At 37.5% G+C, this 71,474-nt stretch overlaps 5 protein-coding genes across 23 annotated transcripts in view; 2 read left to right on the top strand and 3 right to left on the bottom strand.

Annotated features, from left to right (window-relative positions):
* LOC103714027 (inositol diphosphatase DSP4-like) overlaps positions 1-6,158 on the bottom strand; it is an 8,671-nt gene extending 2,513 nt beyond the window's left edge. The window contains exons 1-2 of the mRNA XM_008801141.4: positions 5,769-6,158; positions 5,566-5,659 (exon numbers count right to left, since the gene is read on the bottom strand). Coding sequence (XP_008799363.1) covers positions 5,566-5,659; positions 5,769-6,058 — 384 coding nt within the window. The 5' untranslated portion in view covers positions 6,059-6,158. The remainder of the gene's footprint in view (positions 1-5,565; positions 5,660-5,768) is intronic.
* Positions 6,159-13,982: 7,824 nt separating this feature from the next.
* LOC103714021 (nucleobase-ascorbate transporter 1-like) lies at positions 13,983-25,029 on the bottom strand. Its single transcript, XM_008801127.4, has 14 exons — positions 24,727-25,029; positions 20,805-20,902; positions 20,509-20,685; positions 20,265-20,365; positions 20,105-20,180; positions 19,950-20,009; positions 19,614-19,801; positions 19,436-19,532; positions 19,279-19,365; positions 16,536-16,594; positions 16,175-16,266; positions 16,009-16,086; positions 15,772-15,932; positions 13,983-14,524 (listed from the first exon to the last, which is right to left on the bottom strand). The coding sequence occupies exons 1-14, from the start codon at positions 24,800-24,802 to the stop codon at positions 14,312-14,314; spliced, it is 1,563 nt and encodes a 520-aa protein (XP_008799349.1). The 5' UTR covers positions 24,803-25,029; the 3' UTR covers positions 13,983-14,311.
* Positions 25,030-32,649: 7,620 nt separating this feature from the next.
* On the top strand, positions 32,650-43,283 carry LOC103714014 (uncharacterized). 16 transcript variants are annotated; one of them, XR_015971331.1, is made up of 7 exons: positions 32,650-32,891; positions 34,217-34,395; positions 37,901-38,016; positions 38,188-38,281; positions 38,470-38,541; positions 42,186-42,220; positions 42,933-43,283. XR_015971331.1 is itself a non-coding variant. In XM_088707234.1 (6 exons), exons 1-5 carry the CDS (start codon positions 32,847-32,849, stop codon positions 38,504-38,506), a joined length of 471 nt encoding a protein of 156 aa, XP_088563360.1. In that variant the 5' UTR covers positions 32,650-32,846; the 3' UTR covers positions 38,507-38,541; positions 42,933-43,283. The 16 variants fall into 16 exon arrangements, 3 of the variants coding, with proteins under 3 accessions (XP_088563360.1, XP_088563359.1, XP_088563361.1); XR_015971330.1 differs by lacking the exon at positions 42,186-42,220 and adding an exon at positions 41,910-42,010; XR_015971336.1 differs by having other exon boundaries at positions 37,754-38,016; positions 42,186-42,314.
* Positions 43,284-47,564: 4,281 nt separating this feature from the next.
* On the top strand, positions 47,565-52,135 carry LOC103714001 (endoglucanase 11-like). 2 transcript variants are annotated; one of them, XM_008801106.6, is made up of 6 exons: positions 47,565-48,098; positions 48,193-48,525; positions 48,626-48,838; positions 48,942-49,142; positions 49,266-49,520; positions 51,152-52,135. In XM_008801106.6, exons 2-6 carry the CDS (start codon positions 48,238-48,240, stop codon positions 51,833-51,835), a joined length of 1,641 nt encoding a protein of 546 aa, XP_008799328.1. In that variant the 5' UTR covers positions 47,565-48,098; positions 48,193-48,237; the 3' UTR covers positions 51,836-52,135. The 2 variants fall into 2 exon arrangements, with proteins under 2 accessions (XP_008799328.1, XP_008799319.1); XM_008801097.6 differs by having other exon boundaries at positions 47,565-48,525.
* A 547-nt stretch (positions 52,136-52,682) lies between these two features.
* On the bottom strand, positions 52,683-67,071 carry LOC103713986 (protein STRUBBELIG-RECEPTOR FAMILY 8-like). 3 transcript variants are annotated; one of them, XM_088707232.2, is made up of 17 exons: positions 66,421-67,032; positions 66,058-66,286; positions 65,839-65,971; positions 65,674-65,745; positions 65,500-65,565; positions 65,338-65,409; positions 65,181-65,252; positions 59,600-59,671; positions 59,435-59,500; positions 59,300-59,365; positions 58,871-59,208; positions 57,269-57,525; positions 55,598-55,869; positions 55,381-55,516; positions 54,812-54,951; positions 54,543-54,699; positions 52,683-53,274 (listed from the first exon to the last, which is right to left on the bottom strand). In XM_088707232.2, exons 4-17 carry the CDS (start codon positions 65,730-65,732, stop codon positions 53,116-53,118), a joined length of 1,932 nt encoding a protein of 643 aa, XP_088563358.1. In that variant the 5' UTR covers positions 65,733-65,745; positions 65,839-65,971; positions 66,058-66,286; positions 66,421-67,032; the 3' UTR covers positions 52,683-53,115. The 3 variants fall into 3 exon arrangements, with proteins under 3 accessions (XP_088563358.1, XP_008799289.1, XP_008799306.1); XM_008801067.5 differs by lacking the exon at positions 66,058-66,286 and having other exon boundaries at positions 66,421-67,071; XM_008801084.6 differs by having other exon boundaries at positions 65,839-66,076.
* Between the last annotated feature and the right edge of the window lie 4,403 nt (positions 67,072-71,474).

Raw genomic sequence — 71,474 nt, 5'->3', positions numbered from 1 at the left:
GTGTAAAAAGCATCAAGTCAATACACAGAGTAATTAAAAAAAATCTATTTTTGTTAATTCTAAACACCTCAAACACCAAATTTTATAAAAACTCTAATTTGTTAATTCTAGAATCTAAAATCTAAAAATAATTTCAAAACGGATATCAACTTCTAGGGTCTAGACCATCATTCCATCTGACTGAACATTCTTTACTTTATAATCACTATGCAGACAATCCTTCGCTGGCATAATTGATTTTTCTTTAACCGCTTCTCAAAGAAGACTACCTCATATTTAAACTTAAACCATTTAACCATGCATTAGTTTCCATGGACTACAAGTACCTGCTGCAGGTAACAAGCTGTTTTGGAATATCATAAAGCATCATAGAACATGTTTTATAGTGCAACAGGATTCAATTCTCATGTACAGCAAGTTTTTTTCTAGTAATCCAAAAAAACTTGTTCTATATGATACATTAAACTTCTCTTACCCTGGTCATCTTTAACAAATGCATTCTTATTGAAGGTAACCACAAGCAAGCAACTTAGCAGAGATATCAAGGTACAACAATGGCATGTTTAACCACCAAGGATTTGTTAATATGGCTTCATTCATTTTGTCTTTGGCCACCTTGATTGTAATATATAACCAATATCGACATTCAGTTTGGTTATTCACATAGCTGAACATTCTTTACCTAGTAGAAAAGCCTACCATCCTTAAATCTAAAATACTTTCTTCTTGAACCTCTCTCATCTCTTTAACCACTACAAAGGAAGGAAAATCAAAGTCATACCGGGGCCCCTTTAACCCCGTGCATGTTCTTCAAGGAGCAAGTGGACCTAGTGACTGAACTGAGATTGGTATTATTTAAAGAAATCTTCTACTGTAATACAAATTTATTTTTATATACAAGAAACTTGTCGCCATTGTAACACCTTGCTGTTTGTAACCGATGGAAACCTCTGTTTGGTTATTTCCGAAGGCTGGTCATATCAACAAGCAAATATATTGGTCTTTATGGTTGTCTTTCAGAATATATGCACAAATGTGTATGGACAAAACTTAGGGTCTCAAAGGATGTATGACAAAGACTCCATAGTCCATATGCTTGACTATGATTGGAACACGAAACTAACTGATTATCATATCTTGTATCTAGTCGTGTGTTGTAAAAGCTATACATACGTGGTGCAAAGCTTTTCACGTCATACCCCCTACATCACCTCATTTCTATTCAATTTGCTACAAGCATGTTATGAAGTGGAACATATATAAGTCCAATCATATCCTTGTGCATTGTCACCAATTTGTTTACTCATCAGCATTACAAATAACTTTTGACATCTCATGGAAAATCATGGTCCTTTCATCATTTTCAAAGTCCCACACAGCTAGACTTCAATTCTACCCTTGCTAATTCTATGCAAACAAACTATATGCATGCCCCATCTCTCCATCTATCTAACATCGCTCCTTCGGTATCTTTAGTAATAGCACACCTAAACAGTATGTTTACAACATCAGTCTCCTTAATGCGTAGTCAAACAATATGTTGTAATAGCAGCTTCTGGAAAGTATTTAGAAACTATGAAAGTCTGGCTGACATAAATGAATAAGATGCCAATGCAGGTTTCCACAAACCAATCGAACAACTAAAGCTGACCGACCTTACCATCTACATGCAGTCGGTAATATGGACTAAGGTATTATCTAACTTAACAACTAGTCTTACCCCATATATATGGGATCAGTTATATAGAACAAAATATGATAAAAATTAGAAAGTGTTTCATGTGCAGCACCAACCTAGCATCAATCATCTATGGCTCGAGGCCCCAAATCCAGTGAAGTCAGCAAGAGAGGGACCCTGCCATAATACACATGTTACACAAAAGCCTTTTAGAAATTTTGGACTACTGATATTTATGGGCATCTGGATGACATGACCTGCCATAAATCATTTCTTTGTATTCTACATTATTGCCCATATCAAGCAATCTGGCGTAGAATATCTAGATAAATAGGCCACACACTTGTTATCAGTGCCAAGTGCACAAGAACACAACCATAAAACCTAGAATGCTAGAGTAAGGAAATCTACCAAACATTTGTAAAACCTCAAATTTTCCCTAGATCTGACATAGGGAACTCCAGAAACCCAAAAAAGAAGCAACACAAGAACAGGAATGTGGAATGCTTATAAAATGCGGTGTTATTTCTATAGTTGACCACCTGAAGTATTACATAATATATGGCATAAATATTAAAAAACATTTGCTCAAATTATACATCATTCACACATGAAGATTTTGAAATATTAAACAGATTTTGAGATATTAAAATAAGTTGCCATTTTATAAAAGGTGGTGTAGCAGTTGGCTTGATATCAGAATAGCTTAATTTGTAGAGTCCAAATACCAAATGTACAATACTGTACACTTCCTCATAAAGGTGAAACTAGACTATGCTCCTTATTTATGTAAAAGAAATGTTGGACAGACCGATAGAAAACATTTTGCAGAAAGCTACATCTTTCTTCCTTTCACTTGTAACATGAATGAGCAATACAGAACATATCCTGGGAAGTATGCATAGCAGATCTTGTCCAGTATATTACAACTAATAGTTGAATGTGAGAGGGAAAGGCAAGGGTTGTCCAACATCGGTATGATAATGAGAAAAATCAAGAACATATGATCCCTTAATCACAGGCCATTACGAAAAAGGAAAAAAAATGCAGAGTCAATCTGAAAAGGATGAGCACGGCAACAATAACTCTTTAACTTGCATAAAAACTCTGTTTTAGTGATAGTGGAAACTATGAAGCTTATCCAAGAACCCTTAAGTTTACATACTAATTAAGTCCTACATTATATTTTTAGCCTTAGAAAAGGCAAGGGCTGCCTGACATCAACAAGATAACAGAAATGCCATAACAAAAGCAAAAATAGAACTTTTCAATAAACATAAAATAGAAATTAATCATAAAACACTGGCATTGGTTAAACTAGTGAACACCTATACTGTCCACTGGTTTGTATTGGGATCTGCAACCCTTACTGTTGTTACACTAAAAATTAGATGACTTATAAACAGAATGCAACAACAGAACTTATCCTTTATGCTTGATGTTGCCTAAATTATGCAGATACTCAAGGGTTTGAGAATTAAATCTTTTCCCTTGGTGCAGAGCCATTTAGACTATGAACATATTTCTGAGATGTTGTCTCTCCACTAAAACTTGCTTAAAGTTGGCACATCATTGATAAAATGTTGTTATCTTGCACATACATGACATAACTTCTAAAAACTTGCTATGACATATTAACTAGGTCTTGAGTATGTCAAATGTGTAAATCCAGAGGAAGATTGACAGGTTTCTGTTAATTGCCCAGCACGAGGCAGCTTTATTTATGGTGACTAATTCTTCTGTATGTCTCCTTTCATGCACGTGCAAGAATACATACATTATACGCAAACATTCTCTAATATAATCCTTTATGCATCAGCTAAATCATGTGTTGTAACCTACACACCTTTATTCTTAGTTCCTTCCCCGAATTATTGGAACCAAAATCATGAAATCTAACAAAAGTATCTAATATACTGTTAAATTCAATGATTTTGTAAATATCCTTCTTATATCAACTAAACATCTTCCATATTGTATCAAAATGTCATAGTGTTAGCCAATATGCATTTATACCCCCCTGCACTTCTTTAAAAGCTTAGGTACTCAAATTTTATTTCTTAGACAATAGATTGACCACTTTTACACCTATATAACTGTTGAGCCACTGTAATTTCTTTTACTGCTTGAACCTGTACTTGGAAAGCAAAATTTCTTTCGAGAAAAAGAGCACCTTGCAATAAGTAAGGCATGGTCTTTTTAGAGAATGCTTTTATCTAGTGATAAGTATCGTGTTAAAGCTCAAGAATATAGCAAGGTGGTCAGTTCTTTAAAAGAGGCACTACATTTCATACTAATCCTAATTCAATAGTTCCTTAGCTTGATGTGTTATGTTAGCAAGGATATTTATGATTAATAATCCAAAATCTTTTGAGCCACAAAGTAATTTGTTGGTTATAATTGTCTTTCTTTCAACTATAACCATTATCTTGGCTTAGAGATTTTCCGGCATGGACAGAAGGATGGCCTCTTGGTAAGCAAAATCCCAGGTCATCCTATTCATTTTTCACGAATATAGCATTAAGAATCCTCCGTATCAGTAATTTTTGTGATTAATATAGAACATAAGACCTACACCAATATGAATATCATATGCAATAATTTCAGCAATTTTATTTTGGAGGGGAAAAAATAGAAAGAAGTGCATTGATTTTATAAACTTGAGGTGATGTTTTACATATAACATCTTACGTAGTTGTAAGTGTGTTCTCATGCTAGGATTGAAAATGTGAGTCAACTGAAAAAATCCTACTTTATTGTTATTTATTTCAAAATAAAGGGTTTTGGCTAATGCTGGAATTGTATCGACAATAACAAGGATATAGAGGTTCATTCTCGGCTTGTGACATGAAAGCTAAGCCGTCAAAGTCATTGATTTATTCAGAAGTTTGAAATCAGTCATGAATGAGGAAATACTTGAACATAGTTCTGACTGATTCAAAAATTAAAATGATGGAATAAAGAATGAAGCAAATTGGACAAAACAATATCAAAGGATATATTGGCAATACCAAAAGTTAGAAGCAGAATCTATGACAATTTGAGCAGAATATGTGAGTTAACTGTTTTTTAATCATCCAAGAAAGAAGGATAAAAAAATTAAGGCCTTATCTCTCTATATTTTATTAGCAGATAGAAACATTGCCAACATTATAGGACATTAAGAATTGAGGTTTGTAAAATATCTTGTATCATACTTTCAGGCAGCTAGGAGAAAAATCACAAACAACAAAAAGTTTACCGATTCACCGTAACTAACAGAAAGAACATCTAAACAGACATGAATGGAAATGAGATGAATAAGAGGGGTGAATCTTGGCAGGAAATAATCTTTAAAACAGGGAAATGGAAATTACACAGACTATCACTTAGTCATAGCAAGCTTTGGTGAGTGTGGCCTCAGTTGTAGTCATATAAGCTTCAGCAGAACGAGGAGAATCCACGGAGCTTATGCTTGAAAGGATCAAGTCCGAGCCAAGTACAAAGCCTAAATCACTTAATTAGGAAACTAATATTAATACAACAGACAGGTCATAAATGGTCTGTTAATGGTGAAACCAAGTTTGCAATGCCCATATCACTCAAACAATGTAGAAGCGAAATCATGACAACTTGTTACGACAGCATCTCGCAAGCCCTAAGTAGAAAGGTTCTTGAATCTCCGTCGAAAGGTGGATCAAGAGGAGGGTAAGACCTAGGCTAATAATAGGCAAAGAACAAGGAATCTCTAAGCCGACCGTAAATAGCGGAAACAAGGCTCGACGGCCATGGTTATTGTTATCATTATCTACTACTCGCCGGGCACAGAAACAACTTCCGGAAACGCCATATGTATTCGAATTCAAGAACACAAAAAGGGAAAAAATAAAAGCCAAAAGAAGCTGTACCTTACGACCGTCAATTCCAAACTGGAAGAGCTTGATCCCATGCGACCGGAGAAACTCCGTGTTGGCCACCGGGTAGGGCTCCGGGCAAAGACACCTTAAAAAATAATCCGCACAAAAACCACCAAAAAGAACGCGAGATAAGCAATGCCAAAGGGATCCGAGAAAAGAAAACAAGATGAGGAAAAATTTCCGAGATCACTCACAGAATGGAGCGGAGTTGGAGGGTCTCCAAGAAGCTGAAATTGGCGGTGTCCGGAAACCCCGAGCGGAAGACGCCATGGTCCACCATCGCGAAATTCAGCGGCGGCACGAACAGCTCCTCCCCTCCTTCCCTCGCCGCCACTGCCGCTTCGGCCGCGGCCGCTGCCTCGCCGCCGACTTTGTAGGACAAAGAGTAGGAGGGCGGCCGGGGCTCGGCTGCCGCCACCATCTCCTCCTCCGTCTCGTCCTCCTCGGAGGCGGTTACCGTTTGCTTTCCCATCTCCAGTCTCATTACCGAGGGAATATTCTTTCTCTCTCCTCCTCTCTCAGTTGCGGAATCTTCAAAGATCTTCTTGGGATGAAGAGTGCCAAGGACGTTGGTTATTTATCGACCGCCGACGTATTTCTTATCACCCATAATTATCGTTATAATATATAATATTATTATACTCTTAAGTATTACAAATTTTGGATTTTGTTTTTTTTAAAGATACAAAATTGTGCCAGCTAACATGGCATAGTTAGCATGGTGGAGAGAGATTAGATGGACCAGATCCATAATCGCTCGCCATATTACCTCCTCTTGTATTTAAACTATTCAAGATAAAAATAGGTGTCTCAAGAATTAGATAGGTCCGGATATAGTTCATCTTGTTATTTTTTTTATGATTAAAATAAATATAAACTGAAAAATAGAGAGAGGATGACCTAGTTCAACTAATAATTTCTGCTAAGTTGGAAAAATATTTGATTCGATCGTATTCATTGCTGAACTGGTGGACCAATCCAATCAGAAAGCAACATGGATAAAAAGATCTATGCCACTTTTTTTCTTTTTTTTTAGCCATATTTAGCTATATTGCATTCTGATTAGACTGTCTACCAACTTAGTTGTTGGATCTAATCCAATCAATAATTATTTTTCAGAGTGTGCAGAAACTTTGGTCTCAAAGGGGTCCCTTTTGGTACAAAGGAAACCTCAGAATCAGGAAAGCAGAAGAGTAGTAAGCCGATGGTGTTTAAGAAAGGCTAACTATCGTTAAATGTGATGAAGAAGCAGTCTATACAACAAACATAAGACTATAGCTTAATGTCTCTCTGCATTGTGCATATAAGGCCTTTCCTTTTCATTCTTAAAGCAATGCTTAATGTGTCATAATTAAGTTAGTACTACATAAAAGAATAATAGTACAAATTTGATGGATCAAATTGTAGATTTATATTCTTCTCAACATGGCTTCTGGCAATATCCACAATATTTTCCCCAGCTGATATGATGATACTGAAAAATCAACTGGAAGATGCATAGTTTACTGACAAGTGATAAAAATTTTCTTTATGAATATAGTCCGAGATCTTTCCTTTTCAATTCACTTTTGGCAAGTTATATATCAACACTCTTAACATTAGCATTTTGGCAAGTATCTAAGTATGTAATTGTTTTTGGACTGTTTGTGAATTTTTCCCCCTAATTTTACAATGCAATATGCCATTCCACAAAGCAAATGTCATGGAACCAAAATAAGGCGAGACCAACATCAAATCTACATGTGCAATTAGAATGCACCTTCAATCAAGCGACACACACGTGCCTGATGTATGAGCCCCATCTAACTGGTTGAGTGAGACTTACGCCAAAATTAGGATTTCTTTGGTCTATAAAATATGTTTGGATGGAAAACCTATGCATATATCCGCATTTAAAATTTCTCATGAGATAATATCACCACTGTAAGAAAGAACAGTTTCTATACTATATAAGATAAATTTCTTATCATGAGTCTTTGTGTGGTTTAGTAATATTACTCAGCTCACCATATTATGAAGAAATCTTCGCATTGTTGGGACAAAAGGAGATTGATATAATTCATAAAGTTTGTGCAATTTACTATAAAAATGTAATATACAACATTCATCCCCCTCATGCCAACAAAACAAAAATTAAACTCTTTTTTTTCTTTTGGTAGTATTCACCCTAGTAACATTTTTCTCTAATAAAAATGCTCCATGGTTGGTGTACAAACTTTTTATTGCTTTTCAAACTGACAATTTATATTTCAATACTAAAGGAGGAACAAGAGAGCTACGCATCAGTTACGTAATATATTTTAGTGAGATCTCTATACAACGCCATAAATATCTTTCTTTAGAAAAACAGTAAGGTGCTGTTTTTCATACAGTTGGTTGACCGACAAAAAAAAAATCAAAAAGATCAGACTCCTAAATACCAACAGCAACATACTTGCTTGAACCAAAGTTATATTTGGCAAACAACTTTGACCTCTAACATATTCAAACTTTATCCTACACATGCCATAATTTCTATATAATAGTAACCCTTTTATGCATTGCCGAGCTCATCCCTGATGTAATACTCAGATGGTAGGGCTTGACGTGGTCATTCGGATCGAAAAAAGTACTGCAAAAAATGCAGGGTCTTCATGTCTATAAGTTCATATTCTACAGCAATCACGACTAAGATTGTTTACGTCAAGAAAGCTCTCAATAGTTGGCTAAGTCACCACAGACCAAGGTTCGCCGTACCGGTACCGAACCCCGTACCGGTGCCACACTAGTATAGGCGTACCAAGTGTCGATACGGTACCGTACGCTCGGTACCGACCGTACCGACATTGGTGTACCGATACCGGTACCCATCGGTACGGGTACGGTACGCTCGGTACCGACCGGTACCGATCGGTACAGCGAACCTTGCCACAGACTATTGAAGAAAGAGTCAAAATACGCGTCTGAGGGCTGTGCTGGCATTATTGCACTCTATTTTGAAGCATCTCCTCGAACCTGGTCTCAAAAATAATACTGTACTTGAGGACGGTATTCTTTGTTGGTTCGACAGGTATGATTGTTCTATTTTTGTTTTCAAAAAAATGTTCATCATACTTTAAATTTCTGCAAATCTTTATTCTTTACAATTCACAAGTCACTGCCTCGAGAGTCCATACCAAGGAAGGGGAAAGGAAACTATTTTACCAGATGCGAGGATCGAGAGCAAATCCGTTTAGTTTTTTTCTTAAGGATGCAGATCCAAGAGCAGCTATCAGAAGTGTTTTAAAGTGCATGTGGATCGGTCGGTATCTCTAAAAGGACGAAGGCACATCCCATGGAATATGCCGTCACTCGTGGCTCCTTTTAGGCTTCGGGTTATATCTTTCGCGCGAAAGAAGGCTTGATGTTCCTTCCCAACGCTACCCGTTGGATCTCGCCCCGCACTGCTCTCTGCACAGATCTGGAGTGGCCATTGCGGGATTCAACGGTGGATTCGCGCGAAGGAAGGCGAACCCTTCTTCCGCGCCAAAGATGCAACCCCCCCATCCTTTCTTTCACGCATCGCCCGCCCGCCACGTACGTCCTCGTGGCCAGAATTTTTTCCAATTCTTTATTTACACGGACAAAAACGCCCCCTGAAGAGCCCACGACGAGACAAAACGCACAGCGCCACGCACGTGTGAGTTTTGTCTTTCACGCATAAACAGTCAAATGTCTACTCGTCTCGAGGATGTGGTTTTGCATTGGATTTCTACAACGAATATACTGCAAATGTTCTTTTCCTTGGATGGCTCCTGCTCTGCCGGCCAACAGGATGAAGGCTGGTTGACCCGCAGATTCCGTGGATTAAATAACCATATTTTCTCTCTTTCTCTTATCAAATTTCAAAAATATGGCCTAATCATGAGAGTAATATTTGATCATGATGCTTTTTGTGATTCGTTGCATTATTTTAGTTCGTGCAGGCGAGGGCAAACCGCTGCTTCTTAACATTTACAGACTCCTGCAGAAGTGTGGTACCCATCAAACTACACATGTTCACAGAAAAGCAAATTGTGCAACTGATTGGGTCGCTTCCTATGCAGCTCACCATTTTGGAGGTTTTGTTTGGAGAAAGCGCGACATAGTATCGGAGTCTTTCTGTTTTGTTATTTTCGAATTTTGTTGGCCGTATCCATACCCGTAGGGTGTGACCCGCCGTTGTACTAAAAAAAAAGAAAAAAAAACATTATTTTAGTTGATTTGCGATGCTCATGTATTTCACTAATAAGATTTTATTTTATTTCATTTTGGATAAAGAGAGAGGGATCCGTATTCGACCGAAAATATTGTAATTGGAAAGTTCGGATGGCCATCCTATTCCTAATGATTTAAAATGAGAGATATTTTGTTGGTAAAACAAGATTCTTTCTTAGAGACCTAAATCTGCTTTCAAATTTCATTTCGCATTTCATCTATACATAGTTAACATTTTAAAGTTTAGTTGTTACACATAGTTACATTAATGTTCTGCATATAGTTGTGCATAAATTTCTATAGGATCATGAGCTGGATATATCGAAATCAAAATGCAAAGATACAATTCTCAATTCAAGACGTGAATCTAAATTTCTCCTCAAAAGGGATTGTTTTCTAATCAGGTTCCCAGAATCAACCCATGCAAGCAACCTCGTTCATTCCATCTCTTGCAAGAGGTTAATCAGGTTGACGACATCATCTGTCCAGTTTTTCAACAGATATTTAAGGGCGGTGGACTTGTGGGCATGGCGTGCTTTGCAAGGGAGCTCTCCAAGTCAACAACCAATTGGATCAAGGAAACCCATCTAAGATTCTAACGAGAATCCGCCACATTACATGCCCCAAGTCATGTTAAGAAAATTTACATACCAAGTACCATTAGAAAAACATACACTAAAGGCTGATTTGACGTTGTTTTTTATTTATTTATTATTTTAAAAATAGAATCATGGAAATCAGGATACAAAAATATTGGGTGCTATTTTTTTTATTTTTAAACATATTTTATTATATAAAAAAATAAAAATCAAAAATTATTACTTTCGATATTTCAAAAATAAAAAGTTCATAAATTTTTTCACCAGATCGTAGATATCAAATCCATCGTTGTCGTTATAGCTGCCACTGCTATTGTCATCATCTGGACCACCAATATCGCTATCATCGTTACTGACATCGTCATCTTTTCTGCCACCATCATTGTCGCCCCCATCATCTTCCTCATTATCGTCGCCGTTGTCGCCATCATCACCATTGCAATTGTTAATACACCCACCTTTGCTACATTGTTATCACCATCACTACAGCCTTTGTCATGCCAATACCAAACCGCAACCATATTTTTGGTGCTTGCATCACTGTCCTCACTATCGCCACCCTTCTCATGCTACTGACAAATCGCTAGTATCCTGCCACCATGATCACTGCTATTGTCTCCATTAGTTTTACCGCTACTACCGCCATCTCGATCATCATCATCAAGATCAGTATCCTTAAAAGTAATTTGCTACACCAAATGAATTTATATTAAAATTTTTATTTTTGTTTTTTGATTAAAAAAAAACAAAGTGATGCCAAATTGTACCTTATTTCCCTATTATGATGCAAGTTAGTTACAAAAAGAAAATATGTACACAAAGCAGTAAAAGAAGATACATTAAGTAAGCTACTCTAGATTACTTCTGACAACGAGAACAGCTAGGTAGAAATAATTCACAGGAACAGACTTTGAGATTCAAGTAGATTTAATGATGAGTATATTTGAACTTTTTCAGCCTGTGATCGGTGCATTGACAGGACAGGAATGTCCTTGATGTAATCATAAGATGGTGCATTCTTCCTACTTCCTTTCGTTCTAAACCGCAAGTTGCCATCCCAAAAGAAAAAGTTATGGCAATAGAAGCACGAAGGACGTAGGACCCAATCCAACCCATAATTTGGGTTCGATTGGACCAACAACCCAATTTCAAATCGAGTCAGGCTTGGACTGGACGCTTGAGCAACCGACTAGACCCAAACCTGACCGAGTTCAAATGATAAGGTTACCAACCTGATCCAACCCGGACATTGTCCAGTTTTTCTATAGTAAGTCTGAATGTAATCTGAGCTTAACCTACCCAGTATAGTGAAAACTTGTGAGCAGAATTCCGTTAAGAAAAAACGAAACTAATTTCAGTTTAGCCTCATCCAACCAAACCTAATTTTGGGTCGAACAATTCTTTCAGGTTGGGTTGGGCCCAGGGCCCAGATTATTAGTCAAACCAACGTGATGGCCTGACCCACCCAAGTTGTGCCTGTAGAGGCGAGAGGCCTCAGAGCCTTTGCATTCAAAGGAAAACGTTTATAGTTTTTCTAGGTTTAAGTATTCTTGATTTTTGTACATATTGTCTCACTGCTAGTGTATTCAGCTGATAATCCTATCCACAAGAATATATTGTATAAACAAGACATAATCTTTGATGTGTAGGGGGGGAAATCTTTTCATGGGCCTGTGTCTTGGGATATAAATAATTCATAATTAATTTCTCTACTGAAAAATAAATTAAACATTTAAATTTAGTATTCTGTGTGGCATGATCACATGGGCATATGCCATTTGCACCTTGAGAAGCCTCCTAGTAAATTAAGTGAAAAGCCATTTGTTATAAGATTAAATACTTCGTTTTAAAGCATAGATTCTGCTAAAGTTGTCACGAGCCAAAATCATTATAGAGCTAAACTTGGCTACACTCTAAGTAGATCTCCACTCAAGTTCAATCACGTCTAGATCAAATAATGGAGGTCTTGTACCAATAATCTAAACTGTTTGATCTGATCTACTACCTCTAAGCCACTTAAATATCAAAAATTATGTGATTTAAAGTTTACTAACCTTTGAATCAATTGATCAAAAAATTGGATAATTCAAATAATACAAAATAATATAAAATTTTTTAGATCATTTGATACATAGGCCAGATATCTCCAAAAGTTTTGTGCTAATATACATCTAACATTACATATAGTTGGTTAATGAAGTTGAGTTTGATAAAGAAATCTATAGTTGGAACAAAAAAAACTGAACAAAAAGTTTTGTGCCAATATACTTCCTAACATTACACTATCTGATATTTTAATAATTTGCTCATCGAGCTAATCAGACCTATCTTAGCCGATTGTGCTTTTCCTCTCACAGGTCGCTCAACTTTGCATCAATCTTAAAACTTAACCTTGCAGTATCGAGACAAATTTACAGGAGGGACAAAGAAGACAAGCAAATTATCAAACTACCGTTAAAATATATATATATATATATATATATATGATAAAGTAATAGTACCAAAATGCATAACTGTGTAGTAATGCTTGAAACCTTCGTGTAGACAAAAACATCATGGTGGCCAGGGGCTGAAGACATGATGGGAAACGCTAAACTAAAGTGGGGGATGAAGTATGATCGACTGAACCTTTTTTTTGTTGTTCGCTACTCTCGTTAGATGAGCTATCAGTGATAAAATCGTTGCGGTTTCTTGTAAATACAATTATGTTTATCCGGTTCAATTTATAAATAGAGATAAAAGGAGGTGTTATATTTAATATTGATAAAACTCCGGAACCGATATGCAAAAAAATCCTATATAAATTCTTCTGAGCTTGTCCAGCATGTTGCATGCGGAAACTAGTTCAAATTTAGGAGCTGCATCATTGCACATAAACCCTACCCCTGTCCAATGCCCATATTAGATCCAAGTTATTCATCAAGTTGGATCTAGTATCATATTTGAGAGCAGATTTGCTAGCTTTGCGACAAGGAATTGGTTGCCGCTCCATTGCTGCAGTTTGTAGTTTGTAGTCACTGATGGCCATTGTATTGTCGCAGTGGCATCATCTCTATTCGCATTATTTGCAGGCTCGAAGACACAACAAATCTAGTGATTGGATTTTGGAATATAACAAAATTTTTCAGACCAACATATGCAGTAATTGCATGATGCAGTTTCATTGAGTGAAGCTTGAATTCTAACAATTAAAACCCGGTAACTTCGCTTTTCCTTTGGTAACTTGAGAAATATGTTGGTGAACAAAGGTTGTATATATTGCAGCACTACAAATAGAGCCAGAATTATTCAACATTTCTATAAATATCAAAGATAATGTTTCCCAACAGCCATCTGCTTAATAGGAACCCAATAGCTCTAATAAATGGAAAATATCTTGGTAGAAATCTTAGAAACCCCCAATAGCTCTAATTCAGGCAGAAGATCAGATCTACTCTCCCTTTTGCGATAGTGGAGAAAAAGTGAAGCACAAGGCATGGGGAGATTGCAAATTATCACAAAGGAAACCCATAGCATACAAAAATTTCGCCGTTGTGCTTCCTTAAACAGAACAGCTAGAAGTTCAATACAGCCACATTACCAAAAACAAACAAGTGACAAGAAAGAACTTTAAAAATGAAATCATGTTATCATCCTATCTCTTATTACATCAAAAACCTACAAAGCATATAGATTAATTGCTCATACTTTTGACAATTCATAGATCTACCACAAGTACAAGAGATGCTGGAAGCATAAGCAAGATGAACAGGGCAGCAAATGCCAGCCAATCAAGATCACATCCAAAACATACATTTGCACCTTTGAGACTTTCCGAAAACCCGGGATCATGAGCTGCCTTGGTTGAAGAAGAATATACTGGTGCTCATCTTTACATCACAAAAATGAGGGGACTTGGAGATTCCAACAGTACTGAGCTCTTGCTAGGTGGGTGGAAAGAACCTGTTGAGATTGAATGGAAGTGTATAGAACTCCTCATTCCGGTTGTCCCCTCTGAATGTTCTGAATTTTACCCACCATGGCATGCCTCTATCCTTTTTGGACTTCTCAACATCCAATGTGTTGTCCAAAAATACACTGACGATCAACCCCACAGTTGGAGGTGACAAAAATATGGTATTTAAGAACCCATTAAACTGCAAGCATGAAAAGGAAAAATAAGTAATTTTGTTTCTTGAAAAGAAACAGAGAGCAATTGTAACCAAAGAAATGGAACTCCACTAGAATATAATCTAAACATGCTCTAAACCATAATTTAAGTGATTGCCGTAGATCCAAGCCATCCAATCAATGATCCCAAGATAGATGAGCATTTAATGATTAATGTACTTCACGCATGGTTTGATGGTGGCTTGTGGCTTCAATAAAGAAAATCTGTCTATACAACAGAAATCTTAAGTGCCCCCATCATACCATGTCTTGTTGGTCTGGAGACAGATCAAACGAATAGATCAATCAAAAAATTATCATGGATATCTGATCATTTCTTCAGACCATTATAATATTTAATCAGAATCATTAAAACAAGAATAATATGCAGGGACGATCCTTAAGGGCAGACGAACCAATCGTCAAGTCTTTATTATGCCTGACTGTTGGCATGAAAAAATACATAGAATCTAGACACATTCTGCTGACTACCATCTATACCAGTAACTTGTGAAAATAAATTAAATAACAAGCTAATATGTCACTATAAGTTGTTCGCAATCTCCAATTCTTGAAAATATGAAGAAATTATATTAAGCTAGGAGTGCCCATTCTCCATAACCAGAATATGCTACAGCTTCTGTAAATTGCATCCAGTTGTATATAAAGATAAAACAAGTCATGGAAAAGTTAATGAGTCAAAATACCACAGAAATTGAAAAAAAAAAAAGTAAGACAAAGGAAAATTAGAACTTGATTCACAAGTATAAAATTTGATAGCACGAGGTCTTAGCCTATATCCAACGGAAAAAGTTCAGATATATTCCGACAGGTTGATCAAAACAGTATCTTTTGAAAGTATCTTGCGTTTTATAGGTTGCAGGAATGTTAAGAAAATCTATTGAAATTCTGATCAGTTACATAGAAGACATTAATTAACATAAAGACCTAACATAGTTTCTGTAGCATATCTTGCATAGATTATTATGCATGTGCATGAGTGTGTTACTTAGGCGCCAATAGGACATATTCCATGCCCAAATAGAACCATATAAGATGTAGCAAATTTCACCGTCATCTAAAGATAGATCATTAAGTAAAGGGCTTGGAATTTCCGATAACCATTAGATTATATTATTGCCTACAAGTGGTCAACTGTCTGATTTATTTGTTCCCAGATGATTGATTGCATTCTTTGAAGATTATACGAGGTTATTAATATACATAAACTAACCCATCCTGCACGCGTATGTACTGGGCCATGACCAGAAGAAACCAGAGTGTCATTGAAATACTGGGGAACAGAAATCCCAAGGAAAAGCGAGAGCCCTGTTATGATGAGATTTCTCATAGAGTTCATATTGGTGAACTGAAGAAACGATATCCCAACGGATGCTGCAGAAATCCAGAAAGAGTGAATTAGGAGTGACAAAGCATGAGACAACTATTCCCATCACAGTGAAAGACATACCAACAAGGCCAAAAAGTACACAATATAGAGCAGCAAAAATGGGGAATGGAATTGATGCGAAAACAGCTCCAAATTTTCCTGAAAATACAGAATATCATATCAAACAGTTATTCTTGCCAAGCAAACGGGAAAACATGAACACTGCCAGTGTTGAAAAAGAATATACCTAAGGTGGAGAAAAATATCATGAATCCAGCAGATATCTGAACAACTCGGCGACTGCCAACTCGAGTTAGCCCAAGAAGCCCCACGTTCTCCCTTAAATTTGACACCAATTGCTGTCATCATCATTGCCATTGTTATCTAGAATAAATATAAGAGGTATATTGGAGCCACACATGCTGTGGACTGCACAGACCCCCTTTGGAGGTGGATCCCACCTGACATCTGGTAAGGGACCCATGCACACAAAGGAGCTGCACAATGCACAGTGTTCACTGTTTATACGTACAAGCTTATGCAGATATAAAGATCTGTATATAATAATAGCATGTTGCCCGCACACTAGCAGAAACAGAAGTTCTTACACAGAAACAGTAGAGCCTGTCCCTGTTCCGAATAAACCATCGAGCAATACACCTATCCCCTTCATAGTTCAAACAATTATAACACTTCAGCAACCCAAAACCATGAGACAAATAAAATTACAAGATTTAAGCAGACAAGTAAGGATCTATAAATAGCACTAACTACGAAATTTTGGCAGGATAATTCATGTAAAAACTACAAAACCACATAGAAACCATTTCTGGTATCTTGTTAGGTGGGTAATGTCTCTAACATCAAAGTAAAATTAATGCATAATCTTCACTGCTGACATTGCCTTGTATGATATCACGGAATTGTCTCTGTGTCATCTATTCACTTCTTTGTCAAACTTTTGCATTTTGTTTTGTTCATGATGTGTTGTCAATAACCAATATACTTCTTCGCATTCCTTCTGTGCTGACATCTTATAAATTTCATGCCAGTTTCAGCCCAGTTTCCTAGGTTCACTATAAGAAAGCTAAAGCAACAGGAATTTCTAAATGTTTGATCAGAACAAATCAGAAGCAATCTGACAAGTTAAATAAGAAAATTTTATGTATGATTCAGTTATGTTGTATAATTCTGATCTTGCCAGCTAAGGGTTGCAACTCTTTATTGTATGACATCGGACACATTCCTAACTTGCCTATTAATCTGCGCATCATTATTTTTCAAGCTTGATGGAGACAAATAGTTGTGATTCAAATTTTTCACAGAAGTATACAACAATCATCTACAAATCATTTGGGAGAATGGTCAGGATCCATATTTCAAACATAGGACCATGTCACTGTGCCAAGCGGATATGGGGTTTTGCAGCTCTGATCCAACCTAGGCCTTAGTTACCAGGAAAGCTGTTATTGAAACCAACTTCGAAATTGTGTCAAGAATATATTGTTGTTTCTGACATAATGATCCATAATAGGAAAGGCTATTTTAATATTAAAAAAAGACAACTTATTAACTTCAATTCTGATTTTTCAGATATCATAATGATTACTTAATTGCCCTACCATAATATGCTCTTTTATTCGACCTCCACTTGTGCATGTCTATGCCCAAAGATAAACCACCGATGTCCCCATACATCAGACTTACATTGACTCCAAGTCTCCAACATTGTCATAATTCCTAAATAAGGATCTAGAGATATTCCATATTTTCTGCAAACATTTTTGTCTACACTTGGCTCATTTTTATTCTCATAGTTGATTCCTTTTCTTCGAGTTACGAAACTTCCTTGAACATACTCATTTGAACTGAGAAACAGAGTTACCATAAGAGCATCAATTTTCCTTGTGGCTTGATTCCATGTCGCTTAAACTAAATCATACTGATTTTTGAGCAATTATACTAGCTTCTATTATCTACAAGGAAGCTTTTAGATCCGAGACTGAATATAATAATTCAACCAAGGAATATAGAGATGCAGCCTTAGTCAAAAGCATCAGACTCTGCAACATTTACTCTATCTGAGTTGTACACACTGGATTCTCTATATGCCACACTTGAATTATGGCCTTTCTTTTTTAAGGTGATCTAGAGGCGGTTCACAGTCGCTTATTGTATTGCTATTAATCAGCTGTTTGTGCAGTCTCTGTTGAGTTCTTAACGTTTTAAAATTTTTAGTCAGACAATCTAGCCGCATGCTTATGAACAAAAAAAAAAAAGATGATGATGTCGTGTGTATAGATAAACATGCTAGCACTTGATCGTCCATTACATAGAGGTTTAATATGGGTGAGTTATGTTTCTCATGTAATTTGAAAACAGTAGTCCAATGATCCCTCTTCAACATTTTTAATGTTAAGTCCCTTAGGCACCTCACAGTTATATGCTTCTCTGTGTCCTTTGTTACTCTATCATTAAATAGAACAGATAAATCTCGCTGTTACTAGTAAAGTTTGGGGTTTCAGCTTCAGTGCTAGTCTAAGTTAGCTTAAGTTGTGCAAGATCTAGTCAAAAGTGAAATAACTGAAATTGTAACCTACCAGTAGCAACACACAGAATCCAGCTTACCTATTGAGTGACCAGTTGCATTCATTGTCAGCTATGAAGCATCGGTTGTATTAATTTCAGTTTTATTTTGAACCCAGTTGGTTCCATATTTATTTTAAACAAAAATGAACCCCTTAATTTCAAAATGACAAGCAACATAATAGCTTTTTCTTTGAAATCCCAATATGAAAATACAAACCATGCTCACAATGGTGTCTTTCTTGGTATCCACATTTTATTTTGGAAAAGAAAAGTATAATATGCCTCTTCTGAATGCTGGAATATCATGCTGCAGCTCTGTAAGCATTGTCTAGCTTTGCCAAAATAAGCAATAAAGAGATTTATCTGTTCGCTTAACTCCTCTCTATAAATCAGGTTGCTATTAAACTGCCAAAAGTGAAGTGCATGGAAAACATGAAAGCTGCATTAAGATCTTATGTTTATTATGAGTTCTTGCTCCAATCAAATTGAGAACTAATTTCTCAAAATTTCCTTTTCTATTAACTATTTGTCGAAGTTTATTTGTGACTTACAAACAACTCACATTGAAACCATCTTGATCAGCATGTCTGTGTGTGTTGCTCATTCAGTTTAATGTTTTAATTCAAGAACAAAGCTTCACCTGATACTACAGATTCTTATCTAAAGAGAGAGTCGGACAGATCTAGGATCCAACTACAAAGAATAGAACTTAAAAAACCCAACATGGAAACATCAGCTTACTAAAACAAGTTCCCAGCTCACCTGCCAGCCAATGCCTCGGCTCAAAATATAAGCAGGAGGAGGAGTGGCAATAGCTAGGCGTGAGGCAGCCATGTATGCACCAGTTGACTGAAGATTAAAGAAAAATATAAGTGTAAAAGCACTTTCAAGAAGACTACAAAGCATCGTCAACAAATACCTCGGTAAGTGACACTAAAACAGCAGCCATCATGGCAACAGTATGACCAGCATCAAATGTTGGTGCCCCCCACTGCAAAGGATATGGAAACTTGAACCTGAGTAGCAACAGTCAAAAGTAAGGGTGTGTAATTCATTAAGATCAAATAAATGGCAGAGCATGCATTGTGGATACTTACCAAGGAGCAGATGATATGAGGTTTGCTCTGTCAGTGCGGCAACTATCTTGAGTTCTGATGGGTCTACCATTGTACGCACCACCTGCTGTGAGAATAAGAGAATATATCCAAATGACTGTGACACAGATTAGAACTGGAAAGCGCTCAAAGATGGGAATATCCCGGAATGGCCTGTAGTGCTTCAAATACTGCATATAACAGAGTACAATAGTTTTTGGCTCATGAAACATCAAAAAGAAATGGGAAGATAGATAAATAGATACATCCATAGAAAGAGAGAGAGAGAGAGAGAGAGTAAGAAAAAAGTAACATTCTAATAGAAGATTAAAAAAGAACCTGTGACAGCCCAATGAGCATTAGAACCATCGGTATACCAATTTCCACACAGTTTCCTACCTAATGAAACAAACAACATCAACATGCTTTTCTTTCCCAACAACTGCTGCTACCATTGTCAAGGAGTTTAAATAGTCAAAAAATAACTAGCATACCGCAGGAAAACCTCGTTCAAACAGCCCTAAACCAACTAATCCAATCACAGGTGCCATAGAAAGAGGACTGAAGAACCTGTAGAGATAAACATAATAACAGAAACGGCACATAAATAATATGTAGTGCAGTTATAATCTCAATAAATGATAACAAGAATACCTTGAAAAGATACCCCACAACTGGCTGTAGCCAACTATTATTTGTAAACTTGATGCTATGATAAGTGCTCCTTGAATAGCTCGCATGGTTTGTAGGAATCTCTGCAAGTTGGTTTGATGGATGGAAGTCTTTATCTTATCATTCCCATCTTTATGATAACTAAATACTAATGAATACAATGTTAAAGAAGCAAAATAAACAGTCATGTTGGATCAAGATTTTAAACCAAATTATATGAACTCACTTCATGTGGATCAGGAATTCGTTGCAGTGCTGAGTCACGTATTATATAAAGGATTGGTATAATATAAGCAAAAGAACCACCCACAACAGCTGGCAAACGTGTTCCAAACAACGCTTGCAAAAGGGTGTTGATGCCAGACACAAATAATGAAGTTTGTATGACCCGAATCTTGTCACCCTATGTTGGATAATTAAGAGAACATGATAAAAGGTATCAATAAGACAACGAGAGTAGGTTGGAAGTGCGTAATAATAAAACAAATAAATTTCATAATTCAATTGAATTTTTGGACTTACATCACTTCCCCCCATTAGAGGAACAAGAATTGAAGGAATCATCACAGTAGTGCCAAGCATCAAGATGTAGTTTTGAAAAGCCAGCAAAATAGTTTCAACTGCAGGAGAAATACAACCCATCTCATAAAAATAATGATAGGCCTAAACAAGAATCAGAAAATGTAAATTGGTTGCCATTTACATGCAAGCAAAAACAAAATATGCTACTTCACATTTTCATATAATTAATTTGTTAGTGCAATAGACATAAACATATAGGTTAAGCTATGAAACATTGATAATGTACCGACAGTAGTGTGTAGGGATAAAACATGGTACAAAGGGAAAGCTTACAAATGCACTGACAAGAACCGAACTTGCAAAGCAAGATATAAGAGGACAATTTCATTTTCAACTGATTTTGCAAAACTTATATTTTACGTGGCACATCGTTAAGGTCTAGTTGGTAGGTCTCACCAATCACCGAGGCATTTTACATTGGAGAGGAAAATCTAGTAAGAAGGGATAACCACATTCTTGTGCTATTGCTCCTAAGTAACAAGTTGCATATCACAAACTGCTAGCAAATGCATGCAAAATTTACTAAGGATACCTGTCTTTTAGGCTGCATTTAGTTTGAGGATAAAGCACAAAGCAAGCTTGGAAATGCCTTTATTCTTGTGAAACAGATTTTTGAAATCAGGAATAAGGGAGGAATATGTATGCTAGTCAAAGCTGCTTGTACATAGAATAACCATTCCAAGATGGGCCAGAATCGAATTTTTCCTATACTAAGGTCCTGTGTTATTCTTGCACCCTTTTCTTACATGGGCAAAAATATCCTCAACCCTGGAGGTATTCCAGCCATGAACAAGAAATTTCGGCCAAACAAAACAGGAATTACCAGTCGAAAAGGAATAGCTCTCCCTATTCCTTTTATTCTAAATCTCAAACCAAAAGGCAGCCTCAATGAAAATCCATTGGCGAAGCTCAAGTGTAATGGGTTGCCATAAACATTTACATCATCTTATAAACATCATCAAGTGTCAAGCTTTCTCGATCAAGCTCCACAAGATTTAGATAAATCACAAATCTAGTAGAATATTCTCCTTCTAAGTGCCACCTATACAATCCACCCAAACTCCCACCAATACCCGGTCCCCCAAAAAAAGACAACATAACATTTCTTTCTTCAGACCTCTTAGGATCCAAGAAATTTTGAAAAATATATCATATCCTTGTTAAGCTATGAGACACTGGATCAATAAGCACTAATAGCAGCCATACCCCGAAGCAGAATGAGAGAGAGAGAGAGAGAGAATGAATGAACAAAGGAGACAAGGTATGCACATTGCTTAAATATTTGGTGAGGGAAAGAGAGATCAACTTCCTGGAAGAAAAAAAAAGCGAGGTCACTATTTTTACCAAACGGTTTAAAAAACTAAAATTGAACGTAGGTTTGACTTTTTCGGATCAGGAGCAAAAATCCATATCTTTTGTCATAACCTAAATTTGTTTTGAGAGTTAGGATGTGGTTTATATCAAAGCTTGACCTTCAAATCTCTATTAGAAATAAGACTAACTTTATTTACATCTAGATAAATGGTCCACGGGAAGTTAGCAATTTCTCTTATTCAAGTTTAAACATAGCATCTAAAATTCCAATTAGTGTTGGTCTAGAAAAGTTTCTGAACAAAATTATAAGAAAGTTGAAAAGCTTGAGAAGGAAGAGACATTTTACAAGTTGTTTTTCTATGGAGCACGACTACAAGATGATAGTGATGGTGCAAAATCAGGCTACAAGTTTCCAACTTTGAAGGAGTTCAATATTTATGGATAACTAGAACACTCTGAAAGTTCGCCAAATCCTCAATTTCAAAAAGAAAAATAGAGCAATTGTCACATCATTTGTCGTGGCTATAGGTGTAACAATCGAAAACCTCACCCGAAAAGGCTAGCTCGAAGGTATTATTTGAATTCATTGACCCTATATAAGCATCCAAGATCTTTCAATTACATAGCCAATGTGGGAATAACACGCACCTCCGTGGGCCCTCACATACTCTCCTCTCATTTAAACTCTGATGTTCTCATCAGGTTAAGGGTCCAAAGCCATTTAAAGTCAATCACAAGTACTACAAATCCAAGCATCAACACTACGATCAGCCGGTGGAAAATCCAAATGGGCCCATGTTGCAGTGTCCCTTGGTCCATACGGACCATGGGCCAGATCCAATCTGATATCATTTTTAACAAGATGAACCTCACCCAAAAGGACTAGCGGGAGGGTGCAGTTTGCGTTTCTTGGCTAATAAGTAACCAACATCTTCTCATCGCATAGTCGACGTGGGACTAAACAAACTTCTGCACGGATTCTCACAATAGGAGACCTTCAAATATAACCCAAGAGCATAGCAAAGCTTCATTCAAAAGTTTAGATAACTACCATACAAATAAAATAAGTATTATACGTGAGCTGAACAAAAGATAAAGTCTCAAGGTTTCATTGGCTTTTAGCAATAAATGAACCAAACAGTTCTACTAGGATTGGATATAAAGTCAGATTCTTGTAATAGACCAATTAAACGAGCTCTGCATTAAATCTTAATAAGAGCTAAAAATATCATCATGAATATTTCAATGCTAATAGCTATGTTGAACGAAGTTTGTTACTACTTTTTGTTTTCTTATGAAATTTTAATATTGTATTACATAAATAGTGAATTATCCAAGAGGTAAAAAAAATGAACATTTTCATATTTTAGATTGAGCATTATATGTTTATTATCAAAAAAAATAGATAATAATGAAATGATTTATTTTTAAAATGTTCAAAACACATGATGCAAAATAATAAGGTATAATTGGATTGGAAGTGATAAAGCCCTTCTCAATCAAATAGTCTATTGAACAACATTTCGTATGAAACAATAAAAAAGAATAAAGGAAAAAAAAGTTAACATCAAAGAACTTGAAAAGTAAAATACAAATGCAAGTAGAAAGTTGATGGTTTCCTATAAGGAATATCTCAAAGGGAAGATATAGCTCCTTATTTTCATTTTTTATGCCCCATTCGTTGTCCACAAGGTTGAATTATCTTTTCACTCATATGTTGGCTTTTTGCCCCTGAGAAATAGTCGCTACCTAAAGCAAAATAGTTCATGCAATATTTTTTTAGGTTAAATGTACAAGTCTTGCTAAAAGTTAATAGAAAAAAATTTGGAATAACAAATTATTTAAACTTTAAAAGAAAAATGTTCCCAAACCAAACGAACAACTCAAATCGGCCAAGCAATGTGCCTAAATTTTGACTTCCTACCTTCCCAAGGCTCCAATGTTGAAAGTGCCTCCTTGGTTATATAACGGACCCTACATAGGCTGAAGACAAAACTTGTCCATTCTCCATGCAAAGCTAACCAAAGAAGGGGGAGGAAAAAAAATTGAGAGGCTTTTCGAGTTTTCCCTCCAAAAGCGTAATAACTTGGATCACATTGATCAGTCTAGCCACAAAAATGGCAATGAAACGGATAGCACAAAAAGACAAGATAAATTCAAGAGACCTGCCATGCGGCATCCTCACAAAAGGACAAAATCCCCAACATACAAGAGGAGATCAATCGATCAACAATCACACCCAAGTACCCAACCCAGAATCCAAAAACTAGCATTTTTTCAAAAAAAAAAACAAAATAATTTTCAAGCGTCAACCTAAGAGAGAGAGAGAGAGAGAGAGAGAGAGAGAGAGAGAGAGTAGACCTTTCTTTTTCTTTTTCTTGTGAGTTAGGGCTCAAATTTATAAAATAAAAAGCAACTCAATACACAACAACCTCGAGTCCTATAGAAGCATTCTTATTTCCCAATCATTTATACATCAAAACCAAAATGATGCTTCAAAAGAATGGAAGTACGAAGTGAAAAAGGAGAGATCATGCAGGACTCTTACTCCATGGAGGGTTGGAGTCTATGCAGTACTCCAGGTCTTGGAGCTGCTCCATTGGTGGATGGCTAATGTCCGCCATTACTCCAGCACCACCACCGCCGCCGCCGCCGCCACCACCACCACCACCGCAACAAAATAAACGGGAGACACAGCGAGAGAGAGGAAGGGGGTTGGACGGTGACAGAAGAGAAAAAGAGGATGGCCAAAGAGAGTGAAGAAAAGGGAGGAAGGAGGGGATAGAGAGAGAGAGCGGCCACGCGAGAGTGCAGCAGGGGTGGAGAGAAGGCCCTCAGTGAAGCCCCCAGTGGAAGACGCCGCTTTTCTGGAAATTTTAATTGAAACGGACTGGGTGACGGAACTGCCCTTGGCCTGCTCCCTTAAATATCGAAACCGCCACGCGGTCCCACCGCCGTATAACTCGTCCCACTATCGCAACTTTCCCCCTTCGCGTTCACTTTCCTCATCCGCAGTGGTTTTGCGGGTAACATTATTGCGATGGGGAGGGGGTTATAAATTGCATTTAACGTGGATTGCTCGCGTTAGCTGCCTTCGCCACCCACCGCCGTAACTGAGAGAGAGACAAGTATTTTCTTTCCTTTAATTTAAATTTTCCTTTCTCTGCCACATTGGTCCAATCTCAGGTTGCAGGTAACACCGTTGGAACGTATAGTAGTACTTTTTTTAAAAAGGAAAAAACATAATATACGTGACCATTGCCTTTTTATTTTGCCTATAGTGGAAATAGATAGATAGATCCTGTTGAATGCATTGCATGTTATGTGTGATACGTATCGGCTTTCATTCAGGTGCCAAATTCAATTTGAAAACTATCAGATTCATCCTAGAACCAAAAAATTATAACTTATCAAGAGATAATTATTAACTTGCTTGGCTCTTGTTTAGCAAATTATATGCATTCATTTCTCTTTTACAGCTTTCTATCTGTTCTTTGGTGCTTCAAACTCACCTTTTGAAGTATTTGGCTTTGATTGGCTGTTAGTCTACTTGGGGGTGCTTTTGTTCCAACAAAATAAGATTTACATATGTTTTTATACTTCTCTAGATGGATAAGTTAACTTTCCACATATAGTATTTACTCATAAAATGGATAAACAGTTTTATCCACACAGAAGGTGGATAAGTGATTTTCCCAACAACTTATCAATAAAATCAAGGCGGTCTAAATCTTGCTTTACATCAAAAAAAGGGTCATTTTTGGTTAGCCCAAAAAATATTTTTTATTTTATTCCTAAAATACCCCCAACTCTATAATAATATAATAATTATATTTTACATTATTATATTATCAAATAATATATAATAATAATATGTATTATATTATAATATGTATATTATATTCTATTATATATACTATATTATAATATATTATAATATAATAATATATATAATCTATATTGTATTATATATTATACTATATATAATATGATATGATATAATATAACATATAATATAATCTAAAATAACATAATATAATATTATTATCATATAATATGTTATTATCATAATAGAACATATTTTTATAATAATATGTTATATTCTATTATGTTATATTATATTATCATATACGATAATATTTATACAATAAAAGATATGAAAAATATGAATAGATCTTAGCAACTTATCCAAAATATAGTAATACAAAAGAACATGGATAATAGATTTCAGAGTCATTTTTCAATATATAAAAAAAAATATAGATAAATTATTTTTTATCTAAATATTGTTTAAAAAATACTAACCTCGAAAATTGTATATATTCGGCTAAATTTTTTATTATCCAAAAAATAGGTCCTTAGAAAAAGTTTGAACTTCCATGTCTAAATGAATTGGACATAATTTTTATTTTTTGTTATTATTAGTGCAAGTCACGTGTCATACATATGAAAATAAATACAACTGGCACATTACCATCTACAGCTTAAAAATAACAATAGATGGTCATAATCTCCTATTTATATTTTTAAAATAATATTTCAATGAGATATATATCCTAAATTTTTTGGTAATAAATTCAAATGGTGTTTCCAATAAAGCTAAAAGCAATAAAAGGGTGTCAATCAAAAGATTCTATATGGATTTAAGAAGAAGAGCGTAGGATATCGAAAATCGATCAAAAGTTTTGGATTAAAAACTTGTTTTAATCTCCTATTTATAAATTTAAAATTTTTATATACAAATTGAATCTAATTTAACTTTGTTTGAATGAAATAGAGAGTTTAAGTCTAACCAAAAGAAGGCTTTGTATACACGTCGGGACCCAATTCAATTTAAAACTTCAAGCGATTAAATTTGGGGTCCAATCATCTACATTGATTTATATACTTTCCACTAATTATTCTATGTAGGACTAAAGCTAATATATAATCATCTACAATTCCCTATCAAAAGAATTTTTGTAATGGCAACCATTTAACCATTGAAATAATGCTATATATTATTTCATAAAATCATTGTAGGTTAATATTCTATTATCTTTGGATGGGCGTGTTGGTAATATCCACTCATACATGACACAAGATTACCATTTTTTAACAACAAGAAATAACACTGCATTTTCTAAGTAATGAAAACTCTCAAATAATGGCTCGTATATGCCACATTGGGCATCGTCACAAGGTAACTTCCATTGCTCCACTGGAACAGCTGTTCTATAAAAAAAGATAAGAGGGATGCAAAGGCTTTTTGGATCGGAAGGGCATTTTGGCCGATTTAAGACGTGCGAGTTTGGAGCGCGCTGCGCACGTGCGATTCACTTTGGGTTCCGCACCCACGTATATTGGTGGATTCTCGAGAGCATTGCCGCGAAATTCCACGAAGAGTCTCACTTGCAAGAAAAGAACAATTGATGGGGTGGAAGGGATGTTTGGAAGCATCTAATTCTTCCATCATCTTTTTCAGCTTTTCCTCTCTAGGCTCCATCGAACCAGCTTTTTTCCCTTCCACCTTGGAGAGCAATGGAGGATAAAATTAAGGAGCTTGTCCAAGGTTACAGTAGAAACCATTTCCAATTAAATTTTTTACATGAATATTTTTCTAAATATCAAATTTTACATGAATATTCTCTTAAATTTATATTTACATATATACCCTCATAAAATACTTATTTTACTATTATATCTTTTTTATATATGTATCCGCACCATCTAACGTCGTTAAAAAATTAACGGTGTCAAATTAAAATAATTGAATTATCCTTAATGGATAGTTGTGCAAAAAAAAAAAGACGATCGCGATAGAGGACAAAAAAATAATTTCAAAATTTTATTTTATTTTTAATTAAAATAAATATGGTTCTTATTGATGGTATTAGAAGAATCGTTATATTATGGGCATTTGTATAAAAACGATGTTTTATGAGGATACATAAATAAATATAAATTTTAAGAAGGTATTCAAGCAAATTTGAATTTTTAGAAGAACATTCATACAAAAAAATTTTTGCAATTAGATTTTAGATTAATAAAAGTAATTGACCATAGTCTTTCCTCTGCTCCACTGCAACAAATAGCTTTTTTTTTTTTTTTTTTTGATGCAACGGTAACTTATACACCGTATGTGCATGAGAGGGATGGAAGAGCAGATTCTATACCTTTTTAATAGAATAAATAGATTTTTTTATCATCCGGAAGCATAACAAGTTAACAACCATAAAAATATTAAAAAAAATATTAAAAAAAACCCTGCATGAGACCATTTCCAACAGAATTACAGGGCCCGGAATAACCCGCAGCTGCAACCTAGCAATGGCCGCCACGCTGCAACTGCCGTTATAACTGCCGATCAGGTATAGCTACAATTAGTCAATTGGTACTTTGTTTAACGGCCATTACCCGGTCATTACTTCCCCATCAAAACAAACACATACTTAGAAAAATCAAAGGTCGGACGACAAGGACTTTGCTAAGGTACTCCCACGAAATCCGTACCATCCCTTTTTCCGGTTAATACTGACCGTTCATTTGTTTATGGACGATGGGAATGACCGTGTTAAGGACGGGCTGGCTGTAGCCGGTTCTGAAGGGAAAGTATCGAGTGGCAGGTACATAAATTAAAATTAAAAAGAAAGGGCATCTTTAAATATGAATGCTTCGTGCAACTCCCTTTCTTGGTCCACACTCTAACTCAGGTTATTCCTCTCTCACCTCCATCCACCGCCGTCGACGGCGACCCACTTCATTGATTTGACATTCTCAACATCCTTTCGATGGTGCCTATGTCGATGTCGTCTTCCTCTCCGTCGGCGGAACCATCGATGCCTTCGTCGCCGCCGATACCAGTTTGTTCATCTCCGCCTCCTCCATCGACGGCGGCCCTGGGGCTCATTGTCGCCAATATCGTTGCCGAGTTCATGTGACCGGGGCTTCCCCGTCGATGTCATTGTTATAACGGTCACCAGCAACTGACCGTTAATACTTAATAACAATAGGTAATGGTTCAGGAGGGGGCCATTGGCGTTACTGAAATCTTTTTTTTTTTATAGGTAAAGTAAATCCGATTTATATATTATAAAAAAACAAGGCGACATTTCTCATCCGTGATTGAAACCTTTTGACACTTTTAATGGCCAACCGGCCTTTTTACCTGCGCGGTGTTGCCTCTCCTGAGGGCGCACAATTTCCGAACGTTATAGTGTGCAAATTAAAACACCTGCACGGTAATTTTTTTTTTTTCATGCAGCAAACACCTAAGAACTCATTTGATTCGTAGAAAGTATTTTTTTATAAAAATATAATTTCTAAGAAACATATTTTTTTAAAAAAAATATCTGAAAAAATACTTTTGGCATGTATAGTTGATAATGAGAAAGTGACAAATTTTCAGAGTACTTATGTTGGGTTGACCATCAACTTTTGTGAAAAAGTTATATTAATTCCTATTATATTCTTAATAAAAATGAGGTTTTTAATGTCTCTTTAATGCTGAAGGACTTTTTTGGAGGAAAAAAAATAAAAATGGAGTGATTCCCAGTTCACGGAAAAGTTACTTTTCCATATTTCTTATAAAAAGACTTTCTCATGAAACGTGGGAATCATATTTCCATAAAAATACAACTTTTCTGCCTCTCTCATTTGAAATCTCCAACCAAATATGAGGTATCTCATTACTTTTCCGTTGACCATACTTTTCTTCCTTCTTTTTCCGCGAACCAAACGAGCCCTAAGTTTTTTTTTTATTTTAAACTGCAGTTCATACCTGTTGAGTGTGAATGGGACCAACAAAATTAAAAAACACAATATTATATAAATCTTCTGGCAATGATGCATGGTCCATCTAGATAAAGCCATCCGAGTGGTAAGCCATAAAAAAGACAATCCAATTGGTGACATCGTTCGCCTTCCTATATACATGTGTGACTTGGTAGAATTTGTACTTTTTTTAAAATCTATAAATATCATAAGTCATCGGTTTTTTTTAGTGGCATGTTCTTGACCCTAGATCCATGCGATCACCGTATCAAATCCTCCTCAACGCCATCCTCCAGCACCCGCAGGGCATGGAACAACCTTTTCCACGCGGCTTTAACCTTTATTTCCTTTCAATAACACACTTGCGTCTCTTCTTACCCCGCATGATTTACGTTTTAGAGCACAAGATGATAAGATAAGAGGGTAGCCTTCCATTAGCTGAGGCACCCCTATCCATCCAAATAAGTACTTTTTCAAATTAAATCTTGATAACTTGACCCTCCTCCTTGACTGGAACTACGCAACGTAGGTAGAACGGGAAGGAATTAGCGGGGCCGACAGGTACTATGGTTGTTTGGACCACCGGAGCTACAGCGAAGTAACCATCAGAGGAAGGTCGGTGGTGTTGGTGGAGTGCATTTTTTTGGGGGGGTCTAGTGATTTAACGTGGTGTTCTTAGGTCTGTCCTTCTCAGCGGTCAATCACTCAATCTCGGGCGTTAATGGTTTGTCGGGGATGTCCTTGACCCCCGGACAAAAATCATGAGATTTGCCACGGCGCAGTTCTCGCAGCCTGCTAAATTCCAGGATTGTGTTGGGATTCGTGTACAGGGCGAGTCTCGCAGCCGAACACCTAACGTCATTCCCGCATATAATATAATATATTATGCATGCATGCTTTGGCCAATGGAAGAGAAAAACTATATTTTTTTCTATGAAAATGTATTTCATTTAATTTTAAAATTAATAATAAAATATATAAATTGAAGTTCAACATCTGTGCAACTAAAACTGTGTAGGAAAAAAAAAACATATATTTTTATGACATCGAGTCTTCACAAGGATAGTTTCTATGTACTATTATGCTTAAATAAATAATAAAGCATTTAAATTGATATTATATTTTATTTATAATAATAAAAATATATTAAAATATGTTTAGGCTGAAAATTAATATATTTTTAGATTTATATTATAATAAAATGTTGTAATTTGATGCGTAAGTTAGGGACATTCAAATGTATAATTTTTTGCATCTATATATTTTTAATAGCATAAATTATGATTAATAATGTAGATTTTTAATTTACATATTTTATTATTGGTTTCAAAATCTAGAGAAGTTGATACTCTCTCCTTCCAAAATTGAGCATAATCCAACTCTTTCTCCGCGCGCGCACACACAGATATATATACACACACACAGGGGCATAAAAATGCACAAGGTGTTTGGTAAAAAAAGATTAATAAATAAATAAATATTAAATTAATAATAATAAAATAAAAAAAAAGATCGACATTAGAGGTGGATAAGTTTGTTGAGAATGGGGATAGAGAAAAAGAAATTAAGTTTGTCAAAGAAAATTATTTAGGATATAGAAGAATTTATGATATTAGAAAGATTCTATGAGATAAGTGATAGAGAGAGTATTAAAATTAGTTGCGTGCATATGTTTATTTCCAAAGCTATCCATATTAATCATTGCTATATATTAAAGTTTTTTTTTGTTGAATATAGTGGGTTCCACTTATGGGCAAATTTGATGGATGTAAAGATACCTCCAACATTTTTATAATATATATATATATATATATATATATATATATATATATATATATATATATATATATATATATATATGTAAGAATTAGGGTGGGAGGTAACCCGACTGAAAATTGGGTAAAGGTATAATATAAACTTCGGTAATTGGTACTAACTCACAATGTCATTTAGGAATTGTATTGTCATGAAGAGTTGTATCATTAGGATTGACAGTGGGTTAGCTATGGATTAGATATCAATATATTCATATCTATCCATGTTTTTATTCGACAAGCATGCATACAAACATGAATGTTATTGGGATGATAAAATTTATATACGTATTTGTTTTAAATAGATATATAAGTTGGATATTAATAGTACATATATAACTATGAATACATATTAGATAGTCAAACTTTATAAATCATTTATTAATTCAAAATATTTTAATGATATTATTCATTTTCTTTTAAAATTTATAAAATATATATAAGAAAAAATAGGATTGTATATACAACCAGATTTTCGGATATAAATTGGATAGTGTTTATCGATATTCATATTATATCTATATTTGTGCAGATGAGAAATAGTGCCGACTATGCTGTAAAATTTTCGAGCAAGTATAACTATAACATGCCCATGGGCCTCCTATCAATGCCGCTAGACAAAACCACGGTGAGATACCACCACCCAATCCCCTCAACGGCTCGGGCCGGGCCCTATAGTACAAACTAGACCCAATGTTTATGCCCAAGCCTGGCTCAGCCCGGATATTAGGTCTCTATGTTTAGTCTAGGCCTGGCCCAATCCTAGAAGGTCAATACCTGGTTTTTTGGCCCAGGCACGGCACAGTGGCGTATCTTTGTGCTCAAGGCTGCCAAATTTCGGGCCGGGCGGGCCTGATGGCCCATGATCAGCTCTACTAGTCAACGGTTATTTTGGGCTCTGCTTCACAATAATAATATTTAAATTCTACAAGTCGGTGGGAGAGAGGGGCGGAGGCGGAAGGCGGGTTGGGGTTCGCCGAGATGGCTCTGGACGACGCCGGCGACGGCGGCGTTTCATGTGGTCGAAGCGAGCAACTGGGAGGAGGTCGCCGATAATGTCTGCCCTCTTCTTGTGGCGGAGGCTGCGGACAAGCCCACCAAGATGACCGTCTTCTCCGTTCCCTATTCCAAGAAGCGACCCCCGGAGGTTTAGCCCCGAGCTATTAATTTATAACCTCCATTTTCTTCAATTCTTGGATTGATCCCTTAGTTTTTACTCACCGAATAATGCGTGAAATAAATGATGCTGTTCTTTTCACCAAAAAAAAAATGATGCTGCTGGTTCTTGGTACCTCAGAATAATAATTTCCGAAGAAAGTGAATGAGGTATTTATAATTTAGAAAAAGAAAAAGATCAAGAAATCAATTCAATACACGAAGGAGTTTGACTCAATGGATGTTGTGGCTGGTTTACAACATAATCTTGTAGTGATCCATGACTTCAGTTTGTTGTGCCAAAGGTTAAGCCAGAACAAGTAGGAGTTTAAACGTGGAAACCCTAGAAAGGACAAACTTGTCCCAGCACATAACTGAGTGCAAAACTTTCTTGATTCAAGAGCAATCTAAACTATCTTAATACGCTCCTGTTCATTGGCATGTATAACAATTGAATTTGGAAAAAAATATGAAAAGAAGGTTATTGAACATCAAAAAATTACCCACCGAATTAGGAAAACTTTCTCTCATAAAAATAAATAAGAGTAACATGTACCTCTGAGAGCATGTGAAAGTGGCTCCCCACCTGAATGTAGTATCTTTGCGCTTGATCAAGACTGCCATAAAACTATTCTAATGGGTCTTTTAAAAAAAAAAATGAAAGAACAAGTTGTTGTATTTTTTCTTGGGATTTGTGGATTTTTTTTTTTCAAACATACTTGCTATCTTTTTTGTGCCGCTGAATGCCAATAACGAGATGACACAGTGCATGCAATGTCCTGGTCCTACACATTTACATGGTAAACAGTACTATAAACTGTGATATACTGTATTGCATCTTGTCAAAACTCGGCTTTAAAACCATCCTACCAAAAATTACACAATACAATGAAAGGCATGCAATTAGTATGCTTACATACAATAGCAAAGTCTGAATATTTGCACTATACTTTCTAAAGTGGTCTAGCACAGAAACTTCTATGATTTAGCATTGTGGAGTTGATGGACTAGAACAAAGAGAAGAAGCTCAAACAATATTTAGGAAGTCTGGTAAAGAAGAATAATAGTTGAACCACAGAACCAATCAGCTTCCAATTGGTTTTATTGTATTACCTGTAGCCTGTCTATGTGACAAGCTGTATTACTGAAGTGCAACACTGCAATATGGGTTTAATATGCTTATAATTACTCACCCTCTGTATCATGCTAGCAGTTATGTGGGATGATATTGTTTTATAACACAAGCACTTCTAGTGTGAACATTTGCTCGTATTTGACATGATACAACATGATGAAGTATTCAAATTTTGTATCCAGGCTATCATGGGCAGTCCGATCAGTTCCATTATTCGAAACTGTAATTACAAGATGTGCCATTCTTTTAATATTATCACTTATCTGGTTGAGAAGGACCGGGCAGCCATTCTCTGTACCAACAAATTTAACGAATATACTACTATCGAGATGTTTACCTCATTGCTGAGCCTCATCTATAGGTCAGTGGCATTTTCTAGTTTTCACTTTTATATAGACCCTCCCTTTTGATGCCATATATTTGTTACATTTCCTTCACGTGTCAACTTTTTATCTTATTTTTTATTGGTATTCATTGCTTGCTATAGTCCTTGATAGGTTATACCTTGTACTAATTGATCGTGCAGTCCACATCAGGTGAATTTATGTGACTTTTCTTGTTGAAGATATTAATCTACAGTTATTTGTATTCTTCATTTATTAAGTAGAACAAATGCACTTTGTAAATCATCATGGTCTTTTATTTTGTTCTTTTGACAAGAATCTTATACTATATTCTTTATATCTCTTGTGTGAGTGGCCATTTTTTTATAAAAAAATATAGTTTTGTAACCCCCAAAAGGATATAAGATTAGTGTCTTTTCTTTTTCTTTTTCTTATATAATATTCTTGTTTGTCTTTTTTTAATTTGAATAAACTGGAATAACTGATACATTGTGTCATTTTTGGAAAAAGATCAGCACTTGGATATTCTTAACATGCTATAGCATGCAGAGTACTGTAAGCTAACTCTCAACATTGATCTTGATTCAAAACAATACTGGAGATTATCTAGCAAACACTGATGTAAGGAGTTCAATAGAGCAGTCTGTCTAATGGAACAGGAATAACATGCAAATACCCAATTGTTTTGTAGATAACATACTACAAATGACTTCGAAAATGGATGAAAGAGGGTGGATCTTCTGATTTACTAGTTGAGAGACTAGGTTAATTTCGTGAGATTTTGGATGAAATGGGTTGCCAGTTGGTTGGAGTCGTAATAAATAAGGCTGTTTATGAAATTGAAGAGCATGACATAAAATGACAATAATTTTTACGGAATTAAAGCTAAAAAATCATAAAATGTCATGCTATAACTTGGGAGAGACTAGGTTAATTTCGTGAGATTTTGGATGAAATGGGTTGCAAGTTGGTTGGAGTCATAATAAATAAGGCTGTTTATGAAATTGAAGAGCATGACATAAAATGACAATAATTTTTATGGAATTAAAGCTAAAAATTTATAACTAATCATCTCCTATAGAATGATGGATGAAATGATCCTTAAGAGTCTGGCTTTGTACCAATAAGAAACAATTTTAGGAAAATGATAACAAGGACATGATTTTTGTTAACTTGGATAAAACATTAGTCGAAGTTCTATAGTTTATCATTCTCTCTGGCAGATAAAAAAATTTGATGTTATCTGTAGTGTTAGACAATAATCTAGCAGATTTGAGAGAGAAAATAATGGAAGGTGTTTTGTTCTTTCAGTAGCTGATGTAATCTAACCAAAGGAGATCTTTTAATTTAACTGGATCAAACTGTCTTCAGTCGCTGTAAGTGTTAAGGTCTTCTTGGTTATGAAGGGAACTTGAAAAATATTTGATGGAGGATGCACCATGTCTGGATGAGAACAGGTGCGCTGAAAAGAATCAAGATATCTATTCAAGTCATGGTGTGGCTATTGAACAGTATATGGAATGCTCAAGGTAATAAAAATCTCAGTGAACAATATTAACATACTGAGAAACATGTACAAGGTGTCGAATGTTAATCAGCCTCTCTTTAAGGACCTTGATGAGCAGCAAATAGTAAGAGAATTTCAGGTAGCAAATTTTTCACTAGATTGAACTGAAAATACAAGTTCAGGAATGCTTTTCGAGCTACACTGTTATTACCACTCAGTAAATTGTAAATTTTCATCTCCCCATGCATCTTTATGCATATAATCAAATGCACCTAGAGGAGACAAATCTACTGTGACATCCTTTGGGCAATGTGATGGAGGATGTCACTGTCATTATGGCATGCTGGAGCACACAGAAGGCTCATGTCAGAATCTTCATGGAAAATCTCATGGACAAGCAGGCATCATCTGTTAAAAATAGTGATTATCAGCTTGGTGTACCTAGAGACTGACAATAGCCTAGTACCTTCTCTTTTAATTACAGGTCAGTAGCTCTATTAGCTACTTCTGTTTGCTACTAGTTCTTCTCAAGGGAGAAATATAATAACCTCTGGAGGGAAATCATCTTTTGTCCACCGAACCATCTTTTCCAGTCACTAAGTTAGCTAATGCACATAAAATTAAGGTCCAGTAATGATAGTTCACTTAATCAGCCTACTTCTTTCCGTCACTACCAAGACATGACAAAAGAATATTAAAAGTGATAACTGAGAAAAGTCTCATTATTAAAATACATTTAAATAATGTATGACCAGTCTGAACTGTCGCAATAATATGCTCAGGGCTGTATCCAAGATTCAGGTATGGCTTGAGAAAGACTCACATAAGTGAAAGGACTCCTATTTTGAGGACCTTGATCATTCATCTATCCAGGCTGCAAGCTCATGTCCCATTTTTCCATTGTATATGCTTTTTAAAAACCATAGGTTGCAGAAATTTAAAGACTTATACGAGACTCTTTCTAGTTTCATATCCAGTACTACAGAGACACAAGCCATCTGTTCGCTCTGCTTTAGACATTTCTAAAATTTTTTGTTTATCATTGTGCATTCTTTTGTCGGAGATCCATGGATAGCATGCAGTACATGAAAAGTGTCAAAAGGGCACATACGTTTTGTATAAGATGCTAGTTCATGAACCACGAGCTTGCAAATAAGGATATTCACCAAGCTTCTTTACTATTCTTAATTGGTGTACTGGATTAGCTTTATTGGATCTTCTTACTAGTTCTTTCTGCATGCCCATGCTCAGTATGGTGGCATTCTATGTTCGTTTGGTGGAGGGAAAATGCCATTCTCTTGTTTTAGTTTTTTATGCACTCACCTGTTGGAAAATTATGTTTTGGTTTTGTTTGATTAGAACTCTGGCCTGTGTGATGCACGTAGAGTGAGTCAGACAAGAAACCACAGAGAGAGAGAGAGAGAGAGAGAGAGAGAGAGAGAGAGAGAGAGAGAGAGAGAGAGAGAGAGATTATTCGCATATTGCTCTATGAATAAGAATGTTTGATGGCTGTTGGATTAAGTTCAGGCTACGACTGGATATATAAGAGCAAAAGGTGGAGATATGGAGACAAATGGATGCATGCTTCACAGCTCTAGTTGAATGTAAGGCTACTGCTGGATATATAACCTGCAAAACCTACCCATCCATTTAGTTTGGATTTATGTATGCGTGACATTTACAGATTCAATGAGATTGAAATTTGAAAGCAAGCAGTAGTCAGATGAATGGTAGATTCTTGGACACTATTTCAATAAACCTGCAAAAATGTTTAACATCTTGTTCATGGGATTTAATAATAATCTGTGTTTAATCTTGTGCATAACCTTTAAGCTTCATTTTTATTGATCAATTAGTTTATCACATAGGTATGCACCTTAATTTTTTATATTAGTCATTTTCTCTGTTCCCGGAAAAGTACCTGAGCACTTCTTGTGCGGAAGCCCCTTAACCCTTTGGCCTTGAAGTACTTGGTAAGTGTTAAATGACAGAGCTTCAGCTTTTTTCTATTTCAGTGTTCAAAATCTGCCTCTATCCTATGCAGTTTTATTGAACTTTGCAACCCCGATTGTAGCCTCAATTGGAGCAAAGATCATTTTACATGAGAAATTGGCTTTTTTAGATTTCGGAGGTAAGGTTGCAAGGGAATGTTGTTAATTCTTGTATGTCTCGATATTTTGCTGTCGTTTTGCCATATTTGTGTATAAAATGATGTGCATGTTACCAAGCCGTTGGAACTGTCTGGTTGCAAATAGTTGCTGGACCATAAGACTTTGCTTAAAAGCATGCATTTGCTTCACAGTTCATGTCAGAGAGGAATCAATAAAACTTGGAACTACATTGCTTCATAGTTCGTACTACTGTTGTGAAATGTACCAATTTGCCTACAGCCATAGGTGAGAAAAACTAACTATTAGAAAAACATAATACTTTGTTGTTTATGTTCTCTATTCTACTGCATAAACAAGTAAAACTTAAAGCCATAAGCTTATCAAATTTAATCAGAAAAAGTGTTTTTATTGTTAAAAACTTTGATATCTTTGATTGTTTATCTTCTGCCTAATGAAAGTCACTCCCTTTACAGGAATTTGTACTACCTAATCCTTTCACTTTGCTTATAATGATTGTGCTAGGTGTCCTGTCATTCTTTGCGGAGGTATTCTTGGAACTTTTCTAGCTCCCAAGTTTGATTTTTTAACAGTGTCCTAGTTTTATTTGGATGTTTTTAATATATTTGTTTCTTTTTTATTTGTGGTATGTAGAGTTGGGCACTGGGCCGGGCCGCCCATGGCCCGGCACGGCCCGGCACGAAGCGGGTCGTGCCTGGCACGGCCCGCGTGCTACAGTACCGGGCCGTGCCTGGCACGGCCCATTAAAGGGGGCCGTGCTGGGTTGCCATTTTCTGGCCCGCGGGCCGAGCCCGGCACGGCCCATTAGGGCCTGGGCTGGCACGGCCCGCGGGCCAGCCCGGCACGGCCCATAAGGGCCTGGGCCCGGAACGGCCCATAAGGGCTTGAACCGGGCCTGGGCCGGGCCAGGCACGGCCCGTCTCCCTTAAAATAAATGGAAATAATTTTTTTTAATAAACTAATAAATATTGAAAACTAAGGATTTATTAATATAAAGCCACCTTAATGGTGGGGGGTTTGGCATAGACCCCTACCGTTTATTAATTTAAATCAAAATGGTACATGAAGGGAGGTTTGGACTTTGGACCTTGGTCTGACCTCCAGAATACAATAAGAAAGGAGAAAAAATAGAGATGACTCACTTTAACAATTAAAAAAATAAAAATGTACAATTATAAAAAATTAAGAAATCTTACTAATCATCAGTGATTCAGTATTCACTATTCAGTAGTGTTTGTATCATCATCATCAGAGGATGTTGTATTATGTCCACCTTTATCTTGAAGTCTCGCCTAAGCATCCAACAAATCTTTGAAGCAGAGAAGCATCTCAACCGTTTCGCCAGTCATCCTACTTCTCTTTTCGTCAAGAACACGCCGACCTGCACTAAAAGCGGATTCCGATGCTACTGTGGACATCGGCACAGCTAAAATATCGTGTGCAATTGCAGACATAACAGGATATTGATTTTTAACACTCTTCCACCAAGATAATACATCTAGACTCTTTATTTGATTTTCATCATATGCAGACTGAAGATCATTTTGTAAATAAAATTCTAGTTCACTACTTAAAGATGAAGAAGATGAAGATGAACTTGAAGCATGTGTGTGTTTTCTCTGTGCAATGAATGAAAAAATAGATGACGAACGAGAACTACTAGAAGAAGAAATAGAGCTTTGTACGGAGAATCTAGATCCACGAATTTTTTCATCATATATAGCATAAATATCATAAAGAAGTTGTTTTACCTCAATTTTAGCAGGTTCAGGATCTTGAATCATATTTTCACAGTATGCATCAAGTAAAATTAGCACGCCATTCAATTTAACTCTTGGATCAAATACAGCAGCTAAGTTATGCATAGGACATACTTGTCCCAATACTCATTCCATTTAGATTCCATTTGTTCAATAATAGGCATTAAAACATCATCATATCTATGTTCTGCAAATTTTTGACTAATTATATATGCTTGTTGTAAAAATGAACATGAAGTTGGATAATAAATACCAGAAAGAACATTAGTAGCATTATAAAAACTAAGCAAAAAATCTTCCAAAATTTTTTCTTTATTCCAATCAGTTTTAGTCAATGTAAAGCCTAATCCACGATCATTAATATATGCACTTAATAAGTTTTTATATGGGTATGCATCATGTATCATGCTATATGTTGAGTTCCAACGAGTAATTACATCAAGTTTAAATTTTTTAAAACGTTTACCATGATTTATACATAGTTCCTTAAATTCTTGAAGTCTTGATCTTGAAGCATGAATAAAAAAAACTGCATTTCTAATTTTTGAAATCATATCTTGAATCATGCCCATGCCAGCTTGAACAGAAAGATTTAAGATATGACATGCACATCTAATATGCAATAAATTTTCATTTAACATGGGATGCAATGAGTCCTTTAATAATGTAACAGCAGAATTATTATTAGATGCATTATCAAAAGTAAATAGACATAATTTTATCATTAATATTATATGAACATGCAGTTTGATAAATGACATTTGAAATTTGTTGCCCAGAATGTGGAAAAACAAAAGCACGAAAAGCAAGAATACGTTTATTTAATTGCCAATCATTATCAATATAATGAGCAGTAATGGTAATAAAACAATTACTACCTACAGATGCTGACCAAATATCAGAAGTTAATGAAATTTTTACATTTAAAGTAGAGAGTGTTTCAATTAAACTTTGTCTCATTGCTAAAAAGTTAGTCATAGCTACTCTTCTAAATGTACGCCTACTAGTTCTTTTGTAAGCAGGTTGTAGGTTTAATTGAACATATTCTTCAAAATTAAAAGATTCACATAAACTAAAAGGTAATTCATCCTTAACTATCCATTTTATAAGTGCTTTTCTTTGATTTTCTTGATTATATGCAAAATTACCTACAAGTGATCCCCCTTGTATATTAAGGGTACTTTGAGTTTGAGCATGAGAATCATGCATCCTATGACTCTCTTGATGTCTTTTTAAATGGCCTGTTCCCCCACTACTACTACAACTATAAAGTTTGGCACATTTTTTACATTTTGCTTTCCAGACTCCATCAACCATAATTCTATCAAATTCATTCCATACAGCACTAGTCCTCTTACGAGAAGAGGTTTGATCTCCACTCGGTTCACTAGTTCTAGAGGAACTAGGAACATGGGGTTGGGGATTAGTTTTTTCTCCCTCAGAAACAGGAGGAATGCCAAAATGACTTTCCTCAAAAGATGACATATCTAAATTGATGAATGCAAAAAATAAAAACTAACCACAAGGAGGAATTGAGTAGAGGGTCAGAGGGCAGAGGTAGAGCCGAGATTCTGAGCTTCCTCTTGTGCTCTCAACAGGAGTGACCTTCTCTTCTCAACAGGAACCTCCTTTTGTGTAGCACTTGAACACTTGCTAAATGCAAACTAAAAATTAAATTGCTAGAAGAGCACTTTAGAAGAGAAAAATAGTAGTAGTAGAGAAGGAGAGAATAGTTGGTTTGGTGTGGTGAGAATGAGGGAGGAAAGGGGTATTTATAGGACTCCAAAATTTTTTTTCCCAAAATACCCCTCAAATTAGCTGTTTTTGGACTGTTGGGAGGGGTATTTTGGGAAAAAACCAAAAATAGCCGTTGGAAACGGCTATTTTCTCCCCTCCTTCCAGACGGCACGGCCCGTTTGCGCCCGAGACGGGCCGTGCCTGGCACGGCCCGTCTCGTTGGCGTGCCGTGCCGAGCCCGACTCGCCAATCCACGGGCCTGAGGCCGGGCCGGGCTTCGGTTTTTCGCTAACGAAGCGGGCCGGGCCAGGCACGGCCCGTTTAGTCCGTGGCCCAGTGGGCCTGGGCCGGGCCGGCCCGGCACGGCCCGATGCCCATCACTAGTGGTATGAGAACAGCAGATAAAGGCCTTCTAACATTGGCTTTTTTGCGGATGTTTTTAGCTCGTGGACCTCAGCTCGAAAAAAGTGGCACAGTCTCAAACATTCTATACATAAAGGTTATCATCTCGTGCTTAACATTTGAGTGAGTGAACCGATTACAGAGAATGTGTATATACATAGATACATGTGTGCATGCATGCATGCATAGGTATGTAGCTATATGTATGTGTGTGTGTGTTTGTATTATAATGGTTCATAGTAAATCAGAATATGTACTTGCTTTCGATGCAGGATCAGCATGCAGTACAGAAGATTTGGCTACTAAGGTCAAACTCTGTTTGGGCTTTTTGTTGAAGGGCTGTACCTTACTATTTACAATGTCTCATATTTTTGCCTTTGGATGCTTGTGGAGATAATATGGTACTTCTTTCTGGCAACAACCGTGCTTCCATCCAAACCCTTACTCACTTTATATGGAAGGATGATCAAAACTCTCATATTTTGTCCTTATATTGATTGATAGCATGATCATTAGTGTGCATTCATAAGCAAGGGTTGATAATGATGCAATGGATCCGCTGTGATAGTGTGTTGGCAGTTTCAGTTTACATGGTCCACATCTTGATCATAAAACATCATCTTGCATCTTCTGCCTTGAAGAGGTAAGAGTCTCCTAGGAAGTAGCAGTAGTTGGCGATAAAATGCCTATAGTGGGATCACTAGCCTATTCATTGTCCCTGAAATGCAAAGCTCCAAATGAGAGAGTTGAGAGAGTCGACTGTCTGATCCTGATTTTTGATGAAAATTTGGTTTATGTGATAGGTTGCATCCTAGGTCTTAAACCATCAGATTTTTTTTTTTTTAAAAAAAAATGACTAAACAATATCATAGCGTAATGGATTATAAGAGTTCCTTGTTACTATTTTGTTTGCTTTTAGCTAATATATTGAATAAAACCCGATATCATATTTCTCAAGTTTTATATTGTTTTTTCTCTTGTACTAATGAACAATGTGATAACAATATCCTTAATTTCAGGTATTTCTGTCGCAAGTGTGGAGCACGGCATTCTTGGGTACAACTCTGTCATTTCATAAACTTAGAGTTTGTATTTTTATTTTAGCATCAGTTTGCAGCACCATGTTTTCGGACCTGCAAAAGAAACTAAATGATGCTTATTTTGGTGATCTTGGAATCCAGTTATTCTTTTTGTACTTCACTGTCCTTTTCCATGTTAAAGTTCACCTGCTTAATTAAAATCTACCTGGCATCTCAAACTGTAATGTACAATGGTGTTTGTTTTGTCTGAAGGCATCCACCATTTTTAAGCATGTAATCAGGAGTTCTTCTTGTATGCAGCTTTAATAAAGCATTTCTTTGTTTTACTGCTGCTAAAATTTGGCATGCGTGATGCATATGACCATTGCAGGGACTTTACTAATTGATGGCACTAGTCCCATCGATGAGAAAGAAATCTAGATGAATAATTTGATAATTTGTGATTTTAAAGGATAGAGTGCTTGATCGATGACAGTGATCCCATGTTTCATTCCTGATATATTCCAATCGAGATGAAATTCTTTGCTCCTTGTCCAATTGGGACTCTTAAACAGTAATTACTTGCCGGATATCTCAGGGTTAAGGTGGCTAATCCTGCTAGCCTCTCAAAAACCACTTTTTGAATAACCAGGTCAATATTATTTCACCTTGGAGAGGGTGAAATAAAAGTAACCCGTTCTTTTGTCCTCTTATCTTATGCTCTCCATGCTTCCCCAGACTTCTTCCACCAACCTTCAAAATCCAACCAAACAGGTGTTTTTATTAATCCATGAACAAGAGTAACCCATCCTCTGCTCTCCTAACCTCTCTTCTCTGTTAATTCCATATTCACCCCTGTCCTAACTTATCTCACTACTATTTGTTTATTTATTTTTGAGATGTAGAACTGATTGATTAGATCAGATGAGAATGAAAGCATCCATAATTGTTCGGAGATATTGGAGAGTTAGCATCCTAGAAACAATCGACCGGGTGTCAAGCTCATGAACAGTGACTTATTCTGCGGCAGCATTGGCCTCACGATGCGTGTGTAGCTTGGAACCATCCAAGCTGTCTGGATATTCTGCAAATATCAAGTAGCAGGGGGTGGATATCAGTATATAGTGCAGCATATTTGAAGATTGCGGCGGCGATCTTTCGAGGCTTGTAGATGATGGATGGTAAACACCATTGCCTCCTAAGCTGCTCAAAGCTCAGCTATTGGGACTAGTATCGATGATGAGCAATGCCCGCTTGCTGTAAGAACTTTGTTTTTGATCAATGTGAATAATGACGCAGATCCATCTAAAGCACCTTTTTTAAGTACACAGCCATCATAATTAATTTTGATAATTCTGGGGATGGGGGTTTCCAGGTGCATGAATCACGTAGTTTCCCCCGGGGCGATGGCAACGATGAAATGGGATGCAGGCGTCTCAGCCAACCTGAAAACCTGCTGGGGGAGAGAGAATGAGAGAGTTATATTGCATTTGAGAATGGATTGCTGCAGCCGAATAGGCCTAAACATAGCTTCCTTGCGATCCCAAATTAAAGACTCAAGGGTAATGTTGGAGCTGAGTGCGTCTCCAAGAAAGCCAAGCTCCAAATTAACTCCTGATGCTCCAGGGCATTCGAACAGAATATGGGAGAGAGTTTCCTCTGCTTATGGGCGCAGAGGTCACAAAACAAACAGACAGGAACTCTTATGCAAGCCAATAAATTCCTGCAAGGTAGCCTTCCCGAAGCAATCTCCCACAAGAACAGAGCAACTCCGGGATGCACTTTTTTTTAACTCCCCTATCCAACCAGCGCCTTCCTCTGATTATTTGCTGGCCTATAAAGAGAACAAATGTCTGTCAATTAAAAAGGACCTTGGTTTTGAAGTCCCCGAGCCCTGCAAGTCAGCTTTTCATCGCGCATTCATTCCTCTGGGTACTGGAATTCGAAGCATCTGGCAATCAAGAATAGCATCGAAGAGCTGAAAGAGAAAGCTCAACATTCCAAGATTTAATGCTTATTTGAGACCTTTTTTTTTTTTTGATATCTTCGATACTTATGCTTATTTTTCAAAGATTTTATTATGGCGTTGTGAGGACTTTTTTTTAGCTACAGGCACCTACTTGGCCATGCCATCATTGCATATTTGGGGTTTGGTGGGGGTGTATCTTTCGCACGGCAAGATGGATTCGTCTCTTTTTGCATGAATGCATTATTGGATCATCCACTGATTGCTTTGGAAATTATGCAGGAGATTGTACGACGGAGCTCGGAGTGCTTTGAGATCTGCACGATGCACTATCCGACATGAATTCGTCCATGAACAGGGGCTTCGTAGCAGTGGATATGCAGTGCCGAGCACAAGGAGGACCGGTTCTTGTACAAACCTAGACGTTATGGATCGATGATTGCGATGAAGACTCGTTGATGACTGGTGTGACATTTTTTGCTCAATGATTCGATATTCCGGTGATGAGTTGACGCTGCATCTACTTAACTATAAGCAAGCATAGTTGTTCAAATATAAATGAATGCTGGAAGTTGAGCATACACCGAGTTAAAATACTTGCCTGCCAGCCTTGCGCCGTATAATTTTCAATGAGGTTATCGCTAAACGAAGCTTCTCCTCAGCTTGGTACAATACGATGGATCTTTGGACCAAAAGTTTATTTGGATGCTTAGCTTTCACGTCCATGTGATATCCCACACAGGTGGAAGACAGTTGTTGCAGGGGAAGAAAAGGTGACACCACGTCAATTCATCTTTTTCTATTATTAATTGCATGGCCGCTTTAATGGCCGTGCCTTCAATCCAGATCATGACATCACTCGTTGGCATGGCAAAATAGAATCTATTCAATTAAGAATTTTTTTTTAAAAAAAAATAACCCTCGAGCAGCTCTAGATTGTTTGACAAATCTTCACCCACAACCGACACCTACCTAGTTCTCCTGCGTCCTGATAAAAAAATAAAAAACTCGTGTCTAGTTCCTCTACGTAGGCGGAAACATGGTGGAAGCACGCATGAATGCGACCGTCAAATATACCATTTTTCAAATCCCTTGTGCTAAACCTGGATAATAATATAGGTCGGCTTTCTTAGGGCTCATTTGGTTTGCGAAAAAAGAAAGAGAAAAAATGTGGTCAACAAAAAAGTAATAAAATATCTCTTATTTGGTTGGAGTTTTCAAAAAAAAAAGACGTAAAAATTGTATTCTCATGAAAATATGATTTCCATATTTTATGGAAAAGTTTTTTCCATGAGAAACATGAAAAAGTTACTTTGCCATGAGCCGGAAATCACTTCATTTTTATCTTTTTCCCAAAAAGATCCTTAAGCATTAAAGAGGCATTAAAAATTTAATTTTAATTAAGGGTATAATAGGAATTATACATATTTTTTTTAGAAAAGTAGATGGACAACCAAACATAAGCATTCTGAAAATCTGTTACTTTTTCATGGTCAACCAAACATGCCAAAAGTATTTTTCAAGGCATTCTCTTTCTAGTAATCTGTTTTTCAGAAATTATATTTGTAGGAGAAAAAATGCTTTTCGCGAAACAAATGAGCTCTTAATGCTTCAGTAAGGCCTAGAGCGTTTAACTTGCTTCCATGCATGTGGAGTTTTACTTTCCGAGACCAACAGTCTATTCTTTATATACCAAATTCCTCAGGTTTACTCCTTGCATGACAACTCCAGTCTATTCTTTATGTACCAAACAAATTTGTACCTATTTTATCGTGGACCTCCACACCCGACTATTGCACCATTAAAGGTACTAACCTATTGGAAGAATAGGTCAGAGAATATTTTTCTATAAAGGCCACGTAACGCTTTGTTGGTAGAACTTGCACATCAGACTGCTGTCCTGAAGACCAATGGAGGCGTGGAGCCCCCGCGCATAGATAATAATTCAATGAGAAAATGTGGAAGTCTGGGGCCTCAAGTAAATGGGTGGGCTACCCTAGCATGTGGATATATTTAATTGGAATAGTGGAGACTCTAACTTGTCCTTGGTTTTAAAAGATTGCTTTGTTTTCCCTGGTATTTTGGTTGCACCTACTCTTTGGTAGGAGTATACCAAAGCAACTCAACCACCGCTATCTAATCTAGATTCTAGTGGAGACGGTCGCATTCTGATCCTCTCCCAGATGGGGTTAACTGGCTGCCTGCCTACGTGACTTCCACGAACGCCGCCAAATGGGGTTGGGTTTGGGGTTGTGGTTGGGAGTTGGGGGTGGTAAATACTAAGGACATGGATTTAGACCAGTTTTAAAGACATGGATGGCTAATAATATTTGATCTCCGTATAAAAATTCTATGGGAGTATTGAACTAGACCTGATCCATTTAGTCCGGTTTTCACACACCCAATTCAATTCAATCTAGCTAGCATAATAGAGCAACAGACTGGAACGCGTTACACGTCCCATCATTAATATGAAAAGAGGAAAAAAGAAAAAAAAAAGCGTTCGATTCCTTTTTGGTAAAAATGGATATATTTTATAAATTTTGAATAGATGCATTCATGAGAATCAGCATGCAAAATATCTGAAAACTATCTAGGAGGCACAACTGCATGGTCCATATACTGTTTGTATCCCTAGAAACATGTGTTGCTTCAAAAGAATATAAGGAAGCAACTATTTGCCTGCAATTCTTTACCAATGAAAAGAAACCAGCTTCTGAAGATGATAAACCTGATAGCCATGTCCTAATCGTCGATAAGGCCTTTGAGATTTGAAGCGTCCAATCTTTCAAATTTACATATTGGAGTCACCAAATCGTCCTCTTTCTAAACGAAAGTTTGGAGCCAGTCGGATTAATGAAGGCGAAGGTTTTTTTCTTTCTTTCTTTTTTGATTGAATAGATTGAAGGCGAAGTTGGAAAGCGACCATGCACCATCTTTGTCTGCATGCGCCCAATAATACTAATTTAGTTGGCTCTAAACCTGATTCTTTTCCTCCGACTCCAATTTTTTCGGCCTACAAGGTACACAAAAGCTTCATATAAAAAGCATTCATCTCTTTCATTTCTCAGGTCACCCCCTCCATCCTTTGCCGGTGAATCCGCCAATATTTGCCACTAGATTCTGCCTTTTTTTTTTTTTTGGTAGAATACAAAATTCCGTTGACACCACAAGATTTGCGGTCCATAGGCTCCTGTCGGGTAAATTTCCCATTTCCATATGCGTTCAATTCATACCTCCTTTGTTTCGTAACTTCAAAAAATCCTACAAATGTCATCCAATGGATTCTTTCAGTCTGGCTCCATTCCATGCGACAAACAGCTTCCGGAAGAGCAAAGGATGCCCTCGATCTTGCACGACAGGAAGAGGCAATCGCAAAGCTATGTTGCTCCCATCATGCCCAGGGACCTCTCCTCCAATCTCTCGATACCTTTGGTTCCATGGATCCTTCTCCTCCTCCTCCTCCTCCTCCATCTCCCCGGCGCCGCCCGCGCCGCATTCGATTACGGGGATGCTCTCTCCAAGAGCCTGCTCTACTTCGAGGCCCAGCGCTCGGGCCACCTCCCCTACAACCAGCGCGTCGCCTGGCGGGACCACTCCGGCCTCACCGATGGGCTCGAACAAGGAGTGAGTCCCCGGTTCCTTTCCATCACTTCGAATGCTACAAATAGTTCCTCTTCCTTTGTCGTCTTTATCACCCTAACAAGACCGAATGCTGCTGCTGCAGGTGGATTTGGTTGGAGGATACTACGACGCCGGCGACCAAGTAAAATTTGGCCTGCCGATGGCTTTCACGATCACGATGCTGTCGTGGAGCGTCATCGAGTACAGCGAAGAGATTGCAGCTTCCGGGGAGATCGGACACGCCCTGGGGGCGATCAAATGGGGGACCGATTACTTCATCAAGGCCCATACCCACCCCAATGTCCTCTGGACCCAGGTACATATCATGAGATTGACCTTGCATGTGCACCGGTGTTCGCTGCATGCATATGCTTACTCCTAATACAACAACATCATTAAATTCTTGCCGACTCGAGTAGGTGGGCGATGGCGACACCGACCACTACTGCTGGCAACGGCCGGAGGACATGACGACGTCCAGGCAAGCCTACAGGATCGACGCCGACCATCCCGGCTCCGAAGTCGCAGGGGAGACCGCGGCCGCCATGGCGGCGGCGTCCATCGTCTTCAGGACATCCAATCCGCATTACTCCCACCTCTTGCTGCATCATGCCCGACAGGTTCGTTGGATCCAGGGAAAGGAATTAAAATGTAATGGTAGCCTTAGCTTAATTTGATCCGAAATGATGGCTTAATTAATTAGTTTCTTTGTGTATACTGTTCCGATCCGGAATTGCTTGTAGTTGTTTGAATTCGGGGACAAGTATAGGGGGAGGTACGACAGGAGCGTCGGACCGGCGAAGAATTACTACCCCTCGGTGAGCGGGTACGGGGACGAGCTACTGTGGGCGGCGCTGTGGCTCCACCGGGCGACCGGGAGGGAGGAGTATTTGGAATACGTCGTGGATAACGCGTTCCGGTTCGGCGGTGCCGCATGGGCCATATCCGAGTTCAGCTGGGACATCAAACACGCCGGCCTCCAAGTCTTGGCTTCCAAGGTATAACTCACCAAATTTCTCTGTCGTATACAAAGCGAGAAAAATGCGAAAGTTTCTAGCTTGGCTTTACCAAAAGCGCCGCCCTACCATCATAACGGACTCCCTCATGATCCCACAGCATAACGTTTGTTTATTGCGTGGCTGTAGGCCTCCAGTTTACTGAGGGCGATATTGATAGGAACAGGCCAACAGCTATATTAGAGCCGTATTCAAACCAACTTACCCTTCACAAAATAATTATATTATTTTATAACATCACATATACATATATAAACATATTCATAGAAAAATAATAATTCTTGTTCGAGAGATGTAAAAGGAATAAAGAAATAATGGCCATCTCAGCCATTGCTGCAGGCTATATATTGGTTTATCTGGCTGTCATAAATTGTGTAACATAACAAACAAGGCCGACATACTAGCAGTTGTTATTTTCATAGTCAATGATTCTTTATTTTGAAATAAAAAAATAGAAATATAAACTTATTGGGTCCATGAAGGAAAATAATGGATGATAACCGGTTAACAGCTATATCACCATCTCTTTTCAAACAACCTACTGCTTATAAAATGATATATATGTTTCTTCATAACATTAGATATTCATGTTTTCGTTCAACGAATAAATAGTAAAAGGAACCAAACAAGAGCGTCGTCGTAGCCATTGCTTTAGACCATACCGGTCTTAATCCAGGTCATACTTTGACCGTCATAAATTGTACGACACAATAAACGTGCCCCAATATTCTTACGGCCACCGTCGTTCAAAATCCTCATGATACTGTGTAGCACGTAAGTGTCGGTTTGTGGTGAAAAAAAAAAAGGAAGTATGGAAGCTTATGATTAGATGACGTAACTGTTGGCGTCATCATCTGTGAGGGCCTTACGCTACGGGAAAGCAATTAAAAGCGAGGCACTACGTTTGGATCCTGGCGATCTGAGACGTGACAAAGTATCAGGTGGGGCCCACATTTTGTCGGTGTCAGTGGAGAGAATGCCACGACTATATTCATGCAAGTCGCCCGGGTCAACCTCTAGCCTATGTTGACCTTAGATATGCTTTGGAGAAATTACACGCTTACCACTTTACCAATGCAGCTGTGCATGATCCCAATCACCCCATCTCGTTTCCGTGGATTTTATTCATTACACCACTACATGGTTATCTCAATGCAGAATAGAATATTTTTTATGTTTGGTGGGCGTTTAGAGAGTTTTACATTCAGATTTGGATTTTTTTTTTTTTTAATTTTTTGGGGGGCAGGGGGGTTGCAAGTTTGTCTCGAATTGTTTGGAATTCTAAGCACATGAACCATTGCTGCCTGAAGCAGGAAGTAGGTTTAAATCAATTGAGCAAGTGGAGTTCCAATGTAGATGTTGACTTCAAAAATAGTAGACATGACATCCTTAGAAGACCTTAATTATAATCCAGATAGTACCTGAAATTAAGCACCTAATCCGGATTTTGTGTAGTGGAATGTAACTTTCCTTCATCTTTCCTCTAGAGGATCCCATCTAGTCCTCTTCCATATATTATTGTTTAGCTGGCTCAATTGTTTACTTGATAGGCATTACTATAATTTTTTACATTCCAAGAAGTTGATAGTCACAATGTTAATTACTGTTCTCAGCTGCTAATGGAAGAAGGTGGATTCCACCTGAAAGAAAAGCACAGGCGCAGGCTGGAGCAATACAGATCAAAGGCGGAGCACTACCTGTGCTCCTGCCTCAACAAGAACAGCAATGGCAGCAACGTCCGCCGCACGCCCGGCGGCCTCCTCTACGTCCGCCACTGGAACAACATGCAGTACGTCACCGGCGCCAGCTTCCTCCTCACCGCCTTCTCCGGCTACTTGGCCAAATCCAACCAGGATCTCCATTGCCCTCGAGGCTCTCTGGGCCCCGAGGGGCTCCTCTTGTTGGCCAAGTCCCAGGCGGACTACATCCTGGGGGCCAACCCCATGGGCATCAGCTACCTGGTGGGGTTTGGACCCAAGTTTCCGACCAGAGTGCACCACCGGGCGGCGTCCAGCGTCTCCTACAAGGAGGACAAGGCCTTCATCGGCTGCGCGCAGGGGTTCGACAAGTGGTTCGGCCGGCAGAAGGAGAACCCGAACGTCCTTGTCGGGGCCGTCGTCGGCGGCCCCGACGCCAAGGACGTGTTCAGGGACGTGAGATGGAATTACATGCAGACGGAGGCGTGTACATACAACACAGCGCCGCTCGTCGGAGTGTTTGCTAAGCTTGCTCGGTTCGAAGGGCGCCGGCAGCAGCAGCTTCTTGAGGGAGTGCACCCTCCGATTTCCTCATGCTAGTAGTAGGTAGCAGATTCCACACAAGATTGGTGGAAAGGAGCAGTCCCAAATTTTTCAATTGTTTTTTTTTGTTTATAAATTGTTATTTTTGCCATGCTGTGAGGGTCAAGAGATACGCTGAGTATATCTATAGGAAAAGAAAGAATATGAAAAAATGGAAAAGAAAGATAATGAAAGAAAGAGAGAAACAAGGTTGTTTTTGTTTTTTGTTTTTTTTTTTCCTTCAAAATCTATTCTTTCTTTTTACTAATTTATTGTGCTCCTTTTTCTCCCTAATAAAACGGTGTATTAACAGGGTAAGCTTCAAATTAAGCAACCAACAGGCAGGTTATGGCACCGGCATTATAGGCATAAACACCTGGCATAGACAATTCATGCAACTGATCTAAATGGAAGGAATATTTGATGGCTGACTGATGCAGTATTTCAATTAAACGCTCGATCCACATAATTTGTTCACGATTTTTTTTTCTCAAACTGATTACCTCAAAAAAATAAAATTCAATATGCGTTTATCTTTTCTTGGGCAAACAATCAATATGGGTGTGTTCATTAGAGATTGTATTTAAAGATGTGACTTAAGAGCCTCACGCAGCCTAGTCAGCTAATCGGGAATTCAAGCAATTCCTGCACATGTAAAGCCACATTTGCAAAGGTATATATATATGTTAAAAAAACATTTGTCTAAACTAATGGCATTTTGCACAAGCAAGTTACAGCATGCTGGTGGACGGCAACTAATCAATGCTCCAATCTCCCAGTAAGAATGGTAACATAACATAGAACTTGACAATAGTTTCTGCTGCGTTACAATCACAACAAAAAAAGAAGAAGACAATAGGGCCTGTGAAGGAAAAATGAAATCGGTCATACACTGTAAAGATAAAGTTAACAAAGGTTTGCTTGAATGTTGCCTTCACTGTAAAACAAGAAGGTTAAAAAAAAAAATGAAATGCAAAAGAACATAAACTTTGGATGCTCATTTCTTTCCTTCTTTTTTTTCAATTAAGAAATTTATTTTCCTACAACACATGCACAAGGAAGGCATATAGACCCATCTAGATCTAGAGAGTATAGAAAACTAACGGAAACAGGGGAGACATATTTTAGCATACGAAATGAAAATTAACTTAGATTACTCTTCCATTGCTCTGACAAGCTTTCATAGGCGCAGGATCTCCTGTGTCAGACATGCAATTGGACTACTGGACTCTCTTTAAATACTCTCTTGGCCTGTGCAGGTGCTCGGGGAACTGCACACTGGCAGCAAGAGTATCAATCTAAAAAGACAAGTCCGTTGTACTTGCTTCATGCTCTAGAACCCTATAGGAATATCCAAGCTCATCTCCAGAGCTTCTTCTTACTATGCTTGCCCTTTGCATTAACCGAACCAGTTGTTGGACAACTTCAGACATGGGAGGGCGGAACTCGGGCTCAGGCTGCACAGACAAGAACATTGGATTTGAGTGTTGGAAGTGGAAAGTAGTTTTACAACTCAGAAGATGGAAAAGAGAGATGAAAAATAAAATATTGCATATACTGGGAAGGGGATGCCTGCTGCCGGAACAACACTCACTATCAGAAGATCATATGATTCAAAACCTTAAAGTTTACCAGTTGCAGAAACATGCAATCATGCACCAAAATCATTTCACAGAACCCAGCATTCTTACCAAATTAATCTCATTTTCTAGATGACCCGCTGAAGATATGTCAAAAATAAAGATGCAGATTAATATATAAGAAAAACCATAAAGCACGAGAGACAGTTTCCTGTTCTGGTACACATGTATGTCCAGTTCATTCCTGCTATGGTTTCTAATGGCAGCATCCACTGCTGGGGTTCGAACATTAAGGCTCTTGTTTCTCACTACTGTCTAATAGCATTTTCCGTAGCATGTGTGCACGTGCATGGATTCCTGTATGCCTGCATCTCTCTGCACGTCTGCACACGTGTTTGTGCAAGGATGGGTGTGCGTGCATGCGTACAGGTGCGAGTGCTTCTGAGTGGATGTGCTCATGCTTACACAGGTGGCTGGGTGTTTTTTCCTTCTCAGGTTGGGAGGCGTTTGGCGGGAGTTATGTAATACCAAGAGGAATAGTGCCCATACACCCAAGGGTGGTGAAAATCAGACAAGATGGATCATGAGTTGGGTGTCTGGTGGATCATGAGTTGGAATAAAAAGCCAGAATAAAACAATTTGGTGAAAATCAATATTTTGAGAATAGAATAAACCCATTGGTATCTAAGACAGAGGAATAGTTAAACAATAACATGGCAAAACAAATTAAAGGGCAAGTAATGGAAAAATAAATAAGGGAGTTCTGTAAAAGAAGAGAGTATGGTGAAAAATCTAACACAAGCATGTAAACTAAAACCCTTCTAGATACATTTACTCTCATAATCAAGAAAAACAAGAAACAGTGTCAAAGAGACAAAAAGGAAATTCTTTCAATTACTTAACTTTCTCAACTTGTCAAGAAATTTATCGAGGAATAGTTTTGGAAACAGTGAAATTGTGAAATTCAACAAATTAAAATTCTGATGGAGGTCAGTATGTCACTGGAGCAACTTCAACTCATATGCACATTAATGAAGTAGAATAGTTAGTAAATCTATTTCAGCATTGTCATGAATACAACCATTGGGTACTTGATCCACTTTTCTAAATGCAACATGAAGAAAGAAAAAAAAAACAGAGAGTACCTGAACACACAGTGCAATGATGTCAGCAAAACGAGAAAGAGACTTTGCAGGATACATTCCATTCAATGCTGGATCAACCATTTTTGCCAATGCATCAATATCATGAAGTTGTGGAGTAGCCCATCTGACTAGAGACTGTTCTGATCTTTCTCTGGAACTGAAATATCCAACATGCAAAAAGAAAATTGACAAAAAAAACATCACCTTAACAAATTAAAACAATGCACCCAGCCAAACCTAGAAGATAAAATATAGTAATCGAGATAGACCTGTCCAGTGGCTTCCGACCTGTCAATAGCTCTAACATCACTACACCAAAGCTATACACATCGCTCTTCACAGTATAAATTCCAGACATTGCAAATTCAGGAGCACTATAACCAAATGAACCAACCACCTCAGTTGAAACCTAATGAACATACAGACAAGTGATTATTTTAAAAGACTATACATCATGCTTAATCTCATTATGCTATTGATCTATCAGTATGGCTTCTTGCGATCCCCCCCCCCCCCCCCCACCCACCCACCCACCCACCCCAAAAAAAAGGCAAAATAATAAAAAAAAAGAGAACATGTATGATTTTTTTTTTTCTGATAGGAGAGGTCCAAGCCACCCTGCCAAAAAGACCAACACACCCCACACAACCTAGGTATGGGATCTAGGCTCCCAGGCAGACCGAGTCAAACTCGTGGCTAGGATTTTATTATGGGGGGAGAACAGGGGGGGCAAAGATATTGAGGGCTGATGCCACTCAGAATTAAACGAGGATTCAAGAGGCAAGAGGCAACAATGTCCAAGCTAATGTGGTGGTACATGTATGGCTTGATCACTTGCCTGTCTTTCGGTATTGGGTGTCAATGCGGCCAGCCCACAGTCTGATAAGCGAGGATTCAACTCTTCATCGAGTAGGATATTTGCTGACTTGAAGTTTCTATGTACAATAGAAGGCAAGCAAACTTCATGCAGATACCTGAATAGAAATTGAAAGGTTATTGTTAGTTGAATACTATAAATGCAAGTTGGGAACGTAGTAAATGCACTGACAACTTACTCTAAAGCCCTAGCTGTGCCAAGTGCCACTCTCACACGTGCATTCCAGGTCAGCTTCTTGCTGCTATCATCAGCAAAGTGCAACATATCGTGCAGTGTTCCATTTCCAATATACTCAAAAACTAAAAGCCGTTGCCCATGTTCAACACAGTAGCCTAAAAGTGTAACAATGTTTGGGTGCCTCAGTCGTGACATATTTGAAACAGCCTCAAGAAAATTATCTTCCTCTTGCAAGGACAGTGCTGCACTATCGATTTTTTTAACAGCCAAAACCTGCAAGAGGCAACAAGTTGCATTTCAGCAAGCATTTTATATAAATGAAAACTAGAATTAGCTATTATCAATATTTTGGCAGGAAACATATGAAGATTTGCAGCTGCAATGAAAGTTTGGTTAGATTACTGCAGATTATTTCATCAATTGTATAATTAGAATGGATACAGGAGCAAGAAGAATAAAATAAAAACAGGACCTGACAAAGCAGATTATTTTTGGACAAACTTAGAAAACATCAGATTTTTGATATTTTTCAAGGTGATGTCACTAGAAACTAGTATCAGAAAAAGCATAAGCTACCCGAAACAAGATAATTAAGGGATACCACATTTATCAAGATAGATTTGTCATAAAAAGTCCCCTCAGAAAAAAGATTTGTCAAAAAAGTAAGTTAATTTCTAATATAACTAGACCTAGGAGTTAGGTTTTTCACATGATCTAGAAGTGAACAAATAGTTGGGGAGCACAAAGAGTTTTCTCCATGATCATTGTTTGATACAATAAGAACAAGATATATTAGAATGGTTAAGAGATTATAGAGGTACCGAGATAACTTTCCATTTATGTTCATTAGAGATTAACTTCAATTCGTAAAACCCCATTAGAATAAAATTTTAGTCATATGAAGTTTTAGAGTTGGTCTAGTGTCCTGCATAACACTTAGTTACATTTTACATTTATTAAGAGCTTAGATGCCTACGAAGAATGAAATAATGGATTAATGAACTGGAACAACATACAACTCATTAAGGAGTAATTACAAAAAGTGCTAAAAGAAAACCATCGCTGATTCAGTATCAAACAGTATTTATCTTATAAGCATGTCTTTTGTAATTTTGATTTTTTTCACTTTGCTCTCAAGATGATGGGTGCCTTCATGGACCAAGCAGCTAATGTATTCACATAGTCCACATAGAAAAATCAATGTGGCTATTCATGATTCACCTCCACCCAATAGCATTATTTTGTCCTGTGTGCAAATCAGGAAGGTGATGCATGCCAGGACAGCGATTGACTTAAGACAAAATTGGACAGCAGATGCATGATACTTGCATGGATTTCTATGGACTGTTTGGATATCTCAACTGTTTGTTTTAGCATAGTCGTAACTCGTAAATAATTCATAAATGCTATTCAGAAAATGCTTCCAGTCTAAATGAAACCTCCAATAACTGCCAGTAAGCAATCTAATAAGATGGATATCTTCCATGAACCAGTACGAATTCAAAAGGTATTGATTTCTACAGCAATTTACAAGTTTTGAGACCATGACTTGAGAAGGTGGTTAAGAATTCTTAGTGAAGAAGACATGTCAAGAATTTCAGTGTAAATTTTTCACATTTTAATGAAATTAATGAGTAGAAGGTTTCAACATAATGATAAAAGTTTTCATTACCGTTCCGTCAGAAAATTCTGCCCTGTAAACTCGACCAAGGGAACCTTCGCCAAGAAGGGAATCCTGACTAAAGCTGTTTGTTGCAATTTGGAGAGAAGCAACGGTATAAGAAGTTGCAGTTATGGGGACTTTTGGTCTTTTTCCAGATCCATTGTTCCCATATACCTTCTCAACCATCATTTTTTCAACTGGTGGGGGTTTCAGACTTGTCACTGAAGCAGTTTTAAGCCTCTGTTCTCGCATCTCCTTATCAGTTGCTAGAAAAGTGAAAAGCATGACAAGGAGAAAAGTAAGAAATTGGCATATTTAAACTTTAAAATATCTGCAAAGTACAGCAGATAATTTAACTCAGAATATGAAGTAGAGATGATAATTTTAAATCCGAACACAAAAACTTCAAGTTGTATAGTTCATTTTTGCTCATGAAATATAACTGTCGCTAAGCCTTATGAATCCATGAAGTTAAAAATTCCATTGCAGGGATAAACATGATTTCGTGTCTAATACATTCAACAGATAGCAATTAATAATGTTACAAACAATCCATTCTTGTTTGTTTACTATAAATGTACATATAGATGCATATGAAAATCAAATCAAACCAATAAAGGACTTGTGGTTTTCCCCCTTCTGCCGTACTTTACATTTGTTCACATCAAACACCCGTATCCTAACAATCTTGTCCAAAAATATGTCGTAGTGCAAAAGTTAATATTTTCCTATAATAGATTATGAGCCTTATTATTGGAAAGTGAGCCTAAATGGTTGAGACAATGCATGATGGTTATGCTCATGGTTTATGAAATTTATGAATAAATTAAAGCCACTTAAGGAAACTACTTAGTCTCACAAGACATACTTCCTATACTTCTAACAAATTCCATAACATCTCCATTGCTGCTTATACTTTATGCATGTCATTGTAAATTAACAACCGCAAATTTATTACCCATCCAATTATATCATATGCTTTTTCTCCAAATTAATACAAATTATTTGAGGTCTCATATCCTCTGTTGCTAGAATTTTTTCATGAACTGCCTAAAGCATGTACAAAACCTCACTGCTTACCTCCCATGGACATTGTGATTTTATTTGTCACAGTTAGATGTTATTGTTCTAAAAATTACTCCACTGCACTATCCCAAAGTTTAATTGTCTCCCTCATAGGTCTAATTCCAGAATGGTTCATGTAAATTTGTCCGTCAAATAAGTTCAAAAATTTAATCAGGCATTACGTTTAGAGACTAGTAACCATATCAATTGGAAAATATTGTACTGTTTCTTAAAGTGATACAATTTAAGTGGTAAGTCCATCAATGAAGTGTTTAAATAAAAGTCAAAGCTTGAAGACAGAAACCGGCTAATGATATTCGATGTGTCAATACATACATACATACATATAATTAACCATGTTGTTTTGGGAGAATTTAAGCTAACATATCATTATTATATTGCCTTTAAATATTTTGCCATGTAAAGATCATTTCTAAATAAAACAAATACTAATCACTTCCAAACTTAGAGGCATTGAAGAAGATAGTGACTTTCTCAAAAGAACAAGGGACACAAAAAACACAAATTTAAGGAACAATAGAGTACCTCTATCTGCAGCAATGGTGACAAACCCTAAAGAATGGCTTGTGTTCATTCTGGTATCATCCTTTTTCTTCGGAACATTCCAAAGGCAAAAACTAACAGCCAGTATTACGCATAAAGCACCAAATATTGAGCTGATAATTATCCCTATGATTGAACCTGCTGTCAAACTCTTCTTCTCATTCGTATTATCTGGATGGAATGGTTTGCTCTCGGGCCTGTCTGGTGTATCTATAGGTGCCTTAGTATGATTACGATTTTTGTGAGGTCTACTAGGAGGAGGGGCCACATATGGTGGTGGTGGTGGAGCAGGACCATCAATAAACGAGTTACCTCCAGTACTATGCATGCAATGGCAGGCAGAAATTAGAAAAATTATATGGAGAAAATAAGACAAAAAGGAAACGTAGTGAAGACTGCACTAATACTCACATAAGATTTGGAATTGAACTGAATTCCTGTGGTATCCAACCACTGAAATTGTCGTTTGCAATATTCCTGACAAAGAATAAACAGTATTAAATGAATGTAACAAGAATGCCTGTCATTGCATATACAACAACTTACAGAGTAGTCAAATCTAGGCTAGCAAGAAGATTCACCGGGCCAGTTAATTGGTTGTCCTGCAAATAACTGCAAAAAAAAGGAAAAGTTTAGAATCTGGTAATCATACATATGGATGGAAAATATGCATCTAAGTTTCTAGCAATAATCAATTAACGGTGCACTTACAGACTAGAAAGGTTTGACAAAGAGCTCAGAGAATTTGGAAGATCTCCTGTCAAGTTATTGAATGATAAATCCCTGCCATCGAATTCCTTACAAGCTTAAATGCATATAAAGAACAAAACAAAAAAGCTTTTTTGGCAAGAAGATCTTTACGAGATTTCTTTGTGCATGAGTAGGAAACATGATTTCTGGCACATGCAGGGAAATTATACAAATAAACTGAGAATGAGGTATACATTCACCGGATATAAAAAACAATTGTGTTAGCATGCACATGATCATGTCTTTGCATGATTGCAGATTAAATATAACAAAAATGACAGATGCACATAACATGCATGGCTTTCTTTAGGTAATTCCACATGCCTTATTAGCCTCCCAAAAAAATATAGCATTTTGAAGGAAAATATGAAAAATCTTTCCATAGGCTGGAGCCTAGGAAGGCAGTGGCACCTGATGATGGCATAGTGCTTAACCTACCCAGTTACCCCTTTAACTAAGACCTATTACTTAAGAAGAGCTCAATACATTTTAATTCTTTTTATTTAAACAATGATGACAAAGAAAGTCTCCTTTTGTCACCCTCTTTAACTTTTTTCCAGATAGTGTTGTAGCAAGAGAAGCAAAAGAAATTAATAGACAAAAATTCTGAGTCTTCTTATCCACAGTTAATACTCAATAACCTCCTTTTTCTCCATATCAGAAAGCTAATTCTTTGGCATTTACATGTGGAAGGATGAAGTGCAATTCACAAGTTAATTGAATCATTATGTAAATCTATCTTTAGGTTCCTCGATCCTGGTTGGCTGCCTAGAATTTTAAAAGGGTCATCATATAGGCACCTCACAACCTGACTAATAGCTAGTTCATGCTCTGTAAACTTTTAGCTCTCAAGCTCTTTCATACAGATAGGAAGTTGGAAGGAACTCATAACCCCCCACCAAAAAAAAATCCCCACTTCAAGGACATTTTTCAGCATTATCTAGGCCCATTGTCATGCCCATTCATGGGATCTTGTCCAAATCTTGTGGGAGCAGCACCAATAATCAGAAGTAGGTGTACAATGTTAAACCCACTTTGACGGCATGGTAGAGCAGGTATTGGCCCTTTTTAGTTGCATATGACTTCCACCAAGTGCATGATAAGACTACAATGAGAATTTTGCCCCCATGACAAAAGAAAATCACTTTTTTTGTATAAGAAAATGATTGCCATGAACCTTACTGCTGATCATGTTTAGTTGCCTTGTTAAAAGCACCTAAAAGAGGCATTTCTTCATTATAATGACTCTAGTAAGGTCTGCATGCCCATTGCTCTACCACAATGTATTTCACAGGTATCATGCCACCTACAAGCTCAATCAAACTCCATCAACCTAATTTGAGCACTTCTATCATGATTTTCTTGCATTTGTTTTATCAAAAGCTAACAAAAATATATCCTCTCCACTTAGCACTTTACTGTAACATGATTAATGCGCTATTTTGCACAAACAGGCTTACCATGGAGGATGATGAAGCTCACATGATATCCCAATTAAAATTGCACTTAAAACATTAAAGATGAGACTTAGCTTTGGCTTTATTTTCCACATTGTACTCTTGAGGTTGGCTTATATCCTTGAGAGTTGTTGCAACGGGATCAGTATAGCCTTGATTTGGTTGGTCATGAATAAATGTGTGATATGAGATCATCATTGTGAGCTAGCAAGTGAGCTAGTATAATGGCAGATGCCACCTAGTTCACGCCATTACTCTTTTCGTTCCTCTAGTATCTTCAAGGGACAATCATTCAATTACTTCTCTTTTCTTCTCTTGCTAGAGCTTGAAGCAGGGTCGGCGGAACCATCCCAAACCGCCCGGTTCGAAATGTCCCGAACCGTACCAACAGCTGACCAGGACGATTCCAGCAATGAAACCGAGACGCCGTCGCCGAAGGGGGAGAAGGAGAAGGAAAGAAAAGAAAAGAGAGAGTGAGTGGAAAAGAAATGAAGGATGGCGGAGGTCTGGCAGAGGGCCGGCGGAGGCCGGCGCCCGGGCAGGATGCAGAGGCTGCGGCCGGACCCCTGTTTCGCCACTGCCACCCTCCGTCGGCCTCCTCTCTCCCTTCCTCTCTCCCCCCTTCTCTCTCTTTTTCTCTCTCCCACGGTCTGCGTTCGTCTTCTTCTTTGTCGGTACAAGCCCAACACAGCACGATACCAGCTCGTACTGACTCGTGCGGCTGGGCAACTGGTACGGTGCCCGGTACTGGCACAGCAGACCATGGCTTGAAGCCTATGATTAATCATTCAATACTAGACTTAAGTCTTCCTTACATGTAAAAATGTCATGGAAAAGCAGAATTTAATTTTCTGCTCTTAGTCCAGCATTAAGCTAACCACCAGATGATGTCTCACGTTATTACCATGGTATGCTGAACCGGTACCGGCCAGTTCAGCATGTATCGTATCAGGCCGGCCCCTGATCGGTACAGTACGACAGTGAGAAACGGTTCCGTCCCTTCTAGGGCTAGAACCAACCGGTATGTGTGGTACGTGCCCTGACAACCGCGCGACTGTAGGCAACAAACCGGTTCGGTACCGGTCCAAACTGGTCGGAACCGGTACCATACTAGTCCATTAGGCAACCGGTATGCCTACCGGTACGGCGGTACCAGTACGGCATGCCTTGGCTATTACAGAACTTGCTTTTCTCCGTTGCCTTATCCCCAGCCAGTTAATCCTTATTCATTAAAATATTGCTATTCAGATTTCAAAAAACAATGCATTCACATCTTTTGCATCCTTTATGTAGCTGAAATTCAGATAGAATGGGAATATTTAACAAATTGAAGACTTGATTCCTGTAGCAATTGCTTTCCCTGACCTCCAAAAGGACCATTGCAACTCCAACTCAGCTTTGTCCTTTACAGTCCATATATTTAAACAGGATCTCCCAAAGACATTCTTAAGAGTTCTATTTTCTCCTGTGAATCGACCAACATAAATAAGCACTTGGTATCAGTCTTGCTTTATCTTTATTTACCATATAGTTGTCTTAAAACCTTCTAACAGAGGCTCTTTCAAATTGAATTTTCTAGCCCATTTTTGGTCACATGCACATAATTAAAGATCTTTTAGCATAAGGTGAACATAATGAAATGTTGGGAGTAGGATATGCCCTAAAAGCTATTTGACATATTGAACATAATATTTGGAGATAATTCATAGGTATTGCTCTTGTTCACGGTCATATAAACAGTAAAAAGGATGTATCATATTTATGCCTTTGAGCCGGAAAAGAGTCTGTAAGGGTCACTATGGGGCAGAATGACCAAGTGAACGGTTGTGTATTCCATGGGGAGAGTCAGATCTCTAGATCTTTAAAAATTATTCATAGCTCGGGTGAGGTTGGGCATCGTACTTAGAAATCTGACATTGTATACAGTGTCCAATAACAAATTGGGGCGGCTATTTCTCATAATCATCAAAGTACCTGATTTTGCACTAGTACGATGGATATGTTATATATTGAATGGTCAACAATACAGGTCCCCTAACCTGAGAGTACAATTACCCATTGGGGTATTGGTTTAATAAATTTGAGACCAAACTTGTGTATCGACAATAATACCCTAAATCTTATCCTTGATAGGGAGCTCACTGATTTATTGTACATTATCATGACTCATGAATGGGGATAAGGATTACTACAACAACAAATCCATCTACGACACTTTATCCATATCAGAATAGAAACACATTAGACATGGGAGTCCTGACACTAAGTAATGTTTTAATCGAATCAATTTTATAATATCATTATTATTTATTTTGAATATTAAAAAAATGTTAGTCAAAATTGAGTCTACGCATGCATTTGTTTTCACTTGTGTCTGTCACATAGCTAGGACTCTAATAGGCAATAAAATTGATTGGCTATGGGTCTAATAGTACTAATATTTCCCAATAGTCAATCGAGAATAAAGGTGGAAGGATTGGATTATAAGAATAATTGTTGCGTATGATGAGAGACATTTTTGTCCAGTCTATCTACCAAGGATTAACACTATTATATATTTTATGTATAAGAAGGTTGGTCCATCTTGCTTCCTTGTGGTAGTGGCACACCCATCGAGTAAGATGGGATATGATAGATTAGAAATCAAAGCTGACCTTAGGGTCCCATATTGTCTGCCATCCTTGGTCTTTTCTCTAGAACTCTCTTGAGTCCTCACTAAATTCAGGCTTAGTTTAAATGAGAAAGTAAATCAAAACCCTAGTAGTTCATATTGGACGGCATAAAAATTATTGGGCTGGTGTTATGCATCATACTGAACCCTAGATTAGGGTATCCAATGTAGCCAGCTGCTAGGTTTGAGCCTTGGTAGCCGACCACATAGTGCAATGCTATGATGACTGACTACATGCCTAGGATTTCTGAGGTGACTGCCAGATGTTACGGTTCAACCCTAGTGGGTCGCCAACATCTAGGACCTAGGTTGGTGCCACAAAGGCCTCGACTTTCCATCCTAGGGTTAGCTTCTCTTTTATAGATAGGAAGGGGATGCCCATGGTTAGAAGAAGAGGGAGAATTTTTCTCATATCATGTAAAGAACTCAAGCAAGAGCTCTCTGGTTCTGCAGACAAAGAGAGAGTTAGAGAGAGGAGGAGAGAAAGGATGAAAGAAACAAGGAGGAGATTGTCAAATAATTCCTGGACGGCCTACTAGGTGGAGTGCTTGTATGGTATCTAGAAAAGTCTTTATCCATCCTTTTCCATCGTCTTGTGTTCTCAAATCATCTCTACAGGTATTAATCTATCTTGCCATGCTTTTAATCAATATTTTCTCAGTGATTTATAGAAAAAGGGCGATCCAACTCCTCTTCTTCCACTGCATCATGATGTTGGACTGCATTAGCATCCATCATGAAAGAATCTCAAATATTCTCTGAAACTCTTTCATTTGTTCAAGGGGTGTCGTTCAACACAAAATCTCTTAACTCTAAAGTCTAAACAAGGTTTTGCCTTCAACATCAATGATATTATATGGAAATATTTAGATGAACCTAGAGTTGCCCCTGTCAGTAGTTTTCTGGAATCATATAGCCTAAACATAACATTTTGCATGCAAAAATGGCAGCATCCAATCACCGCAAATGGATATGTTATATGATGGAAATCCAACATAATACCTTCTAGTACATATTATATGCATTAAAGAGGTATCTTAGATAAGACTTGCATCAAATTTTAGTCTTGCATTCAAGAAAATCAAATAGAAGAAAATGTAGTCTAATCACATCTTCTTTAATCAATATAGCCAGCTTTTTTGGAAAAATGTGAAAGGGCTAAATACTTGGATCCCCTTGATATATTCCTTGGATAATTCTCAGGAAGTTCTACTTAACTCATTCAGCTTATAGTAAGATAAAATTGAACTTTTGAGATCCATTATAGATCGCACTAATTACAAGGAATAAGCAATACATCACCATAACCAAGTATAACAGGTCTTTTTTCCCAATAATTATGAAGAATGATAGTCAACACAGCATGACAAAGGAATGAAAACATCAAAATGGACTGGCTTTTCAAAGAACTTACAACTCAGAAAGGTCTTGAAGATTCGCAAAGATGTCCCCAATTTGTTGAGATAGTGAGTTGTGGCTGACATTGCTACAATCAATAATTATATAGATCATTAGTAAATAAAATTTGCTTCACCACACATATCACATGGCATCATAGACAAGCAACTTACAGGTAATTAAGGGAAACCATTGTAGAAATAGAGAAAGGAAGGTTCCCAGAAAGATTGTTTTTTGCAAGATTCCTGCACCGCCAAATGAAGCCTATAAACTTCAACCTCCAGAGTTACATAAAGATTGTTTGACAAGTAGAATACTAAGAAAAAGAACATTACAGATAGGTAAGGTTTGGTGGCAGTTGATATGGAATGCCTTCATGCACATTGTTGTTGCTTATATCCCTATCATCAAGGATAAAGAAGAAGATGAAGAAGAAGAAAATAAATCCACGATCACAGGAAACTCCATGATCAATATCAATAAAAGGAAATGTGGATGAGGTTCCTTACAATGTTTTCAAAGACAATAGATCCGAAAGGAGGTAACCAAGAGTACCATTGAGCCCCATCCCGGAAACCTCACTGTTGCAGCACCATAAGAAGCATAACTACTAAATAAGAAAATATTGAACAGAAGAACCCAGACAAAGCTTATGAAGATATTTTTCTCTTTACATGGCAGTGACAGCTGAACCAGAACAAGTTATCCCCTTCCAAGAATCTCTACAAGGATCTCCACCACTCGATGTCCACCCGGCCAGCTGCGGAGGGCTATTTAAGAAGCCATACAAGACACCAAGAGCTCGAACTGCAAATCATGGATATACTCTTAGTATCCAAATAATGAAAGGTGCAAATAAGAACAGCTGCGGAGGGCTATTTAAGGAGCCATACAAGACACCAAGAGCTCGAACTGCAAATCATGGATATACTCTTAGTATCCAAATAATGAAAGGTGCAAATAAGAACAGCTACATTTCTCCAATGATTGAACACAATAATTGAACACAATGATAAAAACAGGCACTGCCATTTTCCTATCCACATAATTGAGGGGGAAAAGACCGCATGCTCTCAAATAAGCAATGATGAATCTTCTTGATCCTGAAATCCCTTCCACCTCCTATTTCCAATCCATATAATGAAAACCCATCAACCAAACCAAGATAAAATGAGAAAGATAGCATGCAAAAATCTAAAAACAATAAATAACAGCAGCAGAAGCATAGATTCAAGATGAGGATAGATAACAAATACCATCAGAGGGTTTGGTGGCCGACTCCACCACAACCGCCAGCGAGCCGAAAAGAACGACAAGAACAGCAAGTGCTGCGAATGCCGCCATCGTGTGATGCGGTGGATTCAGGGGATCGGACCCTCGCAGCCCTCTCATCGGAACCCCTCTCACCTTTCTCTCAAGCTTCCAGACGGAAACCTGGCGCCTTTTTTTCAAAGGAGTTAACCAAGCGATGGAGCGGATCCGGGGATGAAGGCTTGGGACGGACAAAAGGAAAATAAAACAAAACTGAGAAGCATCATAGTAAATCTTAGTATAGAACGAACAGCCATGACAATGTACTTCAATAACCTAGCTAACTGAGTGTAGAGACTTGCAGAGAGAGCATTGTGACTTCTTTATGAGAGTGACGAGGAGGTTTATGTCTTTATGTCTCCATGACTCCTTTTTTTAAGTTAAATCTTTTAGTAGAGTATATACTCGACACTAGTAGAGTACTCTTGCAGATGGGAGTGGCGCGGGGGATGAACGTGAAGACCATGGGCACATAAATGACGAGCGGTGGGCGTGCGATCGTAGGTGGGACCTTGCTTGGTCTTCTTCTCAAACCATTTTGGCGGTCATGTGGGGATACGCACGGGCTGGGTTACGTGGGCGGTGGGACTGGGACGTGGGTGGGGGATTGGAAAATGTTACTTTATGACTGATTTATGGGACAGGAATATGGAACACCTCGCTTGGTGAGTTTGAGCTGTCACCAAGCAGGATGTCTTCTTCGAAATGATTGAGGATACTATCAATGGAGGTGAGCTGGTTTTTTTTTTTTTTTTTTTTACTAAAACAAGTATTTTATACCATACGTGTACGAATAAATCTAATAAAATTAGAAAATAAAAGATTACGAAGTGCCCGCCCATATGGTACTCTCGGAATGATTGGCCACATAGGCAGTCATCCAATCCGCAGCCCTATTAACCTCTCTAAATACGCGCTTGGCATGAAAGGCCTTCCATCTTTAGCCATTATCCAGATATCTCAGACTATTATCTCCTCTTTTGTTTTTCGTGTATCCATGACGTTAAACCTCTTGGCTCACATCTTTTTGGGTAGAAATTTTTTCTTTTTTGGAGAGTGGGAGGGGAGCACTTGCATCCAAAGATTGAAACCTGGCACTTGGCGTTAGGATCTGGTTTAGAGTAATCAGGGTTCTGGGTTTGGGAGTCCGAGAGTCATGTTGTTTAGCTTTCTTCCTGTTTGTTTGCTTGCCTCAGTTCTCTTATTCGATTAACCCAAAACTTTTATAAATGCACCATGCAATAATTCTTTTCTTGAAATCTACCATGATCGAGGGACAAAAAAAATTGAGACATTATTCTTTTCTTAAAACCCGCGCCTGATGAAACCTCTCTCCTTTGGAAAGATTGCATCTCTCTTGCTCTCCATAAAAAAAAAAATGAAAAGAATGTGATTGAACCATGGAAATACTTAATTTGAAGATAATAAGTTCAGACTTGATAGGAAGAAGTACCGAGAAGATTCTAAGTTGAGCTGAACCCTGATGAGATTTTTTTTTTTTTTAATGGAGATCGTTCAGCTGCATCAAACGAAGAGAAGCAAGTGAATGGTAGACTCGTCCTAAAATTCCAATGATATCCTTCTCCTCCTTTAACGCCAAAGCATCCATCTCGTGGACTTCCAGCTTGCCCGCATTTCCTCGTGGGGATCGTAACGGGGTGGGCCGAGGCATTAACTACAGACGTTAAGTCGGGCCGGTCTTTTGTTTGTTTTCTATTGTTCGTCGTGCGGGGATGGCGAGGGAAAGCAACCTGTCTTCCTCCTCAGCCGACCGTGCGGAGTGACATGAGTCGGATGTTTATGTCCGGAATTTTGTCGAGAGATATGGTGAATGCGAAAAGAATGTGTAACAACTTAGGACCTCATTCAAAATAGCTAGTCGAAAGATATTATTTGAATTCTTTAATCTTGTATAAGTATCCAAAATCTATCCAGCAAATAGCTGATGTTGACGCTCGCACAGACCTTCACAGAATACACCCGCCGAACCTTGCACGCCACATGGTTAGAATCCTGGCACTTTGAACCACAAGTTTGTGGCTTTTGTTTTGGTTCTAGTCTCTTTTGGGTCCACTTGAGACTGGCCTGGCTACTCTTTAATGCATATACGGACTCGTTTAGTAAATTGAGGTCTAAATTTTAGCTCAATTTCTATTCATGCGATAATTGGATTGAGTTTGGTCCTTTGGATTTGAAATGAAAAGGAAAAATCCATAAAATGCGTCGATACGTTGATTGAACTTGGGTGCATAAAAATCTATACCTTATCCTATGCTCATTGATTTTGGTAGGTCTTATGTCTTGATCAGTATGCTCCGAGCCCACAACAATTGGCCAAGGACATAATTTGAAAATATAAATAAGAATGTAAAAGGTATAAGAACACAATCATCAATCTCATGCCATAACATGATTCGCCATTGAGTTGGGTTATGTACATTTTTGTCACATTTAGACCCATGTTGATTGCTTTGCAAGTATGTTTCTAGTCCCATACTCGACCCTATAGGTTTGAAACTGTGAATCTCCTTGATAACTCTAAGCATGTGCATGTGGATTGTGTGGCCCATTTTGGGATTTTCATGAATGATGGGGAAAGGGATACTTTTATGGCGTGGAGGTGTTTGGTTGAGATAATGATAATAGTAAAATAATATTTAAATTGGTAGGTTAGATTGGAGAATAAAATCTCTTGATATTAATTTGGATATATATTATAGAGCAATTCGGAGCAAATATGCTTTCCTATAAGATGAAGAAAAACACTTGCTTTGGAAATTTTTATTTAAATATTATATATATATATATATATATGTATGTATGTATTATGTATGTATGTATGTCTTGTACCCGATGGGTAAGATATCATTATGAAGGATTAAAGAGTTGGAGATATAAGTGGGCTGCAATTATCAATAGAGTAGCTGTCACAACTATCTACATCAAATTTAAAAAATTAATATTCAGGTGACTGCAATCCAGTCCAATCATGTATTATCACTTCATATCAATCTTTTGAAATACATTATTTCCTAAGATACACATCATGAAGTTAAAAACCATTCAATCTTATTAATTCAACCACCCCAACGGTCTCATGAATCCAATTAAATCATGAAGTACGAGCTTATTTATGACTTCTTTAATATCATTTCCCAGTAGGAGAGACCTTGATTTGAAGAAATTGAAAAAATGGAAATGGAAAAATAAGTGTTGACGAAAAGAAGAAGAGGTTAGGGGTGGGAGAATTCATATCCATTTCCCCCCCTCTTTTGCTCATTTTTGTTCTTGTTTCTAACCTCTTTGTGGATGTTCACATGCATATTTCTATAAACATGATTTCAAAGTTTTTCATAGCTTCTAATAATACATACCATAAATCAGTTTTTTTTTTGGCTCATCATTTATCCTTTCCTCTTATCTTCTATCTTTCAACAATGCAACAGATGTATTAGACAAAAAAAATAAGGAAAGAGATGCTTGATTTTTAACCCTCTTTTCAAGTCTACTATACTTTTTTTAATCTATTAGTTTTAACACAAGATCGTTGCCCTCTAAACCATTCATATGGAAGAAAGCTAAGCAGAAAGTGCATGATTCTTGTATTTCTCAGGAGTTATTGTTCTTCCAATTACTTCCCATGGTTTCATGCAATGCATTTATCTATTTTGTAATTTTAGTAACTTTAATTATAGTGGGCACAGATGAAGGATAAATTAACTGCTAGCAGCTAATTGTCAAACCAAAACAAAAAAAGAGAGGGGTTTTTGAAGATTGCTACGTTGTAATTTCATAATTGTAAGCAATTCAACTAAAATCATTCATCTAGCATTAGATGGCGAGCTCTTTAGTCCCATCCCTATCAAAAAAGATCTCCTCGGAGCGAGTGACTCTCGTCTCGATGTTCTCAAAAGGGAATTCTTTGACCGGCGGGTGCCAACCGGTAGCTGTTAAACTAGCTCTGGCTTGTTGACTGCTTGACTCTTAGCTTTTTCGTGGGGCATGGAAGGAATTGACCCTGGTCGAGGTAAAGGGAGATAACTTGGTATATCTACTATACGACCATTAATTAAAATATGTCTATGGTTAACTAATTACCTAACTTCAGAAATGGTCAAAGCCATACCCAATCGAAAAAGGATGTTATCCAAACTCATCTCAGGTATGTCCAGTGACATCATCATATGAGAATCCTTGGGCAGTGATGGTCAATTTTCACCCAAGCCAACCTGACCGATCTTACATTCCTACTTTGGTTGCATTTTTGCCGACAATTTGTCAATTTAGCTTAGAGTATGCGCTCTAATCCACAGGCCCAACAAATTTGCCTACCAGCCCATGACCTAACTACAAGGTACAAACAGCCTTTTGAATAAATTCCCACCCTTCCTCTTTTTTTTTCTTTTTTTTTTCTTTTTTTTTCTTTTTTTTTTGAAGCCGGTTGCATTACACAATCGATCAATGGAAACACGGAGGTAGCTTGGAAGAGGATGCATTACACATCACTCTACCAGTATGCCTTGCCACAAAAATGCAACTCAATCGGCTGCACTGTTTCCTGAATTAGACATTAGGTGCACAAAGCAATAAGTGTCTGAGCATTGGCCAGCAAAGAAAAATGGCCCTTGCTTGGTTCTAGTGCTCGCCCAAGAAACCACTATTTTTGAGTCATCTTCTAATATAGTTCTGTCAGCACGTAGGATAGAAACGGCACACACTAGGCTCTCTTATGTAGCCTTCAACTTTGCCTGAGACGGACATATCAAGGAGTGACACTCCATCAGCTTGGACATTCTTAGTTCCCCCATATCTAACTTTGCTTGCTTCCCCTCTTCGTCGCTTCCCTCCTCATCCTCTAACACCCACACCCAAACTCTAGTCTAGATATAGTTCCCCCACGAATTCTGCTCTTGTATTTGATCCGAAATCTCAACCTCACATCATCCTCGTCTTGTATATCTCACCATATATTATACATCATATTGCTTTTATTTGTGAG

This window comes from Phoenix dactylifera, chromosome 11 (genome assembly GCF_051530095.1).
Source record: "Phoenix dactylifera cultivar Ajwa chromosome 11, Ajwa_hap1_PhDact_Kaust_v1.1, whole genome shotgun sequence".
NCBI classification, from domain to species: Eukaryota; Viridiplantae; Streptophyta; class Magnoliopsida; order Arecales; family Arecaceae; genus Phoenix; species Phoenix dactylifera.
This window is presented reverse-complemented; position numbering and strand designations above follow the sequence as displayed.

What these genes read in the sequence shown, in the direction of transcription:
- LOC103714021 (XM_008801127.4), bottom strand. Translation starts at nt 24,802, where the DNA reads ATGGCGGACATTAGCCATCCACCAATGGAGCAGCTCCAAGACCTGGAG. An exon ending in CTCTAATGGGGGGAAGTGAT is followed by an intron (nt 20,686 to 20,804) that starts GTAAGTCCAAAA and finishes TATCCAACATAG; the next exon opens with GGTGACAAGATTCGGGTCAT. An exon ending in TGTACTTTTTGGCCTTGTTG is followed by an intron (nt 15,933 to 16,008) that starts GTATGTCTTTCA and finishes GGATTTCTGCAG; the next exon opens with CATCCGTTGGGATATCGTTT.
- LOC103714014 (XM_088707233.1), top strand. Translation starts at nt 32,847, where the DNA reads ATGACCGTCTTCTCCGTTCCCTATTCCAAGAAGCGACCCCCGGAG. An exon ending in TTGCTGAGCCTCATCTATAG is followed by an intron (nt 34,396 to 37,900) that starts GTCAGTGGCATT and finishes TTTCTATTTCAG; the next exon opens with TGTTCAAAATCTGCCTCTAT. An exon ending in GGCTTTTTTAGATTTCGGAG is followed by an intron (nt 38,017 to 42,185) that starts GTAAGGTTGCAA and finishes CTTTCGATGCAG; the next exon opens with GATCAGCATGCAGTACAGAA.
- LOC103714001 (XM_008801097.6), top strand. Translation starts at nt 48,169, where the DNA reads ATGTCATCCAATGGATTCTTTCAGTCTGGCTCCATTCCATGCGACAAA. An exon ending in TGCTGCATCATGCCCGACAG is followed by an intron (nt 49,143 to 49,265) that starts GTTCGTTGGATC and finishes AATTGCTTGTAG; the next exon opens with TTGTTTGAATTCGGGGACAA. An exon ending in TCCAAGTCTTGGCTTCCAAG is followed by an intron (nt 49,521 to 51,151) that starts GTATAACTCACC and finishes TACTGTTCTCAG; the next exon opens with CTGCTAATGGAAGAAGGTGG.
- LOC103713986 (XM_008801067.5), bottom strand. Translation starts at nt 66,556, where the DNA reads ATGAGAGGGCTGCGAGGGTCCGATCCCCTGAATCCACCGCATCACACG. An exon ending in CCACCAAACCTTACCTATCT is followed by an intron (nt 65,410 to 65,499) that starts GTAATGTTCTTT and finishes TTGGCGGTGCAG; the next exon opens with GAATCTTGCAAAAAACAATC. An exon ending in TTGTCAAACCTTTCTAGTCT is followed by an intron (nt 59,501 to 59,599) that starts GTAAGTGCACCG and finishes TTTTTTTTGCAG; the next exon opens with TTATTTGCAGGACAACCAAT.